Raw genomic sequence first — 62,499 nt, forward strand, 5'->3', positions numbered from 1 at the left:
CCAACAAAGTAGCCCAGAAATATTTCTTGACTTGTTAAAATATTTATGGTCGATTAACCAATAGAATTGAAAACAAGTTAACAAAATTTTTTATACCACATAAATATTGGAAATTTAAAAAATGGGATCATGCAAGTTTTTTTTAATTAGTCATGTACATTTCATTTTCAACTTTTTTGCTTAATTGGTGTGTTCATATATTTATTACGATTCTCTATCTCATCGAGTCTTGTAAACAATCAGTGCCGAAGCCAAGATGTTAATAATGGAGGTCCAAATTACTGCTAAATTTATTGAGTGTTTTCAGTGTCGGATCAATCGGTTCCAAATTCAATAAAATAATCTAGGTGTTGGCCACATTAGTTATATGTTCGACAATTCCAGGCAAAAGCAAACTATAAATGGATTATGAAAAGTGTGGAAAAAGTATGCTATCTTTATCTTTTTTTTTCTATTATTGTATGAATTAATGAGTTGGCTACAAAATGAGCTGTGGAAAGTAGCCTACTTTTATCTTTGGAAAGGGAAAGTCATAACAAACATTATGCCCTATGTCCCTCAAACTTTAATTTAAGCCTATTTTATCTTATTAATATTTTTTGATTTATATGCACCTTAATATTTTTTGATTTATATGCACCTTAAATGATAAGGTAACTAACCAATAATTATAGATGATTCTATACCCAAAATCATATATAATTCCATGATATTTGGTTAAAGATTGATGAGTTCTATTGAATAAATATAATGTGTGTATCTTTATTTTTTTTTATTATGAAAGGAATATGGAACTAATATTATCTGGTTTTTTAAGTGGCACGTAATATAAGCAAGATGAATGTAGAAAATTATTTTTAAAAGGTAAAAACAATTTTTTTTTTTGCAATGGCGAAAGGTGTTCACTGTTTAATTTACTAGTATTAAATCACTCTTGATAAATTTTTACGTACGTCTTCTTCATCATTGTCACCATTCCTCTTGTCTCCTTTTATTTTTACGTGAAATTTTCAACAAAACTTTTACCAAAAAATAGGAAAAAAATGTTGTATAGGATGGAAATTACATAAATTGAGGTAAATATACATTATAATATATATGTGGAGGGGCCTCATATTCTACAACTAACTTCATTTATAATCAAACTACTATTGCCTCTCTTTGAAGGAAAATTATGGCAAAAGATTGTTCTTCATTAATTCCGATTGCAACTGCCCATGCAAATTTCTCAATCATGAAAGATCACTAGAGTAGGAAAAAAAGGTAGATATATTTATATTCATTAACACATTTGAGTCGTTAATTAAACCATCAAAACGAAAAAATAGGAACATTTGCACCAAAATTGATAGTGCAGTTTGATTTCCATTTGTTGTTTTTGAACAAAATATATTCTTTCAACTAACTTAAACTTGATCTCCTTCGGTTTAATTTCACCGACGAAGGACAACATACTAATAAAAGATAAAATAGATTATCATAATGTTGACTTAAAACTTTATTAGATGTTAACCACTACTCTACGACGGCTAAGATTCTCCTAACATTGTTCAATTATTTGGTTCACCTATGCCATTAAATCTCAGTTTAGAAAAAATAACTATAAATCCTCGAAATTATATGTATGAATTCAGATGGATCAATTAAATAAATAGCAAATTATCACAAAATTTGGTCAATTTCTAGTTCATTCCACAACTCTAGGTTGCATATACAGAAACTATGGTTTTGAATTTGTTCACAATTATCGTAAGACAAAAAGTTTCATTGTTTGCATGGAATATATATTTAATGTTTTTCAATCAAATGACTTCATATGTTTTATGCATGTATGACATTGTTAAACTCACCAAAAATGATTTCTATCAATAATTTTCCCGACTATCATACTACTAAATATAGTTCACCAAAAAATTCATCATGTGATAACGGCAAACAAATTCAAATTCTAAGGTGTATTTTTTGACTGATTTTATAAGTTATGGGGCATCCCATAATTTAACTATAATTAATTTCGATAATTTATCCATATATGTATATGTGTGAAAATCGTCACTCTTGATTTTATTAGTTGTGATGAAAATTGATGATTCAAAGTCCAGGGTGTCGGAGACTTGGTAAACGTAGCCAAAATGAAGAACAAACTTTGATTTTATAAAATTCAAATCCTTGTCAGTTCAATTCCTTTCCACAAAGTGGAAAAATTACACACTGACTTTGACTCCTTGGTCGATAATTGCGTACTCATCAATTAAACATTCAATATAATGGTCACTAATTTTAATCCTTAATTTATAAGAATTAATATAGTAGTAAGTATAATTGTTAAAATTCTAAAACAAAAATCAAATGAATTGCCGCAAACCTCACTCCACGGCTCCAACATCCCCACCAAAAAGAGTTAAATCACCATTAATATCACCGACTAACAATTTGTTTTTTATTCATCGCCCAACCAAAAAAAAGATAATTAATTTTTGATTATACGTTAGGTATATGATGAAATGATTAGTTATCACACTTTTGTTAGGTTTATTACCCAATTTAGAAATGAAAATCACACACATACTGATTTTTTTTAATTGATAAATTAATGGAAATTAAAAAGATCGCATTATATAGATTAGAAGCACAATTTTTTCGATTTTTCACAAATGTAAGTATGCAAAAAGCAAGAAAATATATTTAAATATTAAACATAATTAAAACTCCGTTTTCAAAAACCAAAACTTTTCCTCCAAAATTGACGCGGCGTTTTCTCATCTCTCCCCCAAATAAACCACCTTTTCTCCTTCCTCCGTCTTCTCCAGTCTCCACCACTTACGGCGGCGCCGCCGCCGCCGCCGCCGCCGCCTCTCCTCCTATCTCCGTTCAAATTCCTCCACCTCACAACACTCCTCCATGGGGAATTGCAACGCCTGCATCCGCCCTCCCGAATCCGACCCCTCCAATTCAAAGCCCCAAACCCCCAAAAAGCCCCGCAAAAACCACCACGGCGAGCACTCCCCCAACCCCTACGCCCGCTCCCCGGCCCCGATCCGCGTGCTCAAGCACCTCGCGCCGCGCTCGCCGCGCATCTCCGACAAGTACGTCCTCGGCCGCGAGCTCGGCCGCGGCGAGTTCGGGATCACCTACCTCTGCACCGACCGCGACACGCGCGAGGCGCTCGCGTGCAAGTCGATCTCGAAGAGGAAGCTCCGCACCGCCGTCGACGTCGAGGACGTCCGCCGCGAGGTCGAGATCATGTCCAGCCTCCCCGAGCACGCCAACGTCGTGAGGATGCGCGCCGCTTACGAGGACGCTGAGGCCGTGCACCTCGTCATGGAGCTCTGCGAGGGCGGGGAGCTCTTCGACCGGATCGTGGCGCGCGGCCACTACAGCGAGAGGGCCGCCTCCGCCGTGGCGAGGACCGTCGCCGAGGTCGTGCGGATGTGCCACCACAACGGCGTTATGCATCGGGATTTGAAGCCGGAGAATTTCCTTTTCGCGAATAAGAAGGAGAATTCGGCGCTCAAAGTCATCGATTTCGGATTGTCGGTGTTCTTCAAGCCTGGTGCGTTTCCGATTTCCTCTGTTTCTGAAAATTCAGAAAGCTTTGTAGAACTAAGGAGCACTATAACTAAACTCTAATCGAAGATTATTCTCATACAAATCGAGAATTAGAGATAGATGCATCGTACATAGGCTCTAATTGAAGATTGTTGTGATCCAAATCGAGAATTTAGAGATAGGTGCATGATAATTAAGCTCTAATTGAGGATTATTCTGACACAACGAGAATGTGGAGATAAGATGCATGATATTTAAACTCTAATTGAGGATTATTCTGATACAAATCGAGGATTTAGAGATAAGATGCATGACATTTAAGTTCTAATTGAGGATTGTTCTGATATAATTATGTGTTTTTCCTTTTGTTTGAGCTTAAATTTTGCTCTATTTACCATTTCTGGAAACAGGTGAAAGGTTTTCTGAAATTGTGGGGAGTCCGTATTATATGGCACCGGAGGTGTTGAAGCGAAACTACGGACCCGAAGTAGATATATGGAGTGCTGGAGTGATTCTGTACATTCTCTTGTGTGGCGTTCCTCCGTTCTGGGCCGGTATATTCCTCTCTTTGTGGTCTAGATTCGAATCTATGAGGCAATAAACACGGTAACTGATGAGATTTCGCTCTATTTCTTGATTGATGCAGAAAGCGAGCAAGGTGTGGCGCTTGCGATTTTGAGAGGAGTGATTGATTTCAAGAGGGAGCCCTGGCCACAGGTTTCTGAAAGTGCAAAAAGCCTTGTTAGGCAAATGCTGGAGCCAGAAATCGAAAAGCGTTTGACAGCCCAGCAGGTTCTCGGTGAGTTTCATTAATGTTCGGAACATAATGTTCGATCCTCTCTTGATAACTAGCTGTTCTAGTGAGCTTTCCCAAACACGTACTCAAGTAACCCTAAATTTCTAGCAATCCATGGAAAGTGTCACTTATGCATATCCATTTTTCGATAACACTCTTGTAGTACGAGAACAAATTTGATGCAAAGATATTTGTTCGGGTAAAAAATGAGTATCCGAACATATTTAGTTTGCTAATCTTGCAAATCAAGACATGTGAATTTATGCAGCATTTTGTTTCTGCGCAGATCATCCATGGATACAAAATGCTAAAAAGGCTCCAAACGTACCGTTGGGAGATATTGTGAGAGCAAGACTCAAGCAATTTTCTGGCATGAATAGATTCAAGAAGAAAGCATTGAGAGTAAGCATCTAGCCTTAATGTGACTGCATTGGTAGACTTTGAGCTTCACAAGGTTCTTCCCCAGCAGAGTTTAGGAAATATAGTTACTTCACTCTGTCGTAACGATTAACGCGACTGTGTAGGTAATCGCGGAACATTTGTCTGTTGAAGAGGTCGAAATAATTAGAGATATGTTCGCCTTGATGGATACTGACAACGACGGGAAGATAACATTTGAGGAACTAAAAGCTGGTATGAGGAAAGTGGGTTCTCAGCTTCCAGATCCTGAGATAAGGCTGCTGATGGATGTGGTAAGTCGCCGAATTTCAATTTTGAAACTATTAAAGAGTTTAGTTCACTGCAAGTGTCCTAACTCAAGAACTATTATCTCTAAATTTAATAGGCAGATGTTGATGGGAACGGTGTGTTGAACTATGGAGAGTTTGTGGCAGTCACAATCCACCTACAGAGGATGGAGAACGAGGGGCATTTCCGCAAGGCATTTACGTTCTTCGACAAAGATGAGAGTGGGTACATAGAGCTAGACGAGCTACGAGAAGCTTTAGTGGGCGACTCAGGTGAACCCGAACTTGAGGTCCTCAATGACATCATGCGCGATGTTGATACCGACAAGGTTTGAAGGCCCTAAATTCTCGTCATCTTCTTCTATATCTATCATCTATAAGTGAGTGCTCACTATCGTATGTGGGGTTCTTGCAGGATGGGCGGATTAGCTACGATGAGTTTGTGGCAATGATGAAAACAGGGACGGACTGGAGAAAGGCGTCGCGACAGTATTCAAGAGAGAGGTTTAAGAGCTTGAGCTTAAACTTGATGAAAGACGGCTCTCTGCATCTCCGAGATGGTTTTACAGGTCAAACGGTTGTGGTTTAACATTTTCAGTTCTTGTATATTTTCGATTTCTGCCACATCACCCCTTTTGCTGGAAAGAAACCGGTTTATCTTTTGAAAACTCGAGGCTTCAGAATGTGGAGGGGCTTCTAAGGGGGAGTCTCGTTGCGATTCTGAGTTCTCGATATGCAATGCTCCATTGGTTGGAAATGGTTTTCATCGACGAGCAGAGGACTCTCGGGGATGATGTGATATAGTGAGTGCTAATTCTTTTGTTCATAAGGCTTTAAAGGTAAGGAGGTACCCTTGTTTGTGCTGTATATTTTTGCAATCTCTCTCTCTCCCCTTAAGCACCAAAAACAGTTAATTTAACTGTTAAACGCTGGAAAGATTCATTTATGCAGTGATTTATTACAGTAATCTTGAGTAGACTAGTTTATTTTGATTATATTTCTATATACATGCTTCTGGAAAGGGCAAATTCTTTCCCCTAATGTACAGGAGTGTTAAAACTTAAATACTCATGGAGTACTTGTTTTCAAATTATAAGTTTCTTAGAGCATTCTCAATGGAGGATGTCCCGCCGGACGTCGGACCGGCGTGCCAGACATCTGTGCGGGACGTCCGCCATTAGGCGAGGGAGGGGCGGACGAGGACGTCGGCTGTGGACACCGCACATCCGCGGCTTTCCAGGACGTCCGCCATTGCGGTGCCACGATGAACATCCCGGCGGATGTCCCGATTTTTTATTTTTTTTGTTGATGTCCTTGGGGATGTTCGTCATTGTGGATGTCCTTATGACGTGGCAGTGCAGTGGGAGGTCCTTATGACGTGGCAAGAGGTGTTTTTGGGAAATCCGCCAGGACATCCGCACCATTGCGGATGCTCTTATGATCCAAATAACTTCATGTTGAATCGACAAACTGATATAAGAAGTCCCAGTATTCATATAACGTGGATTGAGATAACCTCTGAGTCAAGCCTCTACTTCTACCGATTGGCGACTACATAGCCTTAAAAATCTTACTCCGACCAGCAAAATACGTTCAGATAAGTAAATGTTGCGATAAACACTCAACAACTAACCTGGTCTTATTCGAGCAACGGCCACAACTATTAATCAACACTAGTTAGCAAGGCAATTAGTTGACTTGGTGATGAACTAATTTTAGACTTGCAACAAACGGTAACATTCTTGATTCCAAGGGATAACTCACCACAACAGATGGCATGTGTATGCATGCATGAGACATGGTGAATCAACAAAACAAGAATGTCTACATGAACGAATGTAGATCAATCAACAAAAAGAAATCTACAACACTTCTCGAGTCCCTCTTAACACGAATATATTCAAGATGACCTAGATGTAGATTCCAAGAATATCCATCAAGAGATATTTCACCTAGAAATAATGCATTTATCTAAGGATCATATCACCAAGATCAAGTTTGAAGAGATTATCCATCAAGAGATAGTCCACCTAGCAATAATGCATTTTCCAAAGGATCATATCACAAGATCAAGTTTGAATACACTTCTTCATTTCCTTTATTTTGTTTCGATCACATGAACGGATGTGGAGACATCAAGATACCAATCAATTCGCAGTCCACCAAACCATTGATTGCCTATTGCAAATGATGACATGAATGAGGGAAATATGAGACAAATATCACCTTAGGGTGATATGATGGATTGATAAAAATAATCTCAAATCCACTATTTAATTTGATGGATTTATTAATTTTGAGCTTGCTTGACCATCCTATGCTTCAAATAGACAATCATACGTTTCATCAATCTATCAACCAAAGTAAACAACCTCTAAAGTTTTGCTACCGGTGTGTTCTTATCGCCTTTATCCATATTGTTTTGCCTGGCAATATAAATAGTTAAGAATAAGCAATATTAACATGTGAATATCAGAATCAGAAAGAATGTTATCAACTTATCACAATGTTCATGTTCAACAGCATCATAAATTCAAGCACATCAGAAATACAAATACAGCAATATGAATTTAAAAGGTGAGACTGGGAAGGACATACTGTACATGAACATGCTGAAATCCACAGAGCTGCTTGTTCCACCTCACAAAGCCGCCTCTACCGATCTCCAGAACTCGCTCGGCTTCCGGTGCTGATCGATCGGCATCTTCTTCCTAATCGAATCAATCACCGCAAAATCAATATCCGCAACCGCAATTCCAGTCGACAGCCGATCAGGCAACCGGCCAATAACTTTACCCCACGGATCAATAATCATACTATCACCGTAACTCTCTCTCTCCTCGCTGTGGTTCCCCGCCTGCGCCGCCGCAATCACATAGCACTGCGTCTCGATCGCCCGCGCGCGGAGCAAAATCCCCCAATGCGCCTCCCCCGTAGGTTTAGTGAACGCCGCCGGCACCAACAGCACCTCCGCGCCGCGGTTGAATCTCAGCTGCTGATAGATCTCCGGAAACCGCAAATCGTAGCAAACCGTTAACCCTAACCTTCCAAACGGACTATCGACGGCGACGATTTCTTCTCCGGATTCGGTAAAACTGCTCTCCTTGTACACCGCGCCGCCAGGCACATCGACGTCGAACAGATGCATCTTACTGTACTTGCTCCTGATATTTCCGGCGTCGTCGATTATCACGTGCGTGTTGCGCAGACGCGAATCGTCCGATCCTCTTTCCTGAAATCCGCCGAGCGAGAGCCAGATGCTTGAATCCCTAGCTAGAGAGCGGTACTTATCCATGATCGGACCGTCAATTGGCTCGGAGATCGTGATGCTGTCGCCGGATTTAGAGCCGACGTAGGAGAAATTCTCCGGGAAACAGAGCAGCTTCGCGCCGGCGGTGACTGCTTCCTTCACCAGACGAGAGCAGGTGGCGAAGTTGGCGGAGAGGTCGTTGACGGAGGTCATTTGAGCAGTGGCGACCCGCACCGTGTTGGCCATGGCTGCTGCTTCCATCAGCGGCGGAGAGTGAGAGTGAAGAGAGAAGACTGCGTCGGAGCTTTCTTCGTTAAAATGTATAGTTTTCAAAGCCGTTGGATCTTCTCTGTTTGACTTAAATCCAACGGCTTGGATTACCCTAACAATGTTGCGGGGCATGGGTTATATCTCGGGTCGGGCACGACTTTTATGGGCCTCTACAAAATTTGTTAATGTATATTCTTGGGCTTTTGCTTATTAAATGTTCATAAATTCTATATGTACATAATATCTTAAAATTTTTAAATTTAAGTGAATTTAATTAAAAATTAGTTTTGTTATTTATTTTATTATATGTAGCAATAAGAAAGAAGTGATATAGAAATTTTATGTCGAATCGTAACATTATTTCGAGCTTGATTTGAATTAATTATACAATATCTAATTAGAAAATATTTTTTTACTTAAATATATAAATATATAAGCAAAAATTTTAAAAAAAATCGAAGTGTTGCAAAATGATTAGTATGAAATTCATTTTAAATCAATTAATGTTTATAAAACGATTTTCAATGTAAAATGTTAAAAAAAGTTCGATTATGTATTGTACGCTTATAACTGCCCATTTATATTTATTAGCTCTTCAATTTTTTTAAGTCTAACGTTTTTAAGATTATAAACTGTTAAAGTACTGTTTCATTAATTAAATTTGTAAATTAAACAGACAAAAAGGTACATGTAAATTCCATTTTATTAACCAAATACTATTTATTTTGAAACTAAATACTTCCTCCGTCCTAAGATAAGCGACTCACATTCCTTTTTATGACGTCCCAAGATAAGTGAGTCATTTCCTTTTTCGTCATTCTCTCTTTACTTTATTAACTCTCTTACTCTATTCATTTTCCACTTTACTAACAAAACCTCATTTTCTTAAATCTCGTGCCGAAAAGTTTTAGCTCACTTATCTTGAGACGGAGGGACTATTATAATTCGATGTAGATTAAAATAACAATATATTATAGAGTGATGTTAAATGGCCATAATATGGCCACCCATAAAAATAAAATATTAATAAAAATCTGTACATTTAATGCTAATATTACTTGAAACTTGTTCATCTAAAAAATATCAATTTTTTAAGACTAATTTACCCTGTGCATAAATAGGGAGTAGAGTAAAATTAAATAGGGAGTATAGTAGTATACTAATTTTTTAATACTAGTACTCGTAATTCTTTCCAATTCAAATATAAGCAAATGACGCATAATAATGTTTAGATAAGATAGAATCTTATCATGGGGTACCTAATATGTTGACATGGAATTTATTGTATACAAATCAGATGTCAACTTACAGTAAAGGATATTAGTTTCGTCCAATTCATCAATCTTGGACATTAATAATTAAAATAGTTGTACATATTTTTGTATTTGTAATAAAAATATTTTTTTATTATAAATAAGAATACGTACAATGCATCTGCAATTTCTAGAAATATATCTAAAATTGAAATCCATTTATATGCAGATGAACCCATTTGGAGTTGCGTATAAAAACAAGATCATGTCATATCTTACCTTCAGACTTTCTAATTGGTTAATTTTAAGCCTCTATTAAATTAAGCGGAGAATTTATGGATATGAAATAGTAGTAGCTAGTACTTTCTCCGTCCTATAAGAATATGCATTCTTTCCTTTTTAGTCCGCTCCAAAAATATTCTCTTTCCAATTTTGAAAACTAATGAGTGTGGGACTCATTCCTAATAACAATACTTTAATTTCTTTTTTCTCTCAACCTCTCTTACTTTATCAATTTTGCATTAAAATTCATGCCAAACCTAAAATAATAATAGGATAATTGCGACCATAATATACTAGCTCATAATATTACATGGCACCATGTTGTAATATACTATATATTAGCAATTATATAATAATATGATTTTGTATTTTTAATACTATTGTTATTGGTCTTATTAATATAGCCTATAGTATGTATTCGTAACAAAAATTTAAATGTTTGTCATACAATGAAACTACTATATAATAATGATAGTACAATGCTACTAATATATCATTACAAATTTATTGCCAAACTCACCCTATTAGTACCATGACGGCATGACCTTTAGATGTGTTTTGCATATAAAGTTTATCCATGTTATCCATATAAGTTAATATTATTAGTACTATGTTTATGTTATTATTATTATTATTATTATTATTATTATCAAGTTTAGTTATTGGTATATAATTGTATTGTGTCCTATGATAGTTATTTTGGCCATAATTAGTTATAGTTATTTTTGTAATGTAATATCATTACATTAGTACTCAGTATATTTTACATAATACATTGTGGGAATATATTAGTAGAATCTTAAATATACAATTATTTATAACATTAATATGTGACATATATAATGAAATTAAACTTTTGATTATATGATACAATTATAATATATATAAGTAATTTTATGATATGCAATACAATTATATAACGCACATTCATGAAAAATGACTAGCAAAATTAGAATAGCTAGGAGTAACATTGGTATAAGATTAATTAATCTTATTTGACTTGATCGTAAAATATATTAACTATATGCAACCGTACATACTTATTAGCATAATTTATTTATCATATATTGATATCTTTTACTAATATATGGTAGGATTTATTTAATATTCATATATATATATATATATATTATTTATTTTAAAGTATAGAAGATTGTGCATAATAAAGGTTTATTAGTAATTTTTCTTGGAAATAATAATTGTCATTATTATGGTGAGAGAATGTTGTATTAATAAATTTGAAGTGAAATATTAGTAATAGTTTTCGAAATAGTGGGAAAAGGGCAATTACATAAAATCACACTTAGCATTAACTATTACTAATAATTTATTACATCAACTTTTATATTTATTTACAAAAATGCCACCGTGTGGCTGGCCACATTATGGCCACGTAGCATTTCCCTATATTATAAGGCCTTTTTTGTATATCGATTTTTGATTTTAAGATCATGGAGTAATATTTTTGGAAGCTAATAAACTGGTTAGGACCTCATTTGAATTTATATGACCTAAGGTAGAAATCATATAGTGTGTTTTCAACTTAAAGATATTTATCTGTAAATATACGAGCTTATAATATTTTCTGATTTTTCATGTGTAGATGTTTTACACATCTTAATCGAATTTGAGTCAAGTTTAAAGTTTCACTTGACATAACAAATTATTAATTTTATGAATAAAATTTCAATTAGCAATTCTAGTCTACCCTCGAGTTATGTAAATGATATTTGGCCCTACTTCAAGATTCTTTAATTTATGAACATATACTCCCTCCGTCTCCTATTAATTGTTCACTTTTACTTTTTACCATAAATGGTAACTAGGTTTTATATTCCACTAACTCCTTTCACTCACATTTTATTATAAAAATAATATATAAAAGTAGGTTTCATGTTCCACTAACTTTATCAATCCACTTTACTTTATATTTCTTAAAACCCTACTGGACTAAAGTGGACAATTATTGGGGGACGGATGGAGTATATGTCCACATCAGCAACGGTGACTCTCAAATTATCAATCCACTAAAGTCTAATAACACTAATTAATTTTAAAGTTGTAAAGGTGGAATTGTTTGAGATTTGTTAAATTTTCGTAAGTATATTTTAAATTGTCCGATTTGTCGATCATTATAATTAATCACTAGTGAAATTATTAGCTCAATGTTTTGTAGTAGTAGAGTACTGTAGCATTTAAGTAAATACACCAAGTTTAAAAATAGACACACATGGTATTAATAAGTTGATAAAATCAGACGTATTATTGATCGACATGGTCCACAAAATAAATTAACTACAGCTGATTATTGAACTATGAAAATAACCACTTCTCTATTTTTTACAAAAACATGATGATTGACATGGTCCACAAAATAAAATGACTACTATTGATATCTACAAAAATGATTGGAAAAGCTGAAATCAACAGAGAAGATCAATCATCTCATTCATGTATTTTCATTTGGCAAATAATTAGAAAATCATAAAATTGGGATTAATCTTAGTTCATCCCATAATTTAAAAAAATCAGTCTATAATTTTAAAAACTAATTTCGTTCACAATTATCTCATGTCGAAAAATTTAATTGAAATAGTTAAATAAGTTAAATAATAGTATCATTTATTACCCCATTGTTTGTGATTGAAAAACATCTTCGATTTATGTTAAATATAGATAGCTATACTTTTTTTTTACTGTTAAATAGTTGAATATCCAATTTTTATGATTTTTTCGACCTCTTATTAGTTTTTATGAGACAGATTCAAACTTGTCTGAACTTAACGATTTTTTCAACAAATTCCCTTTTCATTTTTGTATTGATTTTTCGTTACATAATTTTAATATTTTATATAGTAGGAGTAGATATTTTTACATATTTATTATTCTTTCTATTTTCTTGATTGAATAAAATTCGAAACCCAAGATGGATAACCGATTAATGGGCCCCAAACATAAATGCACATGAGAACAACTGCAAGTCGTTAAGAGGTTGATGGATTATGCAATTAAATTGGCACTCTGTCTCTCGAATAATGGACCCATGTTATTCAACCGATCAAGTATTTTATTTGATGAAATATATTTATATTATTAATATTACCATGTGTTGATGATTGTATGATTAATTATGAACACACGTAGATAATGAAAACTTTCTCATATTCTCATGTCATATACGCCCTCCGTTCCAAAATAAGTGAATCAAAATTTTCCGACACGGGATTTAAGAAATTGAGGTTTTGTTAGTAAAGTGAAAAGTGAATCAAGTAAGAGAGTTAATAAAGTAGAGAGAAAAAGTAAGAGAGGGGATGCCAAAAAAAGAAAATGACTCACTTATCTTGGGACATCCAAAAAATGAATGTGAGTCGCTTATCTTGGGACGGAGAGAGTATAATTTTTTAAATTCTATTCTTGGAACATTCAAACTGTGAAGTCAGACCACTAATCTGATCCTGATAAAGATCAAATTGTCAGAAATTGAGGACTGAGATTGCTGAAATTTTAGAAAGAAAGTAGCAGTAGAAAATTGGATTCGAAAGAGAAATAAGAAAACATTTATAATATAAGAAAGAACTATCATCAAATGTAAACTCTAAATATTGTATAAACTTCAAACTATGATCCGAACTGTTAAAATATGTTAACAGATGACAAAATAACAACAAAAATGTCAACGATTGACGTTGTATTGACACTGTGTTGACATCAAAATCTTGAAAGTTTACAATTTGTTGACATTGTGTTGATACTGTGTTGAAGAGTTTGAAGTTTGTACAATATATATATATATATATATATATATATATATATATATATATATAGGGTAGTGATCAATTGAGATTTTTTAGCCTAATTGAGAATTGAGATGCATTATCAGCCACTCATTTTTATTAAATGAGTGGTCCAGAATTTACCACATGGAAAATATTTTAGATTAATTAATTATGAAAGGGTAGAATGGTAATTTCATGGTACGTTTTATTCAATAAATATATTTTTAAATTTTTTTTAGTTTTTTAAAAAAAATTTATCAACTACATATACAATTCATGTCAACTATATACATATAATGCCAACTATGTGTACAATTCATGTCAACTACATATACAATTCATGTCAACTAAACACATATAATGTCAACTATAAGTTGTTGACATTTGATGTGTAGGCTATTGACATTTGATGTGCAGACTATTGACGATAATACCCCTGAGTTTACATAATCTACTTACACTTGACATTTCAAAAATGTTGTGGTTAAGTGGCTGAAAATGCATCTCAATTCTCAATTAAGCTAAAAAAATCTCAACCTAACATATACTTTACATTTTATCACTGCCGTATATAAGGATTAAAAAATACTTTTATGGTAACTAGACTCAAGTTAGACAAACAAAGCATTACACCTTATGGGACCCTAACATTATTAAGTCCAAAAAGTTAGTAATATATGACCAAAACTTACTGTAGGAAAAGATCTCCTCCTTCAAATGTTACTAAATTAGTTATGGCTTGACATCAATCGGTACATTCCCTCTCATATTTCTCTATTCTTGTTTAGTTATAGCGTAATTAATACTCCACCTAACAAACATTCGTTTAGTTAACCACAAAATAGAATTACTGTGTGACTAAGAAATCCACCTAATCAATAGGGAAAAAATGTGTTAATATGTGAGGCATAATCTGTTCAAATTAAAATTCAATCCAATCCATTCCAATCCTTCCTATTTTAAACTGATTTTCTTCTTAAATTTTAATCAACAACAATCAAATTTTTATTATGACCACATTGTAGCAACTAGCAATAACTTTTATTCGTACATTTATTTCTATTTTTAGTCGGTTATACAAAATTTAATTTTAATCGCATAAATATTTTTTAACAAAAACAAAGTCTCACATGCGTGCAACTCATGGCGCGAGCATCCACGCATTTTCCTCCTCATGACACCCCATCCCCTCTGAACCCCTCTTCTCCCCTAATCCTTCTCTGTTCTCACTGCAGCCGCCTCTTACACCGTTGCCACCATCGTCCACTCCACCCCTTGCCCAACACGTCCCCATCCGCCCTTGTCCACATTGCCCCGACTCAAGTCAAACTTGTACAGTTTTACAATCTGTTTAACGAATAATTCTTATATGCTAGCAATTCGCTATGTCTCAATTTAACTAAACATTATTCTTTTTAAAAATATTCTATTCAAATTTAAGCATTTTTTAAAATGAAAATTTATTATTTTTATTTTATTTTTTTCGTTTATACTTTATTCTCTATTCTACCGAGGCAAATCAATGCTTCATAAAATTTCGTGTCGAATACGAAGGATCAATTACATTTAATAAGTGTGATTAGGGCCGTACGGAGTTAGTACTTGTTAAATGATAAGGAGACAAATGTCACGTGCCATAAATTATTTTTTGCATGGCCTTGCTATATTAATTGCGATAAAAAAAATAAACGTCGACCATACGCCTACGTGCACCACATGAATGCTGGGGCCCACCTCACTTCTTTCGTTTTCATTCAACAGCCTGTGTTTGGCTATTGTCTTCCACAATTGTTGTTTCTTTTTATGGAAATGGCAATTTTATTATCGGAAATAATTTAAAATAGTCGAATTATTCCTACTATTTGACTAGAGGTGCGTTTATTAAAATTCTAAGAAATGGAAACTATATTGTTTTATTTATTTTTTTCTATTTTCATATGTTTGTTGGGTGAATAATTTTATTGGGATCGGATGGAATAAAAAAATCGGATAGCCCATTTTCCCTTTCTTTTATTCTATTTTATTATGGGATTATTATGGAATATTGATGTGATAATATTTTACCTTAATTTTCACCGAAAAAAGATTGTTGGTAAAAGTGGATTTTCGTTGATTATCTATTGAAAAAACCCCGTAATTTTTTGTTTATTAAAATCTATTTACACAATACAAAAATATATAGACTAACGGGGATAAACTAAATAAAAAATATATACATCTATCAATTAAATTAACCAGTAGCTAAAGTACTACTCGTCATATTCATATTCTTCATCAGAACTAATGATAGAAAAATCTTACTTATAGTAATAAATTTGCAACCAAGAGACATACATCTAGTTGTGCATATTTTTATTAATTCGACCATATTTTTAAAAAATTTCCCATAAATATGATATGTTTTCTTTTTAGCTGTAATTTGGATACATTTGGCGTATGTACTATTAGTCCTTTCATTCATTTTGTTATTTTGTAACATTTCTCATTACATGGTGTTTAATTAAACCGGTGGAATCAAACAAAGCAAAAAGTAATTATTGGAAAGGGAAGTTTTGAAAAAATAGAAATCCATTTATATTTAAAGACAAAACAGTAGAGTCATCACTTAGTCTGTGACTATTTTTATAATCTTTAAAAGTTAAAAAATCTATATAAAATGTCGCCTTCATGGACACTTATTTACCTCATCATTTCTGCACCACTCTTTCTTTCATAGTCTTTCCCATATTAAAATATTCTTTTAAAAAAAGAGAATATATATGTCTGTGTATTAATTTGGTCGACACGTACTGTTAAGGTTCAATTATTTGAACCATGATTGTTTTGAGCCTTTTCAATAATTTTACCACAATCAACAAACCTTTGCCATTATGTTATCAACTTTTCAAAAAAGTTGCATTACAATCAACCAAATAAGTAAATAATTGATTAAGACACTATTTACTTAATTAATTTGTATTGAACGTTGAAATCAGAACCATTATAGTTCATTGATATTCACCAATCACTAAGCACCTTAGTCACGTTGTCTAATTTAATAAACATTTACGGTTAATTAAATAAAATATGAAGGTGACTTCAGTTATGGTAAAACATCTAATTCATTTTAATTACAATTCCCACACCCATATTCAACACATATTTTTAGAGATAAAAATTAATCAAAATATTTGAAATTACAAAATCTTTACTCAAAATAGTAAAATTGGGTAATTAATAGGGGTAAACAATGTTTTCAAATGAATAAATCACTATTTGAATTTACCATTTGAATATTTATCGGATGAATGTAGTGGTAAAACCAACCGTTAATTAATAGGGGTAAAAAAATATGTTTGTCTTTTGTTGGGAAAAATATGTATACTTAAACAATACTCCTACTACTAGATTTCATTTTTTTAAACATTGATATTTTAAAAACTAAGCATTATCTTGCTTGGCAATGAGTATAAATTGTATAATCGACAGCCACTAATATACGAAAATGTAAATTATAAATTTATTTATTTATTAGGAGAGAATGAAATTCAATTGAGAAACGAAATTATTCTATACGAAAATGCAAATTATAAATGTATATATTTATTAGGAGGAATCTCCAATTGAGAAACGAAACTAATAAATAGATTTAAAAAATATTGATTTTGCCATCACACAGTTTACACTTCCCTTTCCTACTCCCACCATTCACAAAAATAGCCTTATTTTGCCATTTTAGAATGTACAAAAAAATAGTCTTATTTCTAAAATAAAAAGTTTATTTCTCATATTTTACTTTTCCCTCTCCGTGGCATACATAAATAGGATAATTTTTGTTTTTGGACAAAGGGAGTATGAAATAACAAAAAATTAGTATAATTAACAATATTTTAAAAAAATAGTTTTATTTATAAAATTAAAAAGTTTATTTCTCATATTTTTTACTTTTCCTCTCTTAAATAGGATAATTTTTGTTTTTGGACGAAGGGAGTATGAAATAATAAAAAATTAGTATAATTAACAATATTTGTTTTTTAATTGATTGGAAAAATAGCTTCCTCTCAAAATAGAAATCATAATTCATAATTAGTCATCTTCAAAAGTGGAGTAAAAAAATTGTTGGAATTTGTCAGCATGCAGCTCGAGAGAGAGAGAGAGGCAATGTGCGTTCATGGATGAAAATCCAATCTGCAATTATTTGGTTTCAATCTATTTACCACCAAAAATATCCAATCTTTTCAAATCATAACTCACCTCTTTGCCCTTAAACTTTAAAGTAATACAAAAACGAAGAAAACGACACTAAAAAAGACAAACTTTTGCACTTTCTTCATCAACAGTGGAGGGAAAGAGGGTAAAAGTGAATTGCTGCTGTGTGATGGTTCAAGTACCCATTTTTATAAAAGGCAAAACATCAACGAAAGTTTGGTTAATAGTAGTTGTTACAGCCCTTTTTGTAACTCCTTTTGTTACATCAATTCCTTTCAGAAGTAAATTCTCTGAATGAATAAATAAATGATAAGGGGAAATGCACCGCTGTAACGGCCACCACTGCTTGTAGATTTGGAGCTGGTGGGCTGGCCTCATCTTTTGCTGTCTTCAAATTCTGCTTTTTGTAATGCTTTAAATCCCTCCCCTTTTTAATTGGGCTGCCTTTGATTTCTGCACAAGTCCCTTCCCAGGGTGTTTCTTGATTCAAAAAAGTGTTCTTTGTGAAAAGGGAGTTTTTTTTGGTGTTGGTTTTGTGAAGATGGGGGAGAAGCCTGAAGTTCTTGATGCTGTCTTGAGGGAGACAGTGGACTTGGTAATGGATCTGACCAGCTGTGTTTTATCCATTTTCTTGGTTTGGGGCTTTTCTTGATTTTGTGAAGTTGATTGCTGATGCTGTTGTGTGTGTGTGTGTGTGTAGGAAAACATTCCCATTGATGAGGTGTTTGAGAATCTGAGATGCACCAAAGAAGGCCTCACTAGTGAGGCTGCTGAGGAGAGGTTGGTCATTTTTGGACACAACAAGCTTGAAGAGAAGAAGGTGTTGATTCTTGATTGAGTTTTTTTCCTTCAATTTCTGGCTTTATGTCCTTACATTTCCTTGCTGTAGTTATTTGCTTAGTGAATTTAACGTGTTAGAAGTGGAAAATTTGCATCATAATTCCTTGTTTATGTACTAGGATTTTGCTTGTTTAGGATATGTAGTTATGGTTGCTTTCTGTTTCAAGATTTCATTTCTCTTGATTGAAATTTTGTCCTTCAATTTCTGGCTTTATGTCCTTACATTTCCTTGCAGTAATTATGTGTTTAGTGAATAGTGTTAGAAGTGGAATTTGCTCGTTTAGAATATGTAGTTATGAGTTGCTTTCTGTTTCAAGATTCCTTTTTTCTTGATGAAATGTTTTTTGCTGGTGATTCTAAGAATGTTGAGGTGGATTAAATCATGGGTTTCTGCTTGCTATAGGAGAGTAAATTCCTGAAGTTTTTGGGGTTTATGTGGAATCCTCTTTCATGGGTTATGGAAGCAGCAGCTATTATGGCGATCGCCCTTGCCAACGGAGGAGTAAGGACGTTGTTTCTTGCCAATGTTTGCTTTCTGTGGTGGAGAAGCACTGATCTTTGATTTTGAACATGGCAGGGAAAGCCTCCGGATTGGCAGGACTTCGTGGGAATCATCACCTTGCTATTCATCAACTCGACTATCAGTTTTATCGAGGAGAATAATGCTGGCAACGCAGCAGCTGCTCTCATGGCTCGTCTTGCTCCAAAAGCAAAGGTCCGATATCGCCTTCTCTTGGAAACTCGTGTTTAATAGCTACACGGTTTGTCTGATCTTGTGGTTATTTTCTGAAGGTTCTAAGAGATGGGAGGTGGAACGAGGAAGAGGCTTCTGTTTTGGTGCCCGGAGACATTATTAGCATAAAGCTCGGTGATATAGTTCCTGCTGATGCTCGTCTCTTGGATGGCGATCCCCTTAAAATTGATCAGGCACGTGTCTTTCTATCAACTGCAATCTGAGTTTTGTTTTGTATAGTACTGAATTTGTGATCTCGCGTTTGCAGTCTGCTTTGACCGGGGAATCCCTTCCTGTGACGAAGGGGCCAGGAGACGGTGTATACTCTGGCTCCACGTGCAAACAGGGAGAGCTCGAAGCTGTTGTTATTGCAACGGGTGTTCACACCTTCTTCGGAAAGGCTGCTCACCTTGTCGATAGCACTAATCAAGTCGGCCACTTCCAAAAGGCACGTTGCGTTATTGCATAAGCACTCTTGGTAGTATTTGATATGCACTATTTTTCATTGTTGTATTACTTATGCTCAGGTTTTGACCGCGATTGGAAACTTCTGCATATGCTCTATCGCGGTGGGGATGGTTATCGAGATAATAGTGATGTACCCGATTCAGCGCAGGAAATACCGGCCCGGGATTGACAACCTTCTTGTTCTCCTCATTGGAGGAATTCCGATAGCCATGCCAACCGTCCTCTCGGTCACAATGGCGATTGGTTCTCACCGTTTGGCTCAACAGGTTTTCTTGATTCTCTTTGGGATTTATATACTGGTTTGGTTGGTTGGTTGTTTACCGAACATGCCATAACACGATGATTTATACAGGGAGCTATAACAAAGAGAATGACTGCTATCGAAGAGATGGCAGGCATGGATGTGCTTTGCAGCGACAAGACAGGGACTCTCACGCTAAACAAACTTACTGTCGATAAGAATCTTATCGAGGTTTTTGCAAAAGGCGTTGATGCAGATACCGTTGTTCTGATGGCGGCTAGAGCCTCTCGAACCGAAAACCAGGACGCCATAGATGGTGCTATTGTAGGAATGCTGGCTGATCCGAAAGAGGTAGCTCTTGGCACTTTTGTCCGCCTAAAAGCGATAACATTTTGCAAGTTTCGACTTTAATTCAATTGAACCGTGAACAGGCACGTGCTGGAATTCGAGAAGTGCACTTCCTTCCTTTCAACCCCACTGACAAGCGGACAGCGTTGACTTACATAGACGGCGAAGGGAAGTGGCACAGGGTCAGCAAAGGTGCACCCGAGCAGGTATGGTTTCTCGTTGTTCTTGCTGTTTTCCTCGTTTCACGAACGTCACTCCTCAAATATCGTCCTGGATATGTATCCTCAGATTCTAAACCTTGCACACAATAAGTCGGACATAGAGCGAAGGGTTCATGCTGTGATCGATAAGTTTGCTGAACGAGGCCTGAGATCACTTGCCGTTGCATACCAGGTATCATTCATTATACGGTACTTTGCTTTTATCAACTGATGCTATGTATCGAATATTAATACGACTTTCGTACATTTCCTGCAGGAACTTCCAGAAGCAACGAAGGATAGCCCCGGAGGACCATGGCAATTCATTGGCCTCATGCCTCTCTTCGATCCTCCTAGACACGACAGTGCAGAAACTATAAGAAGGGCATTGAATCTTGGAGTAAATGTCAAAATGATAACCGGTAAATCTTCGTGTTTTCAAAATTTAAGCTATTACAAGCTTGATGCTGAATCTGTCTGTTTCAATAGGGGACCAGCTAGCAATAGGAAAGGAAACGGGACGAAGGCTAGGAATGGGAACTAACATGTACCCGTCATCAGCTTTACTAGGACAAGACAAGGATGAATCAATTGCTGCTCTACCGATCGATGAGCTCATCGAGAAAGCTGATGGTTTTGCTGGCGTCTTCCCAGGTAAAGCCTCTTTCTCTCGAATTTGAACCTCATTTCACCATGGAATCTGATGAACGCTGACTCGTGCAACTGGGGTATTGGTCAGAGCATAAATACGAGATTGTAAAGCGCCTGCAAGCTAGAAAGCACATATGTGGAATGACTGGCGATGGAGTGAACGACGCTCCTGCTCTGAAGAAGGCTGATATCGGCATTGCTGTGGCCGATGCAACTGATGCAGCGCGCAGTGCTTCTGACATCGTCCTTACTGAACCTGGACTCAGTGTCATCATCAGCGCTGTTCTCACCAGTCGAGCGATCTTCCAAAGGATGAAGAATTACACGGTACACATCACTTGGCCTAATATAAATTGTGTATTAGTGAAGCAAGATTTTCAAGTTTTATGAGCCAAATATTTCACAATCTCATCAATTTTCGTTATAATTGACAGATTTACGCTGTTTCCATCACAATCCGTATAGTGGTAAGTTATTATTGGTTTGGTTTCCACCACTCGGAAAACTCCTTATTGCTACACGAGCTATTATTGATATCGTTCCCTTTCTTTCCGTGTACCAGGTTGGTTTCATGATGTTAGCGCTGATATGGGAATTCGACTTCCCACCATTTATGGTTCTTATCATTGCAATACTCAATGATGGTTAGCTTTTCACACATTTTCGACTATTCACGCACAAGTCTCTCTCGCTTTACATTTTCTCTTGGAACTTACGTTGCAACTTATATGATCAAGGTACCATCATGACTATATCGAAAGATAGAGTTAAGCCATCACCTCTCCCGGATAGCTGGAAGCTCGCTGAAATCTTCGCAACCGGGATAGTTCTTGGTGGTTACTTGGCAATGATGACTGTCATCTTCTTTTGGGCTGCGTACAAAACAGATTTCTTTCCCGTAAGTTCGTTCATCTCGTTGTCAAGTTGCTTATAAGTTATACTCCTACTACGTATCTTGAGATTATATTCTTATCTCATTTACCGCCAAATGATTTGGCAGCGAGTATTTGGGGTGGCGACACTCGAGAAAACTGCCCACGACGACTTTAGGAAGCTCGCTTCAGCGATATATCTGCAAGTGAGCACCATCAGCCAGGCTCTCATATTCGTGACAAGATCAAGAAGCTGGTCGTTTGTTGAGCGCCCTGGTTTGTTGCTCGTGGCTGCATTCGCCATTGCTCAACTGGTTAGCAATTCGACCATCGTACCGGTTTATTATTGAGTTTCACTACTACGCAGACCTAACCCAGTATTGCCTTTCAGGTTGCTACTCTTATCGCGGTATACGCAAGCTGGAGCTTCGCAGCGATTGAAGGAATCGGTTGGGGCTGGGCAGGCGTGATCTGGCTTTACAACATCATCACCTACATTCCTCTCGATATCATCAAGTTCTTCACGCGTTATGCTCTTAGCGGGAGAGCTTGGGATCTTGTTCTCGAAAGAAGGGTAAACTTTCAATCAATCTCTGCTTTTGATATACTTCCTCCGCCCTTGAATGTTTGTCACATTTCAATTTTACCGTTTTTGGCAGTGGATCCCACATTCCACTAACTCATTCTCACTCACATTTTATTACTACTCCTATAAAAGTAGGACCCACATTCTACTAACTTTTTCAACCCATATTCCATTATATTTCTTAAAACTTGTGTCGCGTCAAAATGTGACAAACTTTGCAGGACGGAGTTAGTTCACATAATCCTCGTGCATTTTCGTTATGAATATGATTATGATGGCTTGTTTCTCGTGTCACAGATTGCTTTCACCAGACAAAAGGATTTCGGGAAGGAGCACCGTGAGCTTCAATGGGCACACGCGCAGAGAACCCTCCATGGGCTGCAAGTGCCAGACACCAAACTCTTCAACGAGACGAACAATTTCTCTGAGCTCAACCAGCTGGCAGAGGAAGCTAAACGAAGAGCTGAGATCGCGAGGTAAGGATATGTTGGTGACTATACTTAGTTCATTTCTCTAGGCATTCTGCAGATATGTATTTGCTCACATTGTGTCGTTGCGTGTAGGTTACGGGAGCTGCACACGCTGAAGGGGCACGTTGAGTCGGTAGTTAGGCTCAAGGGTCTGGACATCGATACGATCCAGCAAGCATACACTGTATGAGAAGATCAACAACCTACATTTGATATGAGTGAAGGTATTGATTATTGTTAGTCATGAGCTGAAATCTGCCTTTTTCTTGTATTTGGAGAAGTTAATTTATTTAGAATCAATTTTTCTGAGTATAATTAATGGCATTATAGACTTCTAGTCTATATATGAGATTGAGAGACATTTATTATCATGTTAGAAGGTAATGTTTATAATACATATGAAGCCTTTTTGGACTTCATGATTTCTTACTTGCTTCTGTTTTCTGTGTTGAAAGTTTGTTTGATATTTGTTGTATGTTTGGTACTATTATTATTTATTATTTATAATTTACAATTTAGAATTATTTTCCAAAATAGTTATAGACTTTACAATTCTCATTGGAGCTTCGTTAGGGCTGTCAAATCGTGCGAGTTGGGTCGTTATCGTGTCAACCCATTATCGACCCAACCTAATCGTGTCCCAACCCAACCCAACCCGAAATCATCGGGTTCTTATCGTGTCCCAACCCAACGGGTTCGTGTCGGGTTCGTGCGTGTTAACGTGTACCCAGAAAAAGTCAACTCTCTATTAATGATAGTAAGTTAGTTTGACACGACACGATAACGACTAAAACATGATGTTATTATACGATTTAAACATGTTATTACACAATAAAAAAAATTACCAAATTAAAATAATTGTTTTCTTAATCAAAATAATAAAATTAAAGTATAGTAATATTAAATCTATATAATAAAATTAAATAATTTAAAAAATTTAATTAATATTTTTAATTAATAAAATTAAAGTATAGTATTTTTTAATTAATTAAAATTAAAGTATAATATTTTTTAATTAATTAAAATTAAAGTATAATATTTTTAATCAACAAAAATAACTAAAAATTAAAGTTTAATAATTTTTTAATTAATAAAAAATATTTTTTTTCTTAAACGTATAACCCAAACCCGACCCAAACCCGACCCGACCCGACCCGTTATCTTCGTGTTCTTATTGGGTCGACCCTATAAGGACCCAAATTCTGAACGTGCATGTTCGTGTCGTGTTAATTTCGTGCCGGTCTGTGACGTATCAAAAATTGCCAGCCCTAAGCTTCGCCCTCTGAGTTTAATAGGATATATTAATGTTTTAAATCTATTGTACTTGGATAATGTGAAATTTATCTAAACAAATGAGACTGCAGTTGTGAAATAATGCGTAGTTCCAAAACAAATGAAACTGGTCTCACCAATTTATTTGTTACGTACATCGGTATATGTTTACGTTTCAATAATGAGAATGTATAAACAAATGATTGACAATAAAAATCTCATTTCATTTTATTAAGTATATAAAGAAAAAATATGCCACATTTCTACTAACTCACTATACTCATATTTTATTATAAAAAAATTAAAATACTTCATAAAAGTGAAGCTCACATTTCACTAATTTTTTCAAATTCAGATATGTTTACATATATTATTATTCATGCAACAAAGAAACGAGACTCTTAATCGGTGTACATCCGTCCACTTACCACCCGTCCTCTTCCACTGCCACCACCTCCACGCTGCCTCCCACCGTCACCACCGCTCCCTACCCTCCTCCTCCCTTCCTCACCACCGTTGCCTTCTTCCCCTTCATCCACACAATTATCCATTTTTTTTTTCTAATTTCGGGTCGGAGGATCCATGCTCACGATGCGTGCCCCTCATGGGAGTAGGGATGTCAATCGGGTCGGCCCATCGGGTTTCGGGCCGGCCCTACTCGGGTTGCGGGTCAATCGGGTGCGGGCTAATCGGGTTGTGTATTTTTTCGGGTTGTAAAAGTTCAACCCTAACCCTAAAAGCTCGGGTTTCGGGCTAGCCCAGCGGGTTAATCGGGTTGCTACCGATAAGATTTACATGCAATCAATCCAATAAATAATAGTAATATTCATAAAATGTAAAATATTTAATTATGATACATTTGAGATATATGGTCAAACTCAATCATAAACATGATCAAATACTAATATTTGAGATATTTCGAGAAATTTTAATGCATGTTGTAGAAATTTAAATATTTTTTTAAGTGAATTTGAAGTTTTTAATTTATTTATCAATTATTATATTAATAAAAATTCAATATATAATTTGTATATTTAATATAAAATTGAAAGTTATTTTTTTAGTTATCTATATTATAAAATTAATCAATAAAATGTCGAATTATGAGTAAAAAATAGAATAATAGAAATTTTATCGGGTTTTCGGGCCAGCCCATCGGGTTTTCGGGTCTAGCCCTAACGGGTCGTGGGTTAATCGGGTGCGGGCTAATCGGGTTTTAATTTTATCGGGCTAGAAATTTCCAGCCCTAACCCTATAAATTTGGCGGGCTATTCGGGTCAGCCCACGGGTTGCGGGCTACATTGACATCCCTACATGGGAGTGTGGCTCATATAATTTTATTGGTTTAGACTTTATTTATTCATTTTAAATATTGTAGATTTCATATTCCATTAACTCTTTATACTCATATTCTACTTCCGCTAATGTTCTCACTCATTTTTTTTATCATAAAGTCAATAAATTTCTTAAAATCCGTATCAAAGTCAAAATATATCTTTAAATGACGAATGGAGCAGACGACAAATTAAATATCCACCACAATTTAGCTGTAATGAGTGTCATTAGGCCCAATACAATTTCCATAATGGTCTAAAAATAACTACTTGAGGCTTCGTGGCCTATTAAAAGCCCAAATATTACTACCTAATTTGGCCCACTATTAAATCCCCCAATCACTAACTAAAACCCTAGGTTAGCTGCCATCCCTCTCTCATTCTCACATCTCTCGCCCAGTTTCAGCAGCTGCAAAGATGGTAATTTTGCACTGATTTTACGAATCTCTGTAGCTGATTGCGGTTGAATTTTCCTTGATTTGACAAATTGCTGCTTGTCCATAGGTTCTCTCGAACGACGTCGATTTGCTGAACCCACCGGCGGAGCTTGAGAAAAGGAAGCACAAACTCAAGCGCCTCGTGCAATCCCCGAACTCTTTCTTCATGGTAATTAATCTCTCTTGGTTTCGATTTTTGGTAATTTATTATTTTTAAAAATTGCTGTTGTTTATTTCATTGTTTTTTGATTGGATGATTGTAATTGTTGTAGGATGTCAAGTGCCAGGGTTGCTTCAATATGTGAGTTACTTCTCTTCCTAATATAAATTTCTCAGCTTAATCGTTGAATTTGTGAAATTGTGAATCTGTTATTGCTTGATTTGAAATGATTAATCAATTAATTTGATTCATGTGTGGATTTATGAGCTTGTTAGAGTATGAGTTGATGTTGGATTTTGTTGATCTCTGTGAATGTTTGTGCAGAACCACTGTCTTCAGCCACTCCCAAACGGTTGTCGTGTGCGGCAATTGCCAGACAGTGCTGTGCCAACCAACTGGTGGCCGTGCCAAGCTCACTGAGGGCTGCTCCTTCCGGAAGAAGGGCGACTGAAGAAGAACATATACGACTGTCGTATTCTTGATACAATGTGAGACCAAGGGATTTTTTGTTTTGGTATTTTCATATGCTCTTTCAAACATGATGTGATTCTTGAAGCAACTTTTAAGTTAATTCAGCCTAGATTTGGATTATGTTTTATCATCATTGACCAATATTAAAGATTTGATTTTTCTTGTGAGATTTACCTACTTCTTGCTTAGTTTGATTGATCAAGTTCTGAACTTATATTCCCCTCTCTGCATTTCTCATTGCAACTGTTTATTATTATTATTGTGATTTATGACTTTTTGGTAATCTAGTTGAAATGGCCATGATAAGCACTTTCTAGTTGATATGATCTAGTTTAAGTTACGCCCGAACACTTCAATCGTTGCAACATTTTGCTGTCCGCACCTGAGTTTTCTCGCCAGGACTCCAGATCCTTGGTGACCTTTCTTCAATATGCTTCCATGGTTTTGTACTAGGGCGCCGTAGCTAGTCTATAGTTACCAAGATCTTGATAGATATATCTAGTCTAAACTCATTTGGTTGAAAATATGTAAAAATGCTATGTCAAAGCTAAGTAGCTACATCTGCCTCTTAGTCACACTCAGAATTCAAAATCAATAGGGCCCCTGGTTATGACTTCCTTTCCAACAGTATGAGTTTCAGGATATGTCCAAATACATATGTGGTTTACATCTTATCAGTCTGCTCGAATTAGTTTGTCACTCAGAGCTATCATCACAACAACAATAACTACAATTATCATTAACAAAAACAGCTAAATTCAGCCTTGAACAATATTTTTTGACACAATAATATCTTGTAAAAAAGCAACAATTATTGGTAGAGAGCACAAAGTAAAGAACAAACAACCTTTTGCCATTATAGTCTATATGAATGCGTCTTTGTGCGTGTGTAGGGTATTGATCTGTTATGAAAACAAGTAATTGTAAAGGAAAATGTGTACCCACACATAGCCATAGATATCAATATCCCCAGAAGTTGAAGGCATGATCTTCAACTGGAAACCCATGGTAAAAGGAACTCAGAGGAAGGACATAGTCTGGCTCTTGTAAGTTGTCTTCTCCAATCCGCGATGAATCTGAGTAGTCGCACCCAAAGGCATGAGATGTAACACCCGATTCCAAGCCAGGAGACTTAACCCCATCAGTCAACCTCGGACTGCCCACATTACTCGTTTCACTTTTAGCTGAGCTCTGCACATTGGAGTCTTCATCTTCAGGAATTACTCCAGGCAGTCCATTAGAGTCGAGTAATTGTTGGTTTTCTTTATCTGTATCTCCACCAAGGTCTTTTTGTTTGAGACGAAGAACCTGGTACAAGATAGTAAAATGAGACACATGAGAAAATGCCCGACTTTAAGAAATTTAGAACCAAATTCATGATTTTGCTTTGCCATCACCTCTTCCTTCAATTTATCGTTCTCCTTCAAAAGATTATCATAGTTCGATTTCAGGGTCTCGTATCTTGCATGAAACGTTTCATAATCTGTTTCCAGCTGCTTTGTCTTCCAGCGCGCCCTGCGATTTTGGAACCACACAGCAATCTGCCGAGGCTGCAACCCGAGCTCTTTAGCAAGCTGAGTCTTCCTCTCGGGTTCAAGTCTATTGTCTGCCTCAAAGCTCCTCTCGAGAAACTGGACTTGCTCGACAGTAAGGCGCCTCTTCTTTTCTTGCTGATTGTAATACTCATCCAAGTAATCTTCTCCGAACTCCTCTTGATCTAAAGACGAGTAAACCATGTTTCTGGATCTTTTCCCACCACCACCAGCTCCGAAGTTAAGCATTGTATTCGAGCCTGAAAGAAATACGAGACTATTTCAAATCTACGAACAAAATGACTCAGTGTTCTACTTATGATTCGTACACCATAAACAAGCTCGTTTCACTTCATAAGATAAAAAAGCTCATTCAATCTGAATCAACTGATAATCAAACAAATGACACAAGCATATAAACAGAAGAATTGCAAAAACATGTCCACTAAATTCACACCAGTTGATTTACAATCGCAAACAAGAGATGCATGAATTCCACTTGAGTTCATCACACAACTAGCTACAATTAAAATTTTACTAAATCAGAGCACAAATCATCATCAAAAGTCAACGCAGCAGAAAATATAATTTGATTTTGGGCGAGTTGACATACCAAGAGAGATTTCTGCAGCAATTGAATCAAGAGGCTGATCAAATCTGCGTTGAATCGGAGCATCGGCGCCGCCGTAGATCGTTGCTGAACCAGCCATATCCAATACCCTAACACTCAAATTAGTACAGTAAAAATCGAATCGAATAAACAATTTCAACAATCTGCCGTATTAGGGATTGATGATTGAATCTGCGGCATCCGATAACTAATTTAACACCACAGGAGAGCTAACTAGATGAGTAAACTATGAAATTTGTGGCGGAAGAAGCTGGTTATGATGATCTCGGTGATGTGTGAAGTGTGGGAGCAGCGGCTGCCGATCACGCCCATCATCTCTCTAGAATGCTGAGAATGGGAGGGGGGAGAAGCATGGGAGGAGTTTGAGTGCGTGTGGTGCGTGTTTTTCTGGAAGAAAATGGTGTAGAGAGAGGAAATTCAACGATGGTGGAATGGGATGAGGGAGAAGGAGATGCTTCTAATAATAATTGAAAAAAAAAGAAAAATCGGAGGTTGAAAAAAATAAATAAATAAACATATTCTATGCATTATATTCATATTTTCCGAGTTAAAATACATTTGTTCATAATTTTTTCATAAAATGACATTTTATGTTGCTATACTATAAGAAAGTAAAACTTTTATTCCACTTGCAACAAAATTAATTATTTTGAAACTATAAGAAGTTGAGATCTTTATTTCATTCACCATACACTCGCAAAATTATTGAAATTTGTGCTAAAATCAAATTGAACACTACTTTGTGAATGGTTTGTGAATGGAGGGGTTAATAGCATCCACAACGGAGAGCACGCGCTCGTCGTCCGCCGCTGCGCTCTTGCCGCTGGCACGGCGCTGCTCGATGCATCGAGCACGTCCGTGCCAGCGAGCAGCATACGTGGCAGCGTGTAATTGGCCAACGACATATCCTTTGGAAAATCATTTTTTTAAATCGAAAATAATACCAAAAATAAAAAAATATTTTCCCAATCCCAAAAAATGGCCATTTTTTTGCCCGTTTTTCTGTATTTTTTTTATTTCCCCCCCCCAAAATCATCTATAAATACACACATTCATCATCCATTTTCACATCAAATCATCTCTCATTCATATATTTCATACAACTTATCTACACTTTCATCTCTCACTCAAAACCTCAAATGGATTTCACCCATCTCATTGCGGAAGCGGAGCGCGAAGAACAAGAATACTACGAACAACATCGTGCCGCTTATGAAGCATATGTCGCAGCAAATACCCTCGCCCCTCCTCCTCAACCAACTAGATCAATTCGCCGCTACATCCATCGTGACCGGGAGGGAGCCCACGAAAGCCTCGTTGCCGACTATTTTGCCGACCCGCCGCGGTTTCCGGAAGATAACTTTAGGCGCCGTTTTCGCATGTCAAAGCGCTTGTTTATGTGTATTGTCAACACATTGTCCGCCCGTGTTGAATTGTTCCAAACAGGTCCAGATGCAGCCGGTCGGCAAAGTCTCTCGGCGTTGCAGAAGTGTTCGTGTGCCATCCGACAACTCGCTACTGGGCAAACGGCCGACCTCTTCTACGAGTATTTGCATGTCAGTGAGTCCACTAGAATCCTGTCTTAAAATTTTTTGCGAGGGCGTTCGTACAACTTTCGGTGATGAATTCCTTCGGGCACCCACCACCGATGATTGCCAACGGTTGCTTCGTCTTCACGAATCAGTCCATGGCTTTCCCGGTATGCTTGGCAGCATTGACTGCATGCATTGGAGGTGGAAGAATTGCCCGACTGCTTGGAGGGGGCAACACTTAAGCGGCCACAAAGGCGGAGGCCCAACACTTATCCTTGAAGCTGTCGCCGACTACCGCCTATGGATTTGGAATGCATACTTCGGTGTTGCCGAATCCAACAACGACTTGAACGTGCTCTATTCTTCACCCCTCTTCAATGATGTGTTGAATGGTGTAGCACTGGCGATCGACTTCACCGTCAATGGAAATGTATACCACATGGGTTACTATCTCACCGATGGTATCTACCCAAGGTGGTCGACTTTCGTGAAGACGCTCAGCAACCCGCAAGACCCGAGAAGGGTTCTTTTTGCGCAGCGTCAAGAGTCCGCGCGGAAAGACGTCGAAAGAGCCTTTGGGGTCCTTCAAGCCCGATTCAACATTGTGAAGGCCCCGTCTCGGTTGTGGTACGTGAAAAATATCGCCGACATCATGTACACGTGTATTATCTTACACAACATGATTATAGCCGACGAAGGACCGAGGGCGGCTAGCTTTTACGACGAGGATGATGCCGGAAGCTCAAGCGCGAGGTCTCCCCCACGCTGAGGTGTGCATACGACGGTGGGTGAGAGGATCGAAACAAGGCACTCAATGCGCGATACCCGAACCCACGTTGAGCTACATGAAGACCTAATCAAACACATGTGGGCGAAATTCGGCCACGAGTAGTGGGTTTTTTAATTTTATGAATTTAATTATGTAATTTTTAATTTTTAGGAGTTTAATTATGTAATTTTTAATTTTTAGGATTTTAATTATGTATTTTTTTATTTTTTAAGATTTTAATTATGTATTTTTTAATTTTCAATGTATTTTGTAATATTATTCCGGATATGTTTAATGTATTTTAATTTTGTGGAAATGTTCTTATTTAAATTAAATAATGGAATGGTGGGACCCTTGTGCTCGTCCTTGCGGAAGAGCACGACTGTGGGTGTTGTGCTCTTGCCTAAGAGTAGACAGAAAAAGTGGGGCCTGACCCACAACCGTGCTCGTTGGCAAGAGCAAGGTTGTGGATGCTCTAATGCTACTCTTTCACGAAAAATAGTTTTTCTTTTTTATAATAAATGACACGAAGTACGATAGGAGAAAAAGTGCTTAAAATCTATGAAACGTAACAGATATACATTAATATATGTCAACAAATCAAATCGTAAAAGACATACAAACTCTTTTTCATAAACGGATGTATAATAGTTCTATGTATGCATGTTAAAAATCTAAAGTATGACAATTGTTTCTATCACAAATTTTTGAGACTTGAGTTACATATGGATATTTGTGAAGAAAGTACTAGTAATACTTTAGAACAAAAAACATATCAATAATTTTGAAATTTGAAACTAATATTACTTCTTAAATCGAATTTAACTTTTACTAAATTAGAAAATGGCACTAATTAATTTTAAATTTAGGCCTGAATCCATACGTCATCGATCTGTATTTGTCTTTATCAATACTTGAAGGTCTAAAATTTTAGATGGTTGTCTATATTTTAGTAGGAAGGTCGAGTTGACTTTAAGGCATTAGGTAATGAATAGCTAAGAAATTAAATCGAATTCATTATTATAAAATTGTTTGTCACCAGGATATGAAGCTTGAAACAGATATTTATCCTTTTTAAATGGAGTATTAATTATGTTATGAAGTATTTTTATGTTTTACAATATACATATACACGTGTAAAATGAAATAAAACATCATATCACAATATACTAAGCAAACATTAAAAACTAAACTTTTTTGTGATGCGTCAATAATTTAAAATTAATCTCGTCATGCTTTCTCTCCTCCAAAGAAATTTAAAAATTGCAAGGAGAACTTAGTTCTAATTTTCAAAGTCATTATAAGAAATACTAGTAGTACTACCTATCAAATTTGATGAACGTGTACGTCACAATCCACAAATTTAAATATGTTGATTCTTTCTGCCAATCAAAATATAGAAATAATATAATGTTCTAGAATGTTATGTCATTACATAGAAAAAAGGATCGAATCATCGAATAAAATAAAATAATCACTGTAAAAGATAAACAGTGAACAAATCATTGTTTTAGATAATTGATTAATCGTGTCGTTGAATTAGGGTTCTTGGCTTTAAAAACCAAAAACTTTCACCAAATTCCGGTTTTTCCCACGAATTATGAGATTGGTTTTTAAAACCACGAACTTTCACATCGTATGCCATTTCCCAACCCGACCCGAATAACACATTTCCGGTGCAGAAGTTGTCCAACGTGGACAGCCGCAGAAATGACATGGATGCCGGAAAACGACGTCGTTTTACCCTCAGTCAAGAATTAAAACACTTAAATGATCAAAATCGATCAAAATTAATCAAAATCTCCTAAACCCTAAACCCTAAACCAAAATGGCATACGATGTGAAAGTTCGTGGTTTTAAAAACCAATCTCATAGTTCGTGGGAAAAACCGGAATTTGGTGAAAGTTTTTGGTTTTTAAAGCCAAAAACCCGTTGAATTATTGTGAATTTCATCTAGAGTAAAAATCTAAATTTTCGCAGCAAATTTATCATGTTTCACAGAGAACTCAACAAATGCTTACGATTCTTATTAAAACTGAGATTGGAATACTTGGATTGGACAAAACCGTACTTGGGCTCTGAAATTATGGATCAATTCAACGGGCCGGGCCTAGTATATTAATGCCCAATTGAGGTAACAAGTCTGTTTTGATACTTATAACTGAGAAATTATAAGATAATACCAACCGGTCGTAGTGCAGTTGGCAGCGTGGAGTTATGGTGACCTTAAGGTCACGGGTTCAAATCCTGCCACCCGTTGGGAGACTTTCGGCCTTAATCCGTAAACTCGGTCGAACAGAATTAGTGGGATTCTGCAAAAAGCGGGTTCGATTCACATGTGGTCAAACTCATTCATGTTAGAGTGTGACAATGAAAGAACTACAAACCGTAACCCCTGGTCGGACAGAATTAGTGGGATTCTGCCAAAAAGCGGGTTCAATTCACATGTGGTCAAACTCATTCATGTTAGAGTGTGACAATGAAAGAACTACAAAAGAAATCCGTAAACCCGGTCAAACAGAATTAGTGGGATTCCGCCAAAAAGCGGATTCGATTCACATGTGGTCAAACTCATTCATGTTAGAGTGTGACAATGAAAGAACTACAAAAGAAATAAAATTGGGGATGTAGCTCAGATGGTAGAGCGCTCGCTTAGCATGCGAGAGGCACGGGGATCGATACCCCGCATCTCCATGAATATAATTTTAAAATAACAATTTAATTTTTTGCCTATATTTACACAACAATTTATCTTTCTCGAGACATAATATTTTAACAATAACTTTTAATCTTTTGTAAAAACAATAACTTTCAATATACGATATGTGGAGTTGACATGCTTGATATCTTGATATATGTGCAGTTAAGAAGAATAGCTGAAATACAAATCCATTATATTTTTATGAATAATCTTGGGAAGTAGTTATCAATGAATTAAAGCAAGCTTTATTATTTTTCTTCAATATTTGCAGATCTACACAATAAAAAGGTAATGAACGTTTGAAGTTTAAATATCAACCTAAAATCCTACTCTCAAAATGGCTAAACAATTCTCTATTCCATCGCTCTTTCTTCTTTGCCTCTAGGCTTCACGTAAGTTTACACACTTTTTCAATCTCTTGGCTTACTAAGTCAAGTTCTGATTTCGGATGCCATGAAAAATTATACTTTTTAAATTAAGTCTATATTGAACTCATTTTAATTTTACGACCAAAATCGATTTACTTATGAGGATATGTTTATATTTTAATTTTGGATTTTCACCACATTAGCATGTTCCATGTAAACATAATTTGCAGAGGAGATGATGGTGACTGAAGCAGCTACATGCTCAACAACAAGCCATTTGTTTGGGGGATCATGCTCAAGCACTAATGTTAACTATTGCAACTCAGTTTGTAAGAAAGAGGGTTTCTTCTCTGGTGTCTGCAAAAGCTCCAAATGTTTCTGCCAAAAAGATTGCTAGAACAGTGGCAAAGGAAACTGATAATAATGTTGCATTTTGTTAAGAATATATTGTAACTTTGACAAAAGGTGTTATGATAATAATGTTGTATTAATTGATTTACAGGAATTAAGAGGTTTTTAAGATTATACTCGCTCAGTTATACATTGATGCATTTTTTGGCACAAAAAATAAGAAAAAAAAATGTTTATCACGTTGTGTGGAGTGAAAAGATAATAAAGTAAATTAAAAGAAATAAAAAAGTATATGAGAATTAAGTAAGAAAAAGGAAAAAAATGTTAATTATTACTATAGAGACAATATTAAAATGAAGTCTTTTGGTGATTATTAAAACAATATTGTACGTTTCAAGAAAATGAGAAAAGAAAATAAAGAGGAAAAAAATATTTTAATGAAATTATTTCATATTAACTATCAGTAAAAGATGACGTTTTATACACGGATGATATAATTGTGAAAACATGAAACCGTGATTTAGTATTACGTTTTCAAATCATATAGGATTGATTATAGTTTGTCCAAAATTTATAATCCAAATTATTATTATCCCTGTATTTTTAGACTGAGCAGCTTGGTGATATACTGATATATTAGGAAGAGCTAAATGCAGATTTGACAAAATCATCCTAATATATGAGCAGACAATGTAGTAATATTAAATAAAAGAAAAGTCATTAGCCATCACCCTTTTAATGGAAAATTAAAGAGATGGAGAGAAAAGGAGATACAGAGAGAAGATTTAACAAGTGAAAAATGAAAAAAAGTGAAAGAGACATCTTTGCTTTATTTTTTGAATGTCTAAAAATACCTTTCATATTTTGAGGATATTTCAGTCCCAAAATTAGTTTAAAAAAATGAAAAAGTATAAAAAATGTGGTTATAGCAAAATTTCAAGAATGTCCCATGCTACTTTTTAAACTTGAGGGACTAATTTGTGCAAATTCAAAAGATCAAAGACTTGTTACGTAGTTCACTTTTAATTAATATAAAAGCAACAAAGAAAAGACTTTTATTCGTAGTCACTTTTAACAACATAATTTGTAGTCACATATTAAAACTATGTATATTTACAATAACTCTTTTTTGGAGCTTACAAATATAGGTCAAAAGATACCATATAAAAAGTATCACACATTGCGGCTATATTGCTAACATATGTGATAGGTTGACAGGTTTATTTTTTTGAGGTAAATGCATTTAAAAAGAATAACCAAAATAGAACTCCATTGTCTTTCTATGTAAAAATAGTAGAAATTTGTTATCAATGCAATTTAAATAAATTTAATATATTTTTTCTTCAATTTATGCAAGTTTACACTATAAAAGGTATGAACGTGTGAAGTTTAGATATCAACCTAAAATCTCACTCTCAAAATGACTAGACAATTCTCAACTCTCTCAATCCTTCTTCTTTGCCTCTTCTTTGCTTCTCGTAAGTTTACACATTTTCATAATATCTTCTTGGCCTACTAATCTTTTGGATAATAACATGTAAATTATTTCAATTTGGTCAAGTTCTGATTTGTGCAATTATACATTTAAATTAAAGTTTATTTTTAATTTATGACCGAGTATCTGTTTTCGGTCCAAAAAAAAACCATTTTTTACATCTATATACGTTTATAAAAATTAGTTTGATTTTATTTATAATACTATAGTATCTCATAACATATTATTTTCAATATATCCACTAATATAGTACTCCACCTTTTATATCACAAAACCAACATTTTATTCATACATAGTAACCATAATAAAAACTTTAGTGGTTAGGAAACATTGTGCCAAACTAATCATATGTAAAACAAGAGAGAAAAAATGACAGAATATTTCTACAACATAATCGACTAGACAGTAGACACACATGTGACAATATGTCCAGACCACTACATTTTTAATTTGCACATCTATTTAGATGTATTATTGATGGAATTAGATATATTCAAAATGTAAGATGATTAAATATATGGATATGTTCTTTATCCATGATTAATTAATTTCATTTACAGAGGAGAAGATGGTGATTGAAGCAGCTGCATGCTCATCAACAAGCCATTTGTTTGAGGGGAATTGCTCAAGCTCTAACGTTAACTACTGCAACTCAGTTTGTAAGAAAGAGGGCTTCTTATCTGGTGCATGCAAAAGTTCCAAATGTATCTGCAAAAAACAGTGCTAAGAGCTCGGCGGCGGAAACTGATAATAATGTTGCATTTTGTTAGAATTGGTACTTTGACAAGAGGTTAATAATGTTGTATTAATTGATTACATGAATTAAGAGGTTTTTAAAGATTATAATCCATGGCAGCGATGAGCTGTGGTGACCTTGAGGTCACGGGTTCAAACCCCGCCACCAGCTGGGAGACTTTCGGCCTTAATCCGCAAGCTCGGTCGAGCAGGATTAGTCGGATTCCGCCAAAAGGCGGATTCGGTACACCTGTGGTTAAATAATAAAAAAAAGGATTATACTCCATCAATTCCACCAAATCTTTGTCATGTTTATTAATTGAGACGAGTGCATTTAAAAAGAGTAACAACAAAAGTCCATTATCTTTCCATATAAAACAAAATGGAAAGTTGTTATAAAATTGGACTGAAATAAGATTTATTATTTTTTCCATGAAAAAATTAATGGAAAATAAGCTTTATTATTTTTCTTCAATTTATGGAATTCTCCATTGTATAAATGTGCATATCAAACATCAACCTCAAAATATACTCTCAATATGGCTAAAAAATTCACAACTCTCGCGCTCTTTCTTCTTTGCCTTTTGGATTCTCGTAAGTTGACACACTTTTACCATATCTTCTTAGCCCACAAATTTTTTTGGACATGTTATTGCATTTTGGTCAAGGTCTAATTTTTGCAATTATAAATTTAATTAAGTATATTTTCAATTTATTCTAATTTCACAATCAAAATCAATTTATTCCGAAATTAGAATTTTAGGTTTGTAATGTAAGATTTTAGTCTTTGTTTGGTTTGCTTCTCTTGCTGTTTGGTTTGGTTTGGTTTGTTCTTGGTTTTGTAAGGATAGTGGTGTAACAACCCTAAACTTTTAAGGGATTTTACGAGATCAAATAAAAGCACGGTGCAACTGATATTGAGATTTTTCAAGGCAACACTGAAGTTTTAAAGAATCTTATGTCAAGTGAGGAGAAACTAGACAAGGCATCTAATAACTTTTGTGTGTTATTTAGCAATTATTTTCGATGAATATTCACAGAATAAATTCAAAATAAAAATTACCCGATACATGCCTCAAGTCCAATATTACAAAATGATCAAAGCCTAATCTATTACAATCAGAAGTGAAAGATGTGCAAGTCTCGGGCAGCCTGTTGGATTGCAAACATCCCAACAAAGTCCAACACGACACCAATATCCCCAAATGGATGTTCCTACATAAAATGGGAAGTTAGTAGAAACTATTATAGCTAATGCCAAGATCAAAATATAAAGTAGTATGGATTAAAGAGGACTTCATTTATGAGATTATATCAAATAAAATATGAGGATATTGCAAGTGGGTAGTATGCATTTAATGCATATAATCTTTGCATATCTCATAACAAGATTTGTTAAGGAGATCTAGGGGGCAGATTATGCCAAGTAAACAAGTAAGATATCAAATCTCTCAGGAGATCAAAACGTATCAAATAAGAGATTTTTATATCATAGCTTGCAACTTACCCAAGGATGACAACTATATACAACCCCAAAGATAGAAGCACAGCCTCCAAGTTTTAGGCACTAACTGCCGAGATGGAGGCCTATATAAGCCGCCTCCCTTCACCTTCCCCCACCCCACCATTCGACACCAATATTCACACAACATAAGGAGCTGCACAAGGAGTGGAGAGGGGAGCAAGGAGGAGTGGCAGGGGCAGGACATCAGTCCACCAAACCAAGAGGAATCACCGAGAGCTTAGGTAATCAAAATACTCTCCTCTTGCATCATATTAGAACCTCATGCTCAAGAACTTAAGAGCTTTAGGATTTCCACAGCACATGATTTGGAACAAAGAATATCACAAGTTGCTTTTAGCCCAAGATCAGTAACGATTTATCATGACTACAGCCCAAGGAAAGATTAAAGCTTTAACACACTATAGTCAAGACCTTCAACATCACCTAGCTACTGCCCAAATTTCATATTCAATCAAACTAAGTAATGAAAAGGAGTAAAAGAACTTAGCTTTAAGGACGAGGGGCTGCCTCGGAGACCACCGGCGACGACGAGGCCACGAGGGCAGCCGCGTGGACTCCATGGTACAGCAGCGAACCCAACCGGGCAGCAGCTACACAGCACGCCGCTGGAGGCGGCAGACGAGCCTGACAGACGGGGCAATGATACGGCAGCTCCGACGGTGACCGACCCCCAGGCAGCTCGAAGGGACCGATGCTGTGAGGGAATGGGAGAAGCCGGCGATGCTACTCGCCGGTCCCCAACCTGACACCGTGAGAGAGGCGGTGATGGTGAAGCTGCTACAGCGGCGCCGCCTTGCGAAGAAGATGGCGACTGATGGTGGTGTCGTGGGCCGCGAAATCGGAGGAAAGAGAGGGAGAGCTCGATGGTGAGAGAGCCGACGAGGGAGTGAGAAAAGAAGAGTGGAGGCGCCGCTGATCCCTCACTACATTTTGGGATTTCAGTTTGAATTAGAGAATGAATGTTGGGGGAAAGGAGCCGGCGAGGAGGCACTGCGATGCTGGCGACGGAGCGCCGGCGATTGGAAAAAGGCGACACTGAATTCGCCGGAGAGAGAGAAGAGGAATGGAGACGGAATTCTCAATTAGGGATTTTCAATTTGAGAATGAAAGTATGAATGTTGAGAGAGACAGATGCCGATAGTAAGGAATAAGGGGAGTGGGCTGATCTTAGATGTGCATTGGGCCAAGGAGGATTTAATTCTAGTTGGGCTAAGAACTTATTTGGACCGTAGGTTTCAAATACAAGAATTTGGGCTCTTTTAGCTGAAGGATGGTGCTGGGATTACTTTATCTCTTGGGCTGATTTTGATTGTTAAGGAGCAAGCTACCTGAATTTAATGGTTTGAGCCCATAAATAAATTAAGGAAATGGTCATCTAATTAAATTGAGAATAGTGGGCTGCCTTGTTTAATTATTTTGTTGGGCCAAGAGATTTTAGTTGCTGCAAGTTGAACTGATCTTTAGGCCGAAATAAATTAAAGATGGAGAAGAGCACTTGAGCCGGACGGAATTAATTTACGAAGGAGCTTGGGCTGATATTAATTTAGTCTTGTCCAAGAATTCTAATTAAGTTCTTGGGCATGAGTAATTAGGGGCATGCATTCTAATTCTAATTAAAGTTTAAGAATTTCTTGAGGTCTAATTAGTATATATTGTGATATTTTCAAAACGGTACGTTCGCAAGTAAAGTCGGAACGAAAGATTCAAGTTAAGAGAACTAAGCGATCGAGGTGAGCTTTCCTATACTAAAAATACAAATCGTATTTTGTGATAACACGAACACATGTTCGTGATTTTTTTTAAGATGTTGTCTTGCCATAAATGTTTTGTGTATGATGCCTATCTGTTTGGCTAAGGCCAAGTGACTTATGAATGATGATATATGTGAATCGATTCGATTTTGAGTCCTGGTAGGGTGGTGTCCCTACTGGGAACCTCTGACCGTGAACGGCAGAGAAGGTGACCGAGGAAGGTGGCCACCTTCCCGGCACATGGAAACCTCTGACATGATGGGCAGAGAAGGTGACCGTGCGAGAACACCATCTCGACGGCACAATGTGATCAGATATGGCAAAGTACAGGAAAAAGGGACTGCAGTCCAATGTGAATATTTTTAGTAAGCTCAGGTCTTTTCAATAAAACCCCCGAGTGTTACTGTGATGATGGCTTGACAATATTTTCAAATGTATATGTGTAATTTTCGGCAATGTGTTCACTGAGTACTTTTGTACTCAGCCCTGCATATATTTCTAAATGTGCAGGTTGAGCAGCGAAGTGGTGGAGGAAGTGCTATTGAGACAAGACATTTAATTCAGTTAGATTTTGACTCTCGGAGGTTCATGTCCTCATACATGGAACCGCGTTCATTTGCTTCCGTTGTGCATCTTAAAAGACTCAAGTCTATTTTGTTCAAAACTCTGATTTTATTTCGAGCTATTCCCATTTGTTTCGAGCTATGGTCGATTTGTGTTTTCCCCTTTCTTCCCCGCTTCTTTAATCATCCCCTAGTCGCGATCAACCGTGTTTTCTATCCTTAGAAAATGCGGTCGTGACAAGTGGGGTGTCTGTGGTAGCTGCTGGCCTCTGTTTTTTCTCTTTTACTGTAACTTTGATTCACTTGTACTTTTGAGCTTTTGACTTATCTTCGGGTCATGACTTGAGCACGTTTTATAATTATAAAAAAATGTGAAGATTTAGTGGGGAAATCACCTGTGGGGATCTATTTTTATTTAAATTGTAATTTTCACTATGTTCCATCGACAAATAATTATTCCACATTATCGGTCATAGCATCAGAAATCAATTAAAAAAATATTATCCTTTTAACTAGAGTATTTTATTATCACATCTTGTTGTTCCATCTCGTTGATTACAACCTAGTGTGTCCACTCTTTTCATACCAAACATTATTTTTGTAACACTCTAACCGTTTTTTTCATTTAGTGCCTTGTAACATGAGTAAAATTTAGTGGACTATACATTGTAACATGAGTAAAATTTAGTGGACAGAACATGTTGTCACGTGACGTGTCAAGCCAATCACAATCATAGGAAGAGAGAATATATTTCTGCGCTTGTGACTGGCTGAACATATCACGTGACAAAATGTGTCTGAACTACTACTGAGCACACCCGTTTAGGCCAATTTTTTTTATGGATTTAGTCTTTACCTATATGTGTAGTAACTAGTTTCATTTGCAGTGGAGACAATGGTGAGTGGAGCATCTATATGCTCAAGGATAAGCAAAACGTTTACCAGGAGTTATTGTTGAGGCCTACTGCTCCTCACTTTGTAAGGAAGAGGGCTATTTATTTGGTGCCTGCAAAGATCAACAATGTCTCTGCTCACAAGTTTGCAATTAGAATTGTAACTTAGATTTTGTTGCCAATTTAGGCATTAGAGTTTATGTATTTTCATAATAGTAATGTCGAAATGGAAAACTTCAATTTGAATTTCCGACGTTTCAATCAATCTTTGTAATTATTACTTTAAATTTTAAACTAAGAAAACAGATGTGTCAAAATGACCAGGTTTCATCTGTTGAGTCACAAAACGCCCGGGCTGGACCGACGGACTCACATATCTAAATCCTATGAGATTAGAAACAAAAAATTAAATATAGAGTTTAGATTCCTCAATTGTTGAATCCATATACAGAACTGACATCTTTTGGTGATGCTCAAAACAATGTTGTTTTATTAAAAATAAAAAAAAAAAGAAAAAGGTGGAAAAATATTTATTTTGATGAACTACATCGTTTCGAACTTTGATAAAATACAACGTTTTGTACACGGATAAGACAATCACAAAAATTGAAACCTCTCAATTTAATTTTCCATTTTCAATTGGCAACAACTTTATTTCTTCAATTAATGCTAAGAATTAATATATTTTGCAAAGCACAATTTCACGCTTGAAAACAAAATACGAATTATGCACTTACATCGTTATTCAATATTCCGTTACAAACAAATGTCTAATTCGTTTTCTCAATTATTAACTAAGTTAACGATTAAGCCAAACAGCAAATATCGCACCTAATTTACTCATGGTCTGATAAGGACATAGGCTTTTCCTTTAATCAGAAAGTGCTGATAATTTTCGTATTATTGTTTTACTTTTTTATGATTTATTGTTATAATTGTTAGAGATTTGATTTACTTTCTATAGTTGTTATAATTTGATTTGTTTTCCATTATTTTTAGGATTTACAGATTAAGAATGAAATAAAACCTTTTAATTTCCTCAATATTAAAACCCCACAAAATTGGCAGTTTTAAATTTTATATCAATGCGTTATTACTACTATTAAATTTTAACATTGACCATTGTACTTCAAGTAACGCTCCAAATCTTACAATTTACTTTACACAAATTTGGATATTAAATGCATAATAAAGTTGGACGTTCCATTATTTACACTATAATATTTATAATAAATTTTGAAAATTAATTGGGAGCAATTTCGGCCACTGAAGCACCATCTCAAAAAATTTCAGTTACTTTACTACATTAAATATTGATATAAAATTTACTGTTAAAAAGAATCTGCATTAAAATGACCATCCCTTTATATGAATTAAAATAGTTATGCCTAAAAATTATAAATATTCAAAATTTTACTCAAAACTTGTAAATATTTAAATTCATGCACATAATTTTTAAAAATTCAAATTAAGGCCAAAACTCGATTTTATATAGATATAGATAGATTATCCTATATCATGCTATTATCGTAGCAAAATTTTGTCATTGCTAGATTTTGGATTGTGGCTATATTATTGCTAGCATTTTGGTCGGTTGACATGTTTATTATTTGAGACAAGTGCATTTAAAAACAATTACCACTAAAATGCATTATCTTTCCATGTAAAATAAAATGGAAAATGTTATAAAATGTGATGAAAAGAATATTTATTATTTTTTCCATGTAAAAGTAATGGGAAAACGGGATAAGCTTTACTAGTATGATTTTTCTTCAAATTATGCAATTCTCCACTCTATAAAAGGTAGCGAATGTAATCATATCAAATATTAATCTCAAAATCTCACTCTCAAAATGGCTAAACAAGTCTCAATTCTCTCGCTCTTTCTTCTCTGCCTCTTCTTGGCTTCTCGTAAGTTTACACACTTTCACCATATCTAATTTTAATTAAGTAATTTTGAATTTATTCTGCTTTATACAATCATAAATTATTGCATTTTGGTCAAAATCTCTGAACAATTTAGTTCCATCTCATTGATTAATTTATACACTCTTTTCCATAAAAAATAGTCCATTTTTACCAAATACACTCACAAAATTAAAATCATCTCTTTTCTTGAATAGATTATCTCATAGCTTATACTATTATTTTCAATTTACAAACACTAGTTTTTTATTCTTTATCTATTCTAACTAAGTTCATTTGCAGACGAGATAATGGTGACTGAAGCAGTCTACTGCTCACGACAAAGTACTTTGTGGACTGAGATTTGCCCAAATGATGAAAGAGTAAGGACCTTATGCTCCAAAACTTGTAGGAGAGAAAACTACCTATTTGGTGATTGTGAAAACTTAAATTGTATCTGCCGATATAATTGCTAGTAGAATTGAACTTAGATTTTGTTGCCAGTATTAGGCATCAGAATTTATATATTTTGATCTAAATGTTGACAATAATAATATCGAAATGGAAACTTAATTTTAAATTTCCGACGTTTTCAATCACCCTTTGCGAGTCTTACTTTGAAGCTTGAACAAAGAAAGCAGAGGTGTTAAAATGACTGGGTTTCATCTTACGAGTCACAAAATGCTCGGGCTATACCGGCCGGCTTGCATATCTAAATCATACTATGAGGTTTAGAAACAAAATACTAAATACAGAGTTTAGGTTTTTTAATTGTCGTATTTCATGTACATAACGATGTCAATATACGATGTTTTGTACACGATAAGACAATCTCAAAAACTGTAAACTCGCAATTTGATATACAATTTTAAAGTATTATATGATTGATAACAATTTAACTAAAATTTGTGATTGAAATAACTATATTTCACAAAATTTTAAACTAAGCTACCTAGCACAAGTCAATCGGGCTGATTTGGGTTTCAATTCGGGCCAAGCCGCCCATTTTTCTCTTAGTCTATTCCACCCACTTTTAAAGTGATGCAACTTTATTTCTTCAATTAATACTAAAAAAATCAATATATTTTGCATAGCACTATTCCACACTTGAAAAAAAAAGATTTAATTGGCAATTCACTTTTTAGTAGATCGAACATTATGCACTTACATGCTTTAGGGTTCTTAGAGCATCCACAACCGTGCTCTTGCCAGCGGCACGGTTATGGGCCCGGGCGGTACTATTCATGCATGCTCTCTGGCAAGAGCACAACACCCACAACTGTGTTCTTCCGCAAGGACGAGCACAATTAATTTAAAATTCAATTAAACAATAACATTTCCATAATATTAAAATTCATTTAAAAACCACAATAAATATTACAAATGACAAATAAAATTAAACATTACATAATTAAAATCCTAAAAATTAAAAATTACATAATTAAAATCCTAAAAATTAAAAAAACCACTACTCGTTGCCGAATTTCGCCCACATGTGGTTGATTAGGTCTTCTTGTAGTTGATTGTGGATTCGAGTATCGCGCATTGTGTGTCTTGTCTCGATCCTCTGGCCAACCGTCGTATGCTAGCCTCGGCGTGGGGGAGACCTCGCTGTTGAGCTTCCGGCTTCGTCCTCGTCGTAGAAGCTAGCCGCCCTCGGCCCTTCGTCGGCTATAATCATGTTGTGTAATATAATACACGTGAACATGATGTCGGCGATATTATTCACGTACCACAGCCGAGCCGAGGCCTTCACAATGTTGAATCGAGCTTGAAGGACCCCGAAGGCTCTTTCGACGTCCTTCCGCGCCGACTCTTGACGCTGCGCAAAAAGAACCCGTCTCGGGTCGTGCGGGTTGTGGAGCGTCTTCACGAACGTCGACCACCTTGGGTAGATACCATCGGCGAGATAGTAACCCATGATGTGTGTATTTCCGTTGATGGTGAAGTCGATCGCCGGTGCTACACCATTCATCACATCATTGAAGAGTGGTGAAGAATAGAGCACGTTCAAGTCGTTGTTGGATCCGGCAACGCCGAAATATGCATGCCAAATCCATAGGCGATAGTCGGCGACCGCCTCAAGGATAAGTGTTGGGCCGCCGCCTTTGTGACCGCTTAAGTGTTGCCCCCTCCAAGCAGTCTGGCAATTCTTCCACCTCCAATGCATGCAGTCATTGCTGCCAAGCATTTCGGGAAAGCCATGGACTGATTCGTGAAGACGAAGCAACCGTTGGCAATCATCGGTGGTGGGTGCCCGAAGGAATTCATCCCCAAAAGCAGAACGAACGCCCTCGCAAAAATTCTTTAAACAAAGGATTCCAGTGGACTCACCGACATGCAAATACTCGTCGAAGATGTCGGCCGTTTGCCCAGTAGCGAGTTGTCGGATGGCACACGTACACTTCTGCAACGCCGTGATACTTTGCCGGCCGGCTGCATCTACACCTGTTTGAAAGTATTCAACACGTGCGGACAATGTGTTGACAATTCGCATGAACAAGCGCTTTGACATGCGAAAACGGCGCCTGAAGTAATCTGCCGAAAACCGCAGATGATCGGCAAAGTAGTCGGCAACGAGCCTTTCGTGGGCTCCCTCCCGGTCACGATGGATGTAGCGGCGATTTGATCTAGTGTGTTGAGGAGGTTGAGCGGGGGTATTCGCCGCGACATATGCTTCGTAAGCGGCACGATGTTGTTCGTAGTATTCTTGTTCTTCGCGCTCCGCTTCCGCCATGAGATGAGTGAAATCCATTTGATGTTTTGAGTGAAGGTTGAATGTGTTGATAGTTTGTATAAGAATTATGAATGAGAGATGAATGAGAGATGAATTGATGTGATAAATGAGTGATAAATGTGTGTATTTATAGATGATTTTGGGAAAAAAAATAAAAAAAATTCAGAAAAAACGGGAAAAAAACGACCATATTTTTGGGATTTGGAAAATATTTTTTTTATTTTTTAGCATTATTTATAATTAAATACCGATTTTTAAAAAAAAAGTTTGAATGCAATGGCTACGCCGTTGCCCAATCCCGTGCCGCCACGTGTGCGTCCGCTGGCACGGACGTGCTCGATACATCGAGCAGCGCCGTGCCAGCGGCACGAGCGCAGCGGCGGCGGATGGCGTCCGTGCCAGCGGCGCGGACGGCGGTGGCGACGGACGCCACCGCTGCGCATGCTCTTAGTCTATTCCACCCACTTTTAAAGTGATGCAACTTTATTTCAATTAATACTAAAAAAATCAATATATTTTGCATAGCACTATTCCACACTTGAAAAAAAAGATTTAATTGGCAATTCACTTTTTAATAGATCGAACATTATGCACTTACATTTTTTTGACCAAAATTAACTCTTAAGGATTTTTTTTGTTTTCCCACTCAGTTCCATGAATTTTTATTGAGTATATAGTATAAATCTTTTAGAATGTATTATAGAAATATAACGTCAGATGCATAACAAGATATGTTGTCATTGAATAAAACACCATTATACATTGGATAATACACATAAAAAACGTGAAGGAGTGGTATTGATGTGATTAATACAATGCTACTCATAAACTAATGGTCAATAAATAAATCAATGTACCAAATGACATAATCTCATTAGTTAATAAATATTTTTAAAAAAATTTATATATCTTTTGTCTATTATATTAAATAATTATAAAAATTATACTAAAATTCATAATTTTTCATCCTCTATAAATATTTTTCATCCTCTATAAATAGAGGCCGCATTTGCTATAATTTTTATCATAAAAAATATCATCTTTTCTCCTCATATAATCCTTCTTCTTTGGTAGTATAATTTTTAATTTTGTAGTCTTCTTTGTTGTTCACTATGAATGATGATAAGAGTAATACATTCTCCGATTCTCAAATTTCTATTAAGTACTAAATTTCTTCTTATGTTTTGAGCACAAATTATGTATTTTCATATTCGTATTTTAATTATTGTAATTTATGTTGTTTATTAGTTTATTTTATATTTTTTAGTTTATCATTTATTGTGTTTTTTTAAAATCAATTTTTATCATGCAATAATAAATATTTAATGTTATCTAATTATTATAAAAAAATAAATATATAATGGATTGGTGTGGTTGGATAGTCACCGATAAATCATAAAAAAAGTATAGTTGAGTTGGATGAATATTGAGCATATCTTAAAATATTATAATATTATAATTCATTCTTTTGGGTTCTCTTAGACCATCCACAATAGGCGCCCAGCGACCGCCCAGCCGAGCGCCGGCGCTGGGCGGTTCGCTGGGCGGTCTATTGCAACCGCCCAGCGGCTGAGTGGAGAGAGAAACCGCGCAGCGCTGGGCGATTATGTGGCGCTGGGCGGTCGGCTGGGCGGTCTGTTCGGCGCTATTGCAGCGCCCGGATCGCCCAGCGCACCGCCTAGCGCGAAAAAATAATTTTTTTTTCGAAACACTATATATACGCGCTTTGTTCGTCATTTTCATTCGCACGACTTGTTTTAACGAGTACTCTCTCTATCTTAATTTCTGTTCAAGATCAACAACGCAAAATGAGTAATGCTGGTGGTAGTAGTGGTGGTAGCGGAGGGGATGCTGTGAAGACGATCCGATGCCCAGGAGATGCGAAGAAGGCCTTCTTTGTGGCACGGCAGGAGTCGGCGCGCAAGGACGTGGAGCGCGCATTTGGTGTGCTCCAATCTCGATGGGCGGCAATTAAGGGTCCAACGCGTTTGTGGGATGTCCAATGCATTGCTGATATCATGTACGCATGTATTATCATGCACAACATGATTGTCGAAGATGAAGGTGGCGAACTGACCAATTGGGTCAACGACGATAATGAAGCCGGTCCAAGCCACGGCGTGGCCGCCCCCAACGTACGGAATGAGGTACCTCACGATGAAGCCGGCCTCTTACAAGCACACGCCGACATGCGCCAAACGGCGGCTCATATTCGACTCCAAAAGGATTTAATTGAAGAGTTATGGGCACGAAGGATTGACCGCCATTAGTTTTTTTTAATTATGTTATTTTTTTTAATTAATGTACTTTTTATATTTTATTAATATTAGTGAATTTTCTCGTTTTTGTGTCGTAAATTTAATTCCGTATATTGTGTGATTTTTAATTATTTCATTTTGTATATATTTGTTAATAATGATGTGGATAGTATGTGGCTGGGCTATGACTGGACTATTGCTGGGCTATTTGCTTGTTTTGATAATGTGGCAGGAGGATTTTTAGTGCTGATGATGTGGCAGTGGCTGAGATATGGCTGGGCTATTCCTACGGTGGATGGCCTTATACATATATGATGCAAAAAGTAAATTGTCCATTGTACAAACAAAAGCTTGATTGATTGATTGACTGATTTACAATCAATTATAGATAATGAAAAAGTTCAAAAGTTACATCAATTTTATAGCTTCCCGAAGACTTTTAACAAGATTTGCACAAAATCTGAATAAAAGGCAAATATATACATTGGGTCAATCTCGATAGATTTTTTAATACGTGAGATAGAAACAAACCAATGGTTAATGACATAAAAAAGGATTAAAACACATATTTCAATACATTTTTGCAGAATTAAACCAATTCGTCAATTCTACATACTCCATTTTAATGGGTTATACTCCATTTTAATGGTTTTACGAAATATAAATGCAGTTTTGAAAATACAATCATACAACAATTTTTTTGCAAATTGGCGGAAACTCTCTTTAATTTCCTCCCAAAATTTTCCCAAAAAAAGCATGTTGCTTTATATATTTATAGATTATAAATTATGATCAGAGATAGATATATAATAAATTATACTCCCCGTCTCAAAAAAATATGTGCATTTGGGACAACAGGAATTAAGAAAAAATTGTTAAGTAAAAGAGAGGAGGAGAATGGTATAGTAAAGTAAGAGAGATGAGGAGAATGGTAGTTTAAACAGTATTAGTTGATAGTGAGACCTACATTATTAAATTGATATAACTTTTCAAAAGTGGAATGCACATATTTTTGTGGGACAGACGAAAATGGAAAGTGCACATATTTTTATGGGACGGAAGGAGTATATTACAGATTTGCAAGAAATTTATAATGATTATGTTAATTGTATTTTCAAAACTGCATTTATATTTCTAATGATCCAGATCATAGTTTGAAGTTTGTCATCTGTTGACATTTTCTAACGGTCCAAATCATAGTTTGAAGTTTGTACAATATTTAGAGTTTATATTTGATTACATCCCTATATATAGAATCTTATATATATGGAACCGCGCATAGCGTGGGTGGAAAACTAGTACATATATAAAAGGCGAGTGTTGAGACTCGTTGTGAATAATAATTCTATTCAAGGAAGGTAAATGCAATTAAGAAAAGTTGAGGCGTTACTATGCTTGGAGGAAGAAGTAGAGGGGCAAAGCTTCATTTGTATCACTAAGCAATTTTTTTATAGCAGGATAATCACACATATAATGATATTATTAGGAGAGCCAATTAATTAAGAGCATTAAGTTGTGCGTTTTAATAATTATGCCATTGATTATGTAAAAACGGCCATCATATTAAATTGTGCAAATTATAATGATTATTGCCATTAATTATTTATAAATACATAGATCAATGCAAAGCTTTGATGTTGCTAATAGGCAATGAAAATGAAATATTTGATTACTGTCATTTATAGAGTTTTGCTTAAGTGTCTCTTTTATTTCAATTAATCATTCTTATTTCTATATAAATTCTTATGAGTCCGTTCAATTTCTATTAGGCATTTATAAATAATCAATGGCAATAATAATTATAATGAGCATAATTTAATATGATGGCCGTTTTTAAATAATCAATGGCATAATTATTATAAAAACGCACAACTTAATGCTCTTAATTAATTGGCTCTCCTAATAATATCATTATATGTGTGATTATCCGGCTATAAAAAAATTGCTTAGTGATACAAATGAAGCTTTGCCCCTCTACTTCTTCCTCCATGCATAAGTAACGCCTCAGCTTTTCTTAATTGCATTTACCTCCCTTGAATAAAATTATTATTCAAAACGTTCCAAAACTCGCCTTTTATATATGTATAGATATAGATTACTAATATAGACATTTTTCACAATTGCCAATATAATTTGTAGTCGCATAACGAAATAATGGATATGAAGTTATGAACAATTATTCTTTCTTAGTGCTCATCATTAGGGGTGGGAATGTATGATACACCATACCGATAATGGTATATTGTAGAAACTATTGAAAATATCGATATGAAAAGGGTAATTAAATTGCTCGTAAATTTCTAAACTTTTGCCAAATTTTTGTTTTGCATACCAACTTAAAAATTTGTCTATAACTTACCAAATTATTGATTTGTTCTGATTTTGCAATCAATTATTAACTTTTTATGATTTTGCAATCAATCAAGATTTCGACGCTAATATAGCCTTATGATCTACTTACATGACATTATCAGACGTCAACCAAAATGATGTCATATTTTAGGCAGCGAAACAACCTATTAGTATGCTAAATTAAATAAGTCAATTTGCTGAATTATATAATTTATATTTATCCATATTAGAGCTTGAGTCGAGATTGACTGTAAAATCGAAACAAATCGATAAATTGACAATTTATATGCAGATATTAAAGCAATTGAATTTGACAAAAAAATTAGGAATTTATAGAAAAATACCTTAATGAAAAAAAATACTACTACTATTGTTTTACCGAATTTTGTCATAGCTCGATTGTATCTATATTGCTAGCATATTTGGTCGATTGACATGTTAATTATTTGAGAAGACTTCTTTTAAAATAAATAACCTCAAGAGAAGTCAATTATCTTTCCATGTAAAAATAATGGAAAGTAGTTAATTATCGATGGATTTGAAATAATCTTTGTTTATTTTTCTTCAATTTATGCAAGTTTACACTATAAAAAGGCAATGAACGTATGAAGTTTGGATATCAACCTCAAAATATATTCTCAAAATGGCTAAACAATTCTCAATTCTCTCGCTCTTTCTTCTTTGCCTTTTAGCATCTCGTAAGTTTTTACATACTTTCACCATATTTTGTTAGCATATGGCTTTTTTTTGGATAATAACTTCTAAAATATTGTATTATGGTCAAATTCTAATTTTTGTAATTATAAATTTAAATTAAGTATATTTTCAGTATAATCTGAGTTTACAATCCAAGTAGATTGACTCTGAAATTATAATTTTAGGTTCGTGATGTAAGGATTTAGTGGGGAAATTATCTATTTTTATTTAAATTGTAATTTTCGCAATGTTCCATGGAAACATAATCGTGCCACATTATTGGTCATACAATGAGAAATCAGTTATATAAATTTTCCTTTTAATTGGATCATTTTATTATAACGTCTTGTTGTTCCATCTCATTGATTGTAACCTTATGTATACTCTCTTTCCATAAAAGCTTGATGAACTCACAAAAAATCTCTTTTCATTTACATAGATTACCTCGTAAAATATTATTTTCAATGTATCAACCCTTATATCATGAGATCATCATTCTTTATATACAAACATTATTTTCATAACACTTAAACCTTCTGTATTTAAAGCCTTGCAACAAGATTAAAAATTTAGTGATTCAAAACAGGTTGGCACATACTATGTACAACCAATCACAAAAAGAAATAAAATATTTCAGCAATTATGATCGGCTGAACATCCCAATGAACCACTAGATTTATATTGAGCACACCTATTTAGATCAATTAAAAAAATATTATCCTTTTAACTAGACTATATTATTAGCACCTCTTGTTCCATCTTGTTGATTACAACTTAGTGTATACACTCTTTTCATACCAAACATTATTTTCATAACACTCTAACCATTTCTTATGTAGTGCATTGTAACAAGCTAAGACTAACGTGTCAAGCCAATCACAATCATAGGAAGAAAGAATATATTTCTGCACTTGTGACTAGATGAACATATCAAGTGACAAAATGTGTCTGAAATACTACTGAGCACACCCATTTAGATCAAATTTTTTATGGATTTAATGTATAGTAACTAATTTCATTCGCAGAGGAGACAATGGTGAGTGGAGCATATATATGCTCAAGGATAAACAAAACGTTTGGGTCTTGCATAGGACCTATTGTTGAGGCCTACTGCTCCAAAGTTTGTAAGGAAGATGGCTATTTATTTGGTGCCTGCAAAGATCAACAATGTCTCTGCTCACAAATTTGCAATTAGAATTGTAACTTAAATTTTGTTGCCAATTTAGGCATCAGAGTTTATGTATTTTCATAATACTAATGTCGAAATGGAAAACTTCGTTTTGAATTCCCGACGTTTTCAATCAATCTTTGTAATTTTTACTTTAGATTTTAAACTAAGAAAACAGATGTGTCAAAATAATCGGGTCCCGGGCTGGACCGACTGACTCACATATCTAAATCCTATGAGGATTAGAAACGAAAAATTAAATATAGAGTTTAGATTCCTCAATTGTTGAATCCATGTACATAACAACAGCTTTTGGTGATGCTCAAAACGACGTTGTTTTATTAAAAGAGGGAACATCATTTTTGGTCCACGAACTTTGCAAAAGTATCATTTTAGGTCCGTGAATTTTGAAAATATCATTTTAGGTCCGTGAACTTTGAGTTGGTATCATTTGAGGTACTTTTTACTATTTTCATGTTTTTTTGGACGAAAATACCCTCAATACCTCAAAGTGTATATATTTTTAATAAATTTATCATATACTCATAATTTTTTATAAATATTTTTACAATATATTTTTGACAAATTTTCTAAATATAATTTGACCTTAAATATTATCACTTAATGTTGTGACATGCAAGTAAAATTACCTCTTCAATTTTTTATATTAATTTTTTTTAAATTGAATAAAGAACTTTTCTTTAATAATAAAAAATTGAATAAAGATCTTTTCTTGCATGTCACAAAATTAAATGATAATATTGAAGGTCAAATTATATTTAGAAAATTTGTTAAAAATATATTGTAAAGATATTTATAAAAAGATCTTTATTCAATTTTTTATTATTAAAGAAAGTTCTTTATTCAATTTTTTAAAAAAATTAATATAAAAAATTGAAGAAGCAATTTTACTTGCATGTCACAAAATTAAGTGATAATATTTAAGGTCAAATTATATTTAGAAAATTTGTCAAAAATATATTGTAAAGATATTTATACAAAAATATGAGTATATGATAAATTTATTAAAAATATATACACTTTAAGGTATTGAGGGTATTTTCGTCCAAAAAAACTTGGAAATAGTAAAAAGTACCTCAAATGATACTAACTCAAAGTTCACGGACCTAAAATGATATTTTCAAAGTTCACGGACCTAAAATGATACTTTGGCAAAGTTCGTAGACCAAAAATGATGTTCCCTCTTATTAAAAATAAGAAAAGAAAAAGAAGGTGGAAAAATATTTATTTTGATGAACTACATCGTTTCTCGAACTTTGATAAAATACAACGTTTTGTACACGGATAAGACAATCACAAAATTTGAAACCTTGCAATTTAATTTTCCATTTTCAATCGGCAACAACTTTATTTCTCCAATTAATACTAAGAATTAGTATAATTTGCAAAGCACTATTTCACGCTTGAAAACAAAATACGAATTATGCACTTCCATCGTTATTCAATATTCCGTTACAAACAAATGTTTAATTCGTTTTCTCAATTATTAACTAAGTTAACGATTAAGCCAAACAGCAAATATCGCACCTAATTTACACATGGTCTGATAAGGACATAGACTTTTCCTTTAATCAGAAAGTGCTGATAATTTTCGTATTATTGTTTAACTTATTTTATGATTTATTGTTATAATTGTTATAGATTTGATTCACTTTCTATAATTGTTATAATTTGATTTGTTTTCCATTATTTTCAGGATTTGTTTCCCTGAATAAATGTACTAATTTTAATGAATAATCAAAATAAATTTAATTTTAAGAGACAGAGGGAATATATTTTTTATGAACTGTAATTTATCATACTCAACCTTTTTTGTTTCAATAGAATGTCAAAATACAAAATTAATTTTGACATTTTAAAAAATCTTTTATAATTCCGGTGTTTTTAACAAAGGGCATGTTTGACATAAAGCCAAATTTTTGGGGTTGGATCTCCTGCTGTGGAGGAATCACAACAGGGAGATGCTGCCCCTCACATTCTAATTTTTTATATTAATTTTTTTTAATATTATATTTTTATTAATAAAAAATTGATATGTGAGGGGCAGCATCTCCCTGCTGTGATTCCTCCACAGCAGGGGATCCAACCCCCAAATTTTTAGTTGATTTCTCAATTGTTACCCAAGTCCACGATTAAGTCAAACAACGTACTTTTATCGTAACTAATTTTAATATACTGCATTCGTTCTATAAAAGATGTCTAACATTTCGTTTTAGATTATCCTTTCGCATTAATATAAAAATTATATTTTTTCTCTTCACTTAACATACAAAATAAAATTTTATAAAATCTTGTGTCATCTCACAAATGTAATATCTTAAGGGACTGAGGGAGTACTAATATTTTATGATGAGAAATGCAATTTTCTTCATGAACTTAACATGTTGTGTGCGTTTTAATGCACATTCTAATACGATACGAGGCATACTATTAGGAATAGATTCCAATTGAATATTAATAAATAATATTATGAATAAGTGAACCCTATACATAAAAAAATTATACTCCTTAATCTCGAGTGGTTTATAGTTTTCCAACCTTTCCAAATACCAAATGCGTGCTCATGGGTCCGAGCCCGACCCGGACCTATATTTCACCCAACCCAATTAACTTAGTATTTATTTTGGTCAAACTACAAAAAATTTTCACATTAAACCAATATATTTTTATTAGAGCAACGATTAGTTTTGCAACAATCAATTTTGATGGAAAGTTTAGGAATTTATAGACAATTATCCTATATCATGCTATTATCGTAACAAATTTTTGTCATTACTAGATTATGGATTGTGGCTATATTATTGCTAGCATTTTGGTCGGTTGACATGTTTATTATTTGAGACAAGTACATTTAAAAACAATTACCACTAAAATGCATTATCTTTCCATGTAAAATTAAATGGAAATTGTTATAAAATGTGATGAAAAGAATATTTATTATTTTTTCCATGTAAAAGTAATGCAAAAATGGGATAAGCTTTACTAGTATGATTTTTCTTCAATTTATGCAATTCTCCACTCTATAAAAGGTAGAGAATGTAATCATATCAAATATCAATCTCAAAATCTCACTCTCAAAATGGCTAAACAAGTCTCAATTCTCTCGCTCTTTCTTCTCTGCCTCTTCTTGGCTTCTCGTAAGTTTATACACTTTCACCATATCTAATTTTAATTAACTAATTTTGAATTTATTCTGCTTTATAAAATCATTAATTATTGCATTTTGGTCAAAATCTCTGAACAATTTAGTTCCATCTCATTGATTAATTTATACACTCTTTTCCATAAAAAATAGTCCATTTTAACCAAATACACTCACAAAATTAAAATCATCTCTTTTCTTTAATAGATTATCTCATATCATAGACTACTATTATTTTCAATTTACAAACACTATCTCATAGTAAAATATAGTACTTCGTATCTATAACAGTTTTTATTTAGAGGTTGCAACGTGAGTAAAAATTTAGTGGACAGAACACGTTGCCATGTGACTGTGTCAAGGAAATCAAAATTACAAAAGGGAGTTTTTTTTTTTTTTTTTGCAATTATGATTCTACTGAGCACATCGATTTATTTAGATTAATTATTTTATGGGATTAGATGTAATCCAAATATAAGACTAAATTTATGGATTTAATCTTTATCTATTCTAACTAATTTCATTTGCAGAGGAGATAATGGTGACTGAAGCAGCCTTCTGCTCACAACGAAGCACCACGTTTAGTGAGGTTTGCCATGATGATGACAGATCAAGGGGATTATGCTCCAACGCTTGTCAGAGAGAAAACTACCTATTTGGTGATTGCGAAATCTTAGATTGTATCTGCAAATATAGATGCTAGTAGAATTGAACTTACATTTTGTTGCCAATATTAGGCATCAGAATTTATGAATTTTGATATAAATGTTGCCAATGATAATATCGAAATGGAAACTTAATTTTGAATTTTTTAACATTTTCAATCACCCTTTGTGAGTCTTACTTTGAAGCTTGAACTAAGAAAGCAGAGGTGTTAAAATGACCGGATTTTATCTTTTGAGTCACAAAATGCTCGGGCTATACCGGCCGGCTTGCATATCTAAATCATACTATGAGATTTAGAAACAAAATATTAAATACGGAGTTTAGGTTTTTTAATTGTCGTATTCATGTACATAACGATGTCAATATACGACGTTTTGTACACAATAAGGCAATCTCAAAAACTGAAAACTCGCACTTGATATTCAATTTTCAAGTATTATGTGATTTGATAATAATTTAACTAATTTTTGTGATTGAAATAACTATTTATATATATATAATTTAATTGGCAATTCAGTTTTCAATAGATCGAACATTATGCACTTATGTTGAATTAGTTTCTCAGTGATTAACTAAGTTAACGATTAAGCCAAGCAGCATATATCGCAATTAATATTGCATTATAAATGATCAATCAAGATATTATATCTCCCAAATAATTTAGTGAAAATAAGTTTAATCAATCATGTAATTTTAAGAAATTGCCGATTATATATCATTACTAATATAGACATTTTTCACAATTGTCAATATAATTTGTAGTCGCGTATCGAAATCATGTATATGAAGTTATGACCAATTATTCTTTCTTAGTGCTCATCATTAGGGGTGGGAATGTATGATACACCATACCGATAATGGTATATTATGGAAACTAATGAAAATATCGATATGAAAAGGGTAATTAAATTGCTCATAAATTTCTAAACTTTTGCCAAATTTTTTGGTTTTGTATACCAACTTAAAAAATCGTCTATAAATGACCAAATTATTGATTTATTTTGATTTTGCAATCAATCAAGATTTTGACGCTAACATAGCCTGATGACTTACTTACATGACACTATCGGACGTCGACCAAAATGATATCATATTTTAGGCAACAAAACAAAATATTATTTTACTAAATTAAATAATATAATTTGTCGAATTATAATTTATATTTATCCATATTAGAGCTAGAATCTTGATTGACTGTAAAATCAAAACAAATCAATAAATTGACAGTTTACATGCTGATTTAAAAGCAGTTAAATTATCCCTATATTTTTTGACTGAGCAGCTTGCTGATATCCATTAGGGAGAGCTAATGCAGATTTGACAGAATCATCCTAATTTATGAGCAGATAATGTAGTGATATTAAATAAAAGTAAAGTCATTATTAGCCATCACATTTTTAATGGAAAATTAAAGAGATGGAGATAAATTTAAAGGAGATAGAGGGAAAAGATTTGACAGTCTGAAAAAGTGAAAAAGTGAAAAAGTGACAGCTTTGCTTAATTTTTTCAAATATCCAAAAATGTTTTGAGGATACTTCATTCTCAAAATTAGTTAAAAATAAATAAAAAAGTACGAAAAATGTGATTCAAAAATGTCCCATGCTATTTTTAAACTTGAGGGGACTAAATTTGTCCAAACTCAAAAGATCAAAGACTGTTTATATAGTTCAGTTTTAATTAATAAGAGCAACTATTTTAATATAAAGAAAAGACTTATACTTGTAGCCACTTTTAACAACATAGGATGATCCCTTCCGAATTTGTAGTCACATATAAAAATTATGCATATTTACAATTACTCTTAATTGGACCTTACAAATAGAGGTAAAAAATACCATATAAAAAGTATCATATCGTTATCATACAATGCGGCTATATTTCTAACATATTTGATAGGTTGACAAGTTTATTATTTTGACTTTTGAGATATAAGTGCATTTAAAAAGAATAACGAAAATAGAACTCCATTGTCTTTCTAAGTAAAAATAATAGAAATTTTTTATCAATGCAATTCAAATAAACTTAATACATTTTTTCTTCAATTTATGCAAGTTTACACTATAAATTTTAATGAACTTGTGAAGTTTAGATATAACCCCGAACTCTCACTCTAAAAAATGGCTAAACAAATCTCAACTCTTTCGATCCTTCTTCTTTGCCTCTTCTTTGCTTCTCGTAAGTTTACACACTTTCATAATCTCTTCTTGGCCTACTAATCTTTTGGATTATAATTTCTAACTAATTTCATTTGCAGAGGAGATGATGATGATGTCTAAAGCAGATACATGCATAACAGTGCCAAGCCGGTTTTTCGAGGGGCCTTGCAAACAAGATGTTGCTAGTAGGATTTCATGCACTTATCTTTGTAGGAGAGATAACTATACATCTGGTGATTGCGACAATGAATCCAGATGTATGTGCTCAGTAGGATGTTAGAATTGTAGTAACTTTGATTTTATTGCCAATTTTAGGCATTGCTTTCATAATAATGTTGCCAATATTAATGTCGAAATGGAAACCTAAAAATTAAATTTCCGACGTTTTCAATCACCATTTGTGAGTCTTATTTTGAATTTTGAACGAAGAAGATAGAGGTGTCAAAATGACCGGGTTGGACCGACCTACTAGCACATTTAAATCCTATGGGGTTTTATTATACACGAATTTTGAACTTTCAATTGTCTTTTCCATGCATAGAATGATGTGTTATTGTGATGATCAAAACAACGGTGTTTCACTAAAACAATGTCGTTTTGATTTCTCGATTGTCAAATCAATGTACAGAACGACGTCTTTTGGTGATAGTTAGCGCAAGGCCATCGACTGATTTGGATCTTGAGTATATACTAAAATTTTACAAGCAATCAAAATCCAAGAGAGTCTATTGATTGGAAAAAGAAGAATTTGAGTGGCAAAGTACCTGAGGAAGAGATGGAAAAAATGGCATTAGAGCTACTTGAAATGATGGCTCAAATGCTCGATCATAATGAGGCAGAGTTGGAAGAGATGGATATGTGTTGATGCAGAGGCAAGTGATAAGTCCTCATTAATTATTAGATTTCAATTAATTATGGATTAATGTTGCCGATTTTTGTAATTTTACTACTCAATGGTTTAAGCTTAACTATTTTCTTACTTTGTGCTCATGATTTAGAGTGGGAAGTTACGAAATACCATATCGATAATACTATATTGTTGACAGTATCGAAAAATATCGATATGAAAAGGGTAGGAATTTGTTTGTAAATGTCTAAACGTTTGCTAAACTTTCGTTTTTTGCATACCAACTTACCAATCTGACTATAAATTACCAACTTATTCATTTGTGCTGATTTTGCAATCAAAATATTTTTTCTTCTCAGTTTACAATCAATTAAGATTTCAATGCTAAAATAGCTATTTGACAACATAATATTACCAAATTAAATAATTGTATATGTTAAAAAGAAAATAAAAAAAGATGTGTTGATATGGAAAGAAGAAAGATTGTGGAAAATAAGGAAAATGCGTACGTGGGAATTAGGCACTTCTTTTCTCAATTCAGTTTTTTTTATAGATCAAACATTATGCACTTATTTAACATTGCATTGCAAACAAAATTTTTGATTAATTTCTCAATTATTAGCTAAGTTAACGATTAAGCCAAGCAGCACATATATATCGCAACTAATATTGCATTATAAATGATCAATCAAAAAATTATATCTCTCAAATAATTTAGTAGTACAAGAAAAATAAGTTTGGACAATCCTGCAATTTTAAGAAACCGTCAATTATATTATACTAATATACTAGCATTTTTCACAATTGTCAATATAATTTGTAGTCGCGTAACAAAATCACGTATATGAGCTATTACTCTTTCTTGGAGTTCATGGTTAAGGGTGGAAATGTACAATATACCATATCGATAATGCTATATTGTAGACACTATAAAAAATATCGATACGAAAAGGGTAATGAATTTGTTATAAATTTCTAAACTTTTACCAAATTTCGGTTTTGCATCAACTTAAAATTCCGTCTATAAATGATCAAATTATTGATTTATTCTGATTTTATAATCAATAATTTTATATAGAATTTGCAATCAATCAAGATTCCAACGCTAACATAATGGTGTCATATTATAGGCAGTGAAACAACATAGCATTATACTAAATTAAATAATTTAAATTATTGAATTACTACACTTATATTTAGCCATATTAGACCGACAATGTTGATTAATTGTAAAATCAAAACAAATCAATAAATTTCCAATTCAAAACACTTGACAAAAATTGAGGAATTTATATAAAAATATCTAAATGAAAAAAAAATACCATAATTGATACCAGTGCTTTTAAAAAGAATAACCACAAGAGAAGGTGAATATCTTTCCACGTGAATAATGTGGTTATCAGTGGAATTGAAATAATCTTTATTATTTTTCTTTAATTAATGCAAGATACACTATAAAAAGGTTATGAACATATTAAGTTTTGATATCAAGCTCAAATTCTACTCTTAAAATAAAATGGCTAAACAATTCTCAATTCTCTCGCTCTTTCTTCTTTGCCTTTTAGCATCTCGTAAGTTTACACACTTTTCACCATATTTTGTTAGCCTGTGATTTTCTTTTTAGACAATAACTTCTAAAACAGTGTAGTATGGTCAAATTCTATTTTTTTTAATTATAAATTTAAATTAAGTATATTTTGATTTTAGAATCAAAATAGATTGACTGATCTGTTAGAATTTTAGGTTCGTAATGTAAGGATTTAGTGGGGAAATTATCTATTTTTATTTAAATTGTAATTATCAGCATGTTACATGGACATATAATTATTCCCTATTATTGGTCATAAAATAAGAAATCAGTTATAATTTTTAAAAAAATTAATTACACTATTTTAGTATCACATCTTTTTGTTCCATCTCATTGATTATAACCTAATGTATACACTCTTTTCCATAAAAGATAATCCATTTTCACCATCTTGATACACTCACAAAAAATTACTACTGTGTATCTTTTCATTTACATGTATTATCTCATAGCATTATTTTCAATTTACAGGCATTTGCTCATAAAATATTACTTTCAATTTATCAACTGATGCACCTTTATATAATGAGATCATCATTCTTGTATGCAAAATAATTTTCAGCACTCTAACCGTTGTTTATATAGTGGTCCGGAACACGTTGCTATGTGCGTGTCGAGCCAATCACAAATGTTTCTGCAATTGTGTAGGTTGGACGCATCACGTGGAAAATGTGTCTGAACCACTAAATTTTTACTGAGCGCATTCATTTAGATCAAATTTTTTATAGAAATAGTTTGATGTGATTCAAATAAAAGATGACTACATACATAAATGGATATAATCTTCATCTCTACTAACTAATTTCATTTGCAGAGGAGGTGATGGTGACTGAAGCAGCTATATGCACAGCTGAAAGCCTGTTTTTCAAGGGGACTTGCAAAGATGTTGCTAGTCAGATTGAATGCACCTACTTTTGTAAGAGAGTTGGTTTTTTATATGGTGATTGCATAAGCACCAAATGTATCTGCTCATTCAATTGCGTT

At 34.4% G+C, this 62,499-nt stretch overlaps 5 protein-coding genes, 1 long non-coding RNA gene and 1 other non-coding gene across 9 annotated transcripts; 5 read left to right on the plus strand and 2 right to left on the minus strand.

Moving 5' to 3' along the window:
* The first annotated feature begins 2,720 nt into the window (after window positions 1-2,720).
* On the plus strand, window positions 2,721-5,998 carry LOC121779724 (calcium-dependent protein kinase 10-like). The gene is made up of 7 exons (XM_042177116.1): window positions 2,721-3,553; window positions 3,960-4,103; window positions 4,196-4,348; window positions 4,632-4,747; window positions 4,870-5,037; window positions 5,130-5,360; window positions 5,447-5,998. The coding sequence occupies exons 1-7, from the start codon at window positions 2,902-2,904 to the stop codon at window positions 5,618-5,620; spliced, it is 1,638 nt and encodes a 545-aa protein (XP_042033050.1). The 5' UTR covers window positions 2,721-2,901; the 3' UTR covers window positions 5,621-5,998.
* An 839-nt stretch (window positions 5,999-6,837) lies between these two features.
* LOC121779726 (deaminated glutathione amidase, chloroplastic/cytosolic-like) lies at window positions 6,838-8,579 on the minus strand. Of its 2 annotated transcripts, none has more exons than XM_042177118.1 (2): window positions 7,630-8,579; window positions 6,838-7,209 (listed from the first exon to the last, which is right to left on the minus strand). In XM_042177118.1, the coding sequence occupies exon 1, from the start codon at window positions 8,540-8,542 to the stop codon at window positions 7,673-7,675; it is 870 nt and encodes a 289-aa protein (XP_042033052.1). In that variant the 5' UTR covers window positions 8,543-8,579; the 3' UTR covers window positions 6,838-7,209; window positions 7,630-7,672. The 2 variants fall into 2 exon arrangements, with proteins under 2 accessions (XP_042033052.1, XP_042033051.1); XM_042177117.1 differs by lacking the exon at window positions 6,838-7,209 and adding an exon at window positions 7,297-7,457.
* A 9,684-nt stretch (window positions 8,580-18,263) lies between these two features.
* Window positions 18,264-23,888, plus strand: LOC121780395 (plasma membrane ATPase 1-like). Its single transcript, XM_042177989.1, has 20 exons — window positions 18,264-18,645; window positions 18,751-18,870; window positions 19,294-19,392; window positions 19,468-19,605; window positions 19,683-19,817; window positions 19,892-20,071; window positions 20,151-20,357; window positions 20,444-20,683; window positions 20,764-20,886; window positions 20,969-21,073; window positions 21,158-21,302; window positions 21,370-21,534; window positions 21,620-21,858; window positions 21,966-21,998; window positions 22,094-22,175; window positions 22,269-22,429; window positions 22,532-22,717; window positions 22,795-22,977; window positions 23,287-23,465; window positions 23,553-23,888. The coding sequence occupies exons 1-20, from the start codon at window positions 18,592-18,594 to the stop codon at window positions 23,647-23,649; spliced, it is 2,871 nt and encodes a 956-aa protein (XP_042033923.1). The 5' UTR covers window positions 18,264-18,591; the 3' UTR covers window positions 23,650-23,888.
* A 2,505-nt stretch (window positions 23,889-26,393) lies between these two features.
* On the plus strand, window positions 26,394-27,306 carry LOC121780397 (40S ribosomal protein S27-2-like). Its single transcript, XM_042177991.1, has 4 exons — window positions 26,394-26,485; window positions 26,570-26,671; window positions 26,775-26,803; window positions 26,987-27,306. The coding sequence occupies exons 1-4, from the start codon at window positions 26,483-26,485 to the stop codon at window positions 27,111-27,113; spliced, it is 261 nt and encodes an 86-aa protein (XP_042033925.1). The 5' UTR covers window positions 26,394-26,482; the 3' UTR covers window positions 27,114-27,306.
* A 536-nt stretch (window positions 27,307-27,842) lies between these two features.
* LOC121780396 (homeobox-leucine zipper protein HAT5-like) lies at window positions 27,843-29,756 on the minus strand. The gene is made up of 3 exons (XM_042177990.1): window positions 29,279-29,756; window positions 28,531-28,925; window positions 27,843-28,441 (listed from the first exon to the last, which is right to left on the minus strand). The coding sequence occupies exons 1-3, from the start codon at window positions 29,373-29,375 to the stop codon at window positions 28,094-28,096; spliced, it is 840 nt and encodes a 279-aa protein (XP_042033924.1). The 5' UTR covers window positions 29,376-29,756; the 3' UTR covers window positions 27,843-28,093.
* Window positions 29,757-34,218: 4,462 nt separating this feature from the next.
* TRNAA-AGC lies at window positions 34,219-34,291 on the plus strand. Its single transcript has one exon. It is a non-coding gene; the product is annotated as a tRNA-Ala (tRNA).
* Window positions 34,292-38,221: 3,930 nt separating this feature from the next.
* On the plus strand, window positions 38,222-42,229 carry LOC121778147. Of its 2 annotated transcripts, none has more exons than XR_006045626.1 (3): window positions 38,222-38,993; window positions 40,462-40,502; window positions 41,974-42,229. It is a non-coding gene; the product is annotated as an uncharacterized LOC121778147 (long non-coding RNA). The 2 variants fall into 2 exon arrangements; XR_006045625.1 differs by lacking the exon at window positions 41,974-42,229 and adding an exon at window positions 41,034-41,051.
* The last annotated feature ends 20,270 nt before the right edge of the window (window positions 42,230-62,499 follow it).

Source organism: Salvia splendens, chromosome 19, assembly GCF_004379255.2.
Source record: "Salvia splendens isolate huo1 chromosome 19, SspV2, whole genome shotgun sequence".
In the NCBI taxonomy this organism is placed as follows: Eukaryota; Viridiplantae; Streptophyta; class Magnoliopsida; order Lamiales; family Lamiaceae; genus Salvia; species Salvia splendens.

Coding starts and splice junctions, on each gene's coding strand:
- LOC121779724 (XM_042177116.1), top strand. CDS start 2,902: ATGGGGAATTGCAACGCCTGCATCCGCCCTCCCGAATCCGACCCCTCC. Junction 3,554..3,959: donor GTCGGTGTTCTTCAAGCCTG/GTGCGTTTCCGA, acceptor TTCTGGAAACAG/GTGAAAGGTTTTCTGAAATT. Junction 5,038..5,129: donor TAAGGCTGCTGATGGATGTG/GTAAGTCGCCGA, acceptor TAAATTTAATAG/GCAGATGTTGATGGGAACGG.
- LOC121779726 (XM_042177118.1), bottom strand. CDS start 8,542: ATGGAAGCAGCAGCCATGGCCAACACGGTGCGGGTCGCCACTGCTCAA.
- LOC121780395 (XM_042177989.1), top strand. CDS start 18,592: ATGGGGGAGAAGCCTGAAGTTCTTGATGCTGTCTTGAGGGAGACAGTG. Junction 19,818..19,891: donor ATCCCCTTAAAATTGATCAG/GCACGTGTCTTT, acceptor TCGCGTTTGCAG/TCTGCTTTGACCGGGGAATC. Junction 20,684..20,763: donor TGCTGGCTGATCCGAAAGAG/GTAGCTCTTGGC, acceptor AACCGTGAACAG/GCACGTGCTGGAATTCGAGA.
- LOC121780397 (XM_042177991.1), top strand. Junction 26,672..26,774: donor CCCCGAACTCTTTCTTCATG/GTAATTAATCTC, acceptor TAATTGTTGTAG/GATGTCAAGTGCCAGGGTTG. Junction 26,804..26,986: donor TGCCAGGGTTGCTTCAATAT/GTGAGTTACTTC, acceptor ATGTTTGTGCAG/AACCACTGTCTTCAGCCACT.
- LOC121780396 (XM_042177990.1), bottom strand. CDS start 29,375: ATGGCTGGTTCAGCAACGATCTACGGCGGCGCCGATGCTCCGATTCAA. Junction 28,926..29,278: donor TGCTGCAGAAATCTCTCTTG/GTATGTCAACTC, acceptor TATTTCTTTCAG/GCTCGAATACAATGCTTAAC. Junction 28,442..28,530: donor ACGATAAATTGAAGGAAGAG/GTGATGGCAAAG, acceptor ATCTTGTACCAG/GTTCTTCGTCTCAAACAAAA.